Source organism: Otolemur garnettii, unplaced genomic scaffold (genome assembly GCF_000181295.1).
Source record: "Otolemur garnettii isolate 467f Iridium unplaced genomic scaffold, OtoGar3 scaffold00073, whole genome shotgun sequence".
NCBI classification, from domain to species: domain Eukaryota; kingdom Metazoa; phylum Chordata; class Mammalia; order Primates; family Galagidae; genus Otolemur; species Otolemur garnettii.
This window is the reverse complement of record NW_003852468.1, coordinates 6,200,022-6,272,110: the sequence shown is the minus strand read 5'-3', so window position 1 is coordinate 6,272,110 and position 72,089 is coordinate 6,200,022. Positions and strand designations below refer to the sequence as shown.

The window sequence follows — 72,089 nt, the reverse complement described above, 5'->3', positions numbered from 1 at the left end:
GGGGAAAATAATACCTGTTCAATAAACCGTGCTTGGAAAATTGAATAGCTGCATGTAAAAGACAGAAACAGAAGTTTTCCACTCACAAAAATTAATACACAATGGATAAAAGATGTAAATCTAAGGCAGGAAACCATAAGAGTTTCAGTTTTTTTGCAATTTTTAGCTGGGGCAGGGTTTGAACCCACCACCTTCGGTATATGGGGCTGGTGGCCTACTCCATTGAGCCACAGGCGCCACCCCCACTATAAGAGTTTTAGAAGAAAATGTTGGAAAACCTGTTATAGATATTGGCCTAGGCAAAGAATTCATAAAAAAGATCCCCAAAGCAATCACAGCAACAACCAAAATAAATAAATGGGACCTGATAAAATTAAAAAGCTTTTGCATAGCTAAGTACACAATCCAAAAAGCAAATAGACAACCAATAGAATGGGAGAAAATATTCACATGCTATACGTCTGACCAAGGACAGGTAACCAGAATCTACAAAGAACTCAAACAAATCATCAAGAAACAACCAAACCACCCTATTAAAAAGTGGGCAAAAGACATGAACAGAAACTTTTTGAATTAAAATATACTAATAGCCAACAAACCTTTGAAAAACAAGCTCAACATCTCTAACCATGAGGGAAGTGTAAATCAAACCCTTAATGAAATATGACCTAACTCCAATGAGAATGGCTTGTATTAAAAAGTCCCAAAAGAACAGGTGCTGGCATGGAGGTAAAGAGAAAGAAACTCTTTTAAACTGTTGGTGGGACTTCCAACTAGTACAACCTCTATGGAAAATTGTGCAGAGATACCTCAAAGAACTTAAAGTAGACTTACCATTTGATCCAGCAATCTGACTGCTGGTTATATACTCAAAGGAAAAAGTGTCGTTTTATAGAAAGATCATCAGCATTCAAATGTTCACAGCAGCACAGGTCATAAGCAAAGACATGGAAACAACCCAAGTGCCTGCCAATACATGAATGGCTAATAAAATGTGGTATATGCATAAAAATCCAGTAATATCTTTTGTGACAACCTAGATGGAACTGAAAACCATTCTTCTAAGTGAGATATTACAAGAATGTTGAAAGAAACACGTACTCAATACCAAATAGAACTAATTGGCTAATGCTTAAGTGTATATATGGATGTAAATCTCAGTGAAAGCCAAGCTGGGGTGGGGATAGAAAAATTCACACCTATTTGGTATAGTGCACACTATCTGGGTGAAGTGCATTCTTAAAACTTTGGCTTGATCTGTATAAAAACAAAGTATATAAATACATTGCATGCATGCCCCCTAATACTCTGAAAACATGCATGCCCCCTAATACTCTGAAATTAAAAAGTACACAACTCAGAAAAAATTTGATTTTGATGCACCCAAATTAAACTGATTTAGTTAATTTATTAGTTTCACTAGTGCCCATGAGTTCTCTCTCTCAGGGATCAGGGAAATGGAGTTGCCAAAATTGAGATGATCCTGGTGAAAGAGGCCATAAAGGGAGCCACGAACCAGGAAAGGTGGGGTATAGTGCACCTACTGAAGCCCCCAGTGGCTGCCCTTGGGGCCATGGAAACCAAAATTTACCCATGATAGGAGAGTGCCTCTTCCTTTTAATCTCTGATAAACTTATGTCAGAAGGGAAAACATGCTATGTCCTTTACTACCATTTTCCCACCAGCATCATGCTCACCTAGCCAAACCTATAAGCACTGTTCACAAGGAAAAAATAACAACTACTGTTCCCAAATGCATAGGGAACCACAATGGACGCTGTATCAATGTACAATTTTACAGAGTGAATTAGATAACAAAGGAACAATTCTTGAGAAAAGAAGTATAATATGAGTGCAATATTAATTAAAATTTAGCTACAGTTCCTTAGTGTCTGTGGAATCTGTATCCATGGATTCAAATAATTGTGGATCAAAATTATTCAGGAAAAAAAAGGAAGATGGTTCCATCTGTACTGAACATGTATACACTTTTTCTTCTTGTCATTATTTCCTAAATAACACAGTATAACAATGATTTACATAAGATTTACATTGTGTTAGGTATTACAAGTAATCTAAAAATGATTTAAATTAAACGAGAGGAGCTAGGAGGCAGGGCAAGATGACCAAATGGAACCCTCCAGTGATTGTCACTGCCTACCTATATGAATACCAAATTGAACAATGATCCATGCAAGAAAACACCTTTATAAGAACTAAATATTCAGGTGAGAGATCACAGTATCTCGTTTTAGCATAAAAACAAGGAACCCAAGTGGGAGGAACCCAAGTCTCAGCCTGCTTCACCAATGGCTGACTAAAGTGGCATTGGGCCTTGAATAAATTTCATCGGCAGCCAGGTCACAGTGGCTATGGTCCTTGGGTGAGCCCCAGTGTTGCACTGATCCTTTGATGTTGTGGGCTCAGAGTATGACCCATAAAGACACCAGCTGCAGGGGCCACAAGGGTGCCAGCATCATGCCACCCCCAACTCTGGACAATGTATCATGGAAAAAGACTCTGCTTGGAGAAATCAAATGGAAAGAGTACAGTGACTTTGTCTTACAACTGGGAACCAGCCCAGCTATAGTAAAACAAAGTACCAGCTAGAATTCTGAAGCCCTTCTTTCCAGGCCATTGCTCTTATAAACTTACCATGAGCCAGAAGGGAACCCATTACTCTGGCAGGATGGACCTGAGTCATGGATGGCAGTCACTGCCTGCTGACTAAAGTGGTCCTTGGCCTTGAATATACATCACTGAAAGTTAGGCAATAGTGGCCATGGGCCTTGGGTGAACCCTGGTATTCTAGAGGCCATGGGTAGCAGGTTTGACCCAGTGAGGTGCTAGATGCAGTGGCCACAGAAATGGTCATGTCATCCTGATACTAGGCAGACAAGGCCAAAGAGGTATTCCTTTCATTAGAAGAAGAGGAGAGTAAGGGACTTTCTTTGCCTGGGAACCCAGGGAATTCTCCCTTTTCTTCTCCAAGTCTGTCAGTTGGATACCTAGGTGTCTACAAGCATTGCAGCAGAGTACTTGGGATTAGGGAACCGTCTAAGAGAAAAGGAAAATGTTCCTTGCTGGGAAAAGTTGATGCCTAAAGGTTAACTGAAAAGCAATGGCTTGAGATAGACATAGAAAAATACCAATAAAAAACTGCAATGGCCAGAGGGTGCCTATAGACATGTCCTTGCAAACCAATTATGACTGCTTTTAACTACCTTTTCTGTTCTGTATTATCCTTTAGCTCATTTTACTACAATAATCCTTACCCAGAGAAAAATTATAATATCATTAAAATATCATGGGTCACATAAAGATATGTGGCAGATATGTTGCACATGCTTAATATGTTCAGCCTGTACACATGCAATGATGTTGGGGAAGACAGCACACAATTTGCTAAAAAGGAAATTTAAGGTGTCACAATAGGTAGTCAGTGTGGATTTCATCCCCCCCTCCAAAAAAAAGAAGTTCTGTGTTGTCCAGGAGTAAACTCCCTGTGTAAGTAAATCTTTAATAAAACTCATTTAGCTTGCCAAGCTGGACTTGTCTGAATCATTCTTTGGTGGAATTCTCAGTGCCATCCCAATTTGGAGGATTGTTTTCTATACCATCCTGGGATTTTCCCAAAATACCCTCTAGCGCTGAAATGGCTATAGTAACCACAGGTTTAGGGAACTTAAGACTCAGTCCCCTTTGAATTCTTTTAAAGCCCTCTGAAGAAGGATGGGTACACACAAGGCCAGGCTGAGAAAACTGGATAACTGCCCAACTCTTCAATGCTCAGATGCTGATGAACATCCACAGTATCAAGAACATTCAGGAAAATGTGACTTCACCAAATGGGATAAAGAAGGTGCCAGTAACAACCCTGGAGTGACAGAAATATGTGACTTGTCTGACAAAGAATTAAAAAATAGCTGTTTTGAGGAAGCTTAATGATTTTTAAGTAAACACAAACAAGTTAATTCAGAAATTTATTATGAAATTTAACAAAGAGATTGACAATAAAAGATGGAGCTAAAAATGAAAAATGAATCAGAATGTCTCAATAGCAAGATTGAGAAGAATTAATGAGTTTGAAGACAAGTTATTTTAAAATACAAAGGCAAAGGAGGAAAAAGAAAAAAAAGAATGAAGTACACTTATAATATCTAGAAAATAGCCTAAGAAGGGCAAATCTATGAGTTATTTGCCTTAAAGAAACAGAGAGAAAGAGATAGGGGTAGGAAATTTATTCAAGGAAATAACAGAGAACTTCCCAAACCTAGAGAAAGGTAAAACTCTGGTACAAAACAGTCAAAGAACACCAAGGAACCTCACCTATTGTGCACAATGCAATCATACATTTCAAATCGACTAAGATTAGAGTATAAATGTCTGACCACAACAAATAAGTAAGTGCAGTGACAGTTATATTAATCAATTTGATGTAGGCATTCTATATCAAATCAGCACACTGTACCCCATAAACGTACACAGTTATGATTTAATTAAAAAAAAAAAAAGAACAAAGAACACCAAGCAGATTTAACCCAAATAAGACCACTTTAGGCATAAAATAATTAAACTTGCAAAGGTCAAGAACAAAAAAAGGATCCTCAAAGCTACAAGAGAAAAGGATCTCCAATATAGGCAGCAGAAAGCAGCAGACTTCTCAGTAAACCTTACAGGACAGGAGAGGCATGTTTAAAGGGCTGAAGAAGAAAATAAAAGCCATTCATCTGAGAAAATCTATCCTTTAAGCACAAAGGAGAAACAAAGAATTTCCCAGACAAACAAAAGCTTAGGGAATTCCTCATCACCAGACCTGCCTTATGAAAAAAAAATGCTTAAGGCAGTTTTTCAATATGCAAGAAATGGATGCTAACATGTGTTTAGAAATCATATGAATATATAAAATTCATTGGTGAAAATAGTATACAGACAAGTTCATAATATTGTAACGCTGTAAATGTGGAATGCAAACCATTCATGTTTAGAATGGAGGCTAAAAGAAAAATCTATCAAAAATAATAGCTATAAAAATTCATTAATGGGCAATACGTTATTCATTAATTTGTATCTATAAAAAGATGTAAATTAAGACAACAAAAGAGTGGGAAAGATGGAGTAAATGTCTAATTTTCATTTTTTGTTTCTTTTCTTTCCCTTGTGATCAAAGTTAAGTTTTATCTGTTTAAAATAACTTGTTCTTATTATAACATGTTTTTTATAATCCATGGTAACCAAAAAGCAAAAATCTATAATAGGTACGCTAAAAATAAAAAGCAATAAATGAAAACATACTACTAGAGAATATCACCCACAAAGAAAGACAGAAAGAAAGGAAGAGAAGACTTAAAAAAGAATCAGAAAACAAATAACAAAATAGCATTAGTAAGTTATTACTTATCAATAATAATACTGAATATAAGCATAGATTAAATTCTCCAATTAAGAGACATAGAGTGGTGTTAATCTGTAATCTCAGTACTTCGGGAACCTGAGGTGGGAGGATAACTTTGGCCTAGGAGGTCGAGAACAGCTTGAGCAACATAATGAGAACTTGTTTCTACAAAAAATTAAAAAACTGGGCAGGTATGGTGCCATGTGTCTGTCGTCCAAGCTACCTGTGAGCCTGAGGCAGGAGTATCAGCTTGAGCTCAAGTGTTTGGGGTTATGGTGTGCTATTATCCCACCACTGTACTTCAGCCTGGGTGACAGAGTGATACCCTGTCTCTAAAACAAATAAACAAAACCCCAGAGTGACTGAATAAATAAAAAAAAACAAGACCCAACTACACATGCTGCCTACAAGAAAATTATTTATCTTGTAAAGTTATATAAAATTATACACAGACAGAAAGTGAAGGAATGGAAAAAGATGTTCCACACAAACAGAAACCAAAAAAAGAGCAGGGGTAGCTATATTTACCTCAGATAAAATGGACTTCAGTTCAAAAAAGTATGAAAGGAGACAAAGAAGGTCAATATATAATGACAAAAAGGTCATTTGGCAAGAAGATATAACAATTGTAAATAACAGATCCACCCAATATCAGAGTACCCAGACATATAAAGAAAATATTAATAGATTTAAAGGGAGAGATAGATTGCAACACAGTAATGATAGGGGACTTCAGCATTCCACTGTCAGCAATCGAAAGATCATTTAGATGGAAAATCAACACAGAAACACCAGAATTAAACCACAGTCTAGACCAAATGTATCTAATGGACAGACAGAACATTTCACCTTACTGCGGCAGAATACATGTTCTTCTTAGCAGCCTATGAAACACTCTTCAGGATAGACTATAAGGCCACAAAAAAAAAAAACCTCTCAAAAAATTCAAAAAAATTTAAATCATATCAAGTTTCTTCTCAGACCACAATGGAATAAAACTAGAAACCAGTAGCAAGTAATTTTGTAAACTGTACAGATGAATAGAAATGAAACAATACACTCCTGAATAACCAATGTCAATGAAGACATTTAGAAGAAAATAAAAAATTTCCTTGAAACAAATGAAAACAGAAACCTAACACACCAAAACCTATAGGATACAGTAAAAACAATAATAAGAGAAAGCACCTACATCAAAAAAAGTAGAAAGACTTCAAATAAACAACATGACAATGAACTTGAAAGAACTAGAAAAGCAAGAAGAAAACAAGCACAAAATTAGCAGAAGGAAAGAAATAATACAGATCAGAACAGAAATAAATAAAATTGAGACAAAAAATCAATAAAAAGTTGAATTTTTGAAAAGTAAAACAAAAATGATAAGTCTTTCTAACTAGAAAGAAGAAAGAAAATCCAAATAAAATAAAATCAGACATAAAAAAAGAGACATTACAACTGATATCACAGAAATACAAAGGATTCTTACAGGCCAGGTGTGATGGATCACACCTGTAGTCCTGGCACTCTGGGAGGCTGAGACGGGTAGATTGCACAGGAGCTGGAGAGCAGCCTGAGCAAGAGCAAGGGTGCCTGTAGTCCCAGCTACTCGGGAGGCTGAGGCAAGAGGATCTCCTGAGCCCAAGAGATTGTGATTGCTGTGAACTGTGACTCTATAGCACTCTACCTAGGATGAAAGAGTCAGACTGTGTCTCCAACCAAAAAACAAACAAAAGATACTTACACACTTGTGCATATATGCTAACAAATTGGAAAGTGTACAACAAATAGATAAATTCCTAGACACATTAAACCTATCATGACTGAACCATGAAGAAGTAGAAAACCTGAGCAGATCAGTGATGAAATACAGAGATAGAAGCAGTAACAAAATGTCTCCCATGAAAGAAAAGCCCAGAATCTGATGGCTTCGCTGCTGAATTCTACCAGATTTCTAATGAAAAATTAATACTGATGTTACCCAAACTATTCCAAAAAATTGAAGAAGAGGAAATACTTCCAAAGTTGCTCTGTGAGGCCAGCATTACCCTGATATCAAAACCAGACAAAGTAACAACAACAAAAGAAAACTATCGACCAATAGCTCTAATGAACATAGATGCAAAAATCCTCAATAAAATACTAGCAAACAAAATTCAACAACACATTAAAAAGATCATTCACCACGATCAACTGGGATTTATCCCAGGGATAGAAGGATGGTTCAACATATGCAAATCAAAAAGCATGCTACATCACATAAATAGAATCAAAGACAAAAATGATATGATGATTTCAACGGATGCTGAAAAGGCAGGTAATAAACTCAACATCCCTTCATGATAAAAACTCTCAACAAACTGAGTACAGAAGGAACACACCTCAAAATGGTGAAGGCTATATATTACAAACCCACAGCTAATATGCTGAATAGGAAAAAAATTAAAACCCTTTCCTCTAAGATCTGGAACAAAGCAAGGATGCCCACTTTTACCTCTTCTATTCAACACAGTACTGGAAGTCCTGGCCAGAGCAATCAGGCAAGAGACAGAAAAAAAAGGCATCCAAATTAGAACGAAAGAAATCAAATTGTCCTTGGTTGCAGACAACATGATTCATATTTAGGAAAACCCAAAGACCCCACCTCAAAACTGTGAGAACTGACAGATTAAAATTGCAGTAAAATTGCAGGATAGAAAGTCAACACACAAAAATCAGTAATATTTTTATATGCCAACAATGAATAATCTGAAAAAGAAATCTGGAAAAGAACCCCATTTACAATAACTATGAAAAATGCTAGTAATAAGTTTAACCAAAGAAATGAAAGTTCTCTACAATGAAAGGTATAAAACACTGGTGAAAGAAATTGAAACGGACACACACACACATGAGAAAGGCCAAAAAAAAAAAAAAAAATCCCATGGTTGTGGATTAGAAGAATTAATATTGTCAAAATGACCATACTACCCAAAGTGATCCACAGAGTCAATGTAATCACTATCAAAATGACATTCTTAATAGAAATACAAAACACAATCCAAAAATTCATATGAAACCCAAAAGGACCCTGATTAGCCAAAGCAATCCCGAGTAAAAAAACAAACAAAAAACAAAGCTGGAGACATCACATTAATAGATTTCATAAAAAAAAAATAAAGACTTTACCTCTTTTATGTTTCATAGATGGAGCTGTTAAATATTATTCTTAGTAAAGTATCTCAGGAATGGAAAAAAAAATCCAATGTACTCAGTACTACTGTGAAACAAATTTACAATCACTCACACTTGCATATGAAAAATGAAACACAACTATAGCCTAGGATGAAGGAGGGAAGAAAAGGGCAAGGGGAAGGGAGGGGGGTGGGTCAGTAGAGGGAGGGTTAGTAGGGGGATCACACCTGTGGAGCATATTGCAAGTACAAGTTGGATCTATCAGCTGTAGAACACAAATGTCTTAATCCTGTAATTGGGTAAATGAGGTGAAGGCTACGTTGGTTAGTAGGATGTAAGCACTCCAATTTGTACAAATAATCAACACATTGAATCCAGGGTATTTCTGATCTATGTACAAATGATTTAATAAAAAAAAAAGAATAGCAAAGAAAAAAAAGACTTCAAAATATAGTAGAAAGCCATAGTAACCAAAACAGTGTGGTACTGGGATAAAAACACATACAGAGACCAAAGGAATAGAATAGATAACCTAAATATAAATACACACATTTACAGCTAGCTCATTTTTGACAAGTGTGCTAAGAACATACATTGAAGAAAGACCAGTCTTTAATAAGTTGTACTAGAAAAACTGGATATCTACATTCAGAAGAGTGAAACTAGACTCTTATTTCTCATCAAAGAAAATTGGATTAAATGGATCAAAGACTTAAATGTAAGATATGAAACTAGGAAATCACTAGAAGAAAATCTTGGGGAAATGTTTTAGGACATTGGTCTGGGAAAAGATTTTTTTATTTTGTCACCCTCAGTAGAGTGCTGTGACATCACAGCTCACAGCAACTTCAAACTCTTGGGTTCAAGCAATTCTCTTGCTTCAGACTCCCATGAAGCTGGGACTACAGGTGCCTGCCACAATGCCCAGCTATTTTTAGAGATGAGGTCTGGTTCTGGCTCAGTCTGGTCTCAAACTCCTGAGCTCAGGTGATCCACCCACCTTGGCCTCCCAGAGTGCTAGGATTAAAAGTATGAGCCATTGCACCCAGCCCTTGGGCAAATATTTCTTGAGTAAGACCTCAAAAGCACAAGCATCCAAAGCAAAAATTACTAAACAGGACTACATCAAGTTAAGAATCTTCTGCACCTCAAAGAAAACCACTAAGAGAGTGAAGAGGAAACCTATCGAATAGGAGAAGGAATTAATAACCAGAATATATAACAAGGAATTAATAACCAGAATATATAAAGAACTTGAGCAATTCAATAGCAAAAAAAGAAACATTCTGATTAAAAATGGGCAAATGACCTGACTCAATATTTCTTAATAGAAGTCATACAAATGGCTAACAGTTATGTGGGAAAATGCTCAACATCACTAATCATCAGGGAAAAGTAAAGCAAACATATAAAGATGGCTATTACCAAAAAGACAGAAATAACAGATGCTGGCGAGGATGCAGAGAAAGAGGAACACTCACACACTATTGGTGGGAATGTAAGGCTGTACAGCCAATAGGGAAAACCTCACTGCTGGAAGTATATCCAAAAGAAAGGAAATCAGTGTACTGAAGGGATATCTGCACTCCCATGTTTACTGCAGCACTCTTCACAATACCCACGATATGAAATAAACCCGAGCGTCCATCAGCAGATGAATGGGTAAAATAAATGTGGCATATATACACAAGGAAATACCGTTCAGCCATAAAATCAGTGAAACTCTCTCATTTGCAGCAACCTGGATAGAACTGGAGGACATTATGTTAAGTGAAATAAGCCAGGAATAGAAAGACAATTCTCCCATGTTTTAACTCCTCTGTGGGAGCTAAAGAAATTGATCCCATGAAGGTAGTGAATACAACAGTGGTTACCAGAGGCTGGGAAGAGTAGTTGGGAAGGAAGGATGAAGAGGAGGGGTAAATCGGCACAAAAATAGTTAAATATAAATAAGTTTTAGTGTTTGCTAACATAGTAGGGTGACTATAGTTGGTACAGCAGCTGTTCCTTGATTCATTTCTCCCAGTCTCAATTCCCAGTTGTCCCAAATTCACCTATTTTATTCTTTCTTCCCTTCTCATCTCTCAATTATTTATAGTATAGAATCACTTAGTGCCTCTGACATCTTAACACATAGTTGACTGGCAATTTTACACAGAAGCTATCCACGTTACTGGGTTACTTGTGATTGGTCGGCAATATTACCAGTTTATTGTATAATTCAAAATAGCTAGAAGAGAGTATTTGGAATAGACCCAACACAAAGAAATGATAAATGTTTGCGATGCTGGACATCTCAATTACCCTGATTTGATTCTTATACACTGTATGTATCAAAATGTCACGTGTACCCCTCCAATAGGTACAATTGTTATGTAGCAACAAAAAATAAAAATTAAAAAAATTAAGTATATGGGAAGATGTTCATAGGTTATATGCAAATTCTACACCATTTTATTTTTGTTTGTTTTGGGTTTTTTTTTGAAAGGTCTTGCTCTGTTGCCCAGGCCAGAGTGCCATGGCTCACAGTAACCTCAAACTCCTGGGCTCAAGTGATCCTCCTGCCTCAGCCTCCCAAGTAGCTACAGGTCCATGCCACTATGTCCAGCTAATTTTTCTAAATTGTGTATTGATTGGGGTCTCATTATGTTGCTCAGGCTGGCCTTGGTCTTGAACTCTTAGCCTTAAATGATCCTCCTGTCTCAGCCTTCCACAGTGCTGGGATAACAGCCATGAGCCACCATGCCCAGCTATACTATTTCATACAAGGAACTTGAATGTCTGTGGATTCTGGTTCTGTGGATGTCCTGTTACCAATCTCCCACAGGTACCAAGGAACAATTATATATGCAATAAAAGTCCTTAGGGTGGTCCTTTAAGTTGAACTACTAATTGTAACATTACAGAAGAGTTATTGCTCTGTTTCATCTTTTACCATATTATTTGATTTCATTGGTAGTTAGACATTGGTGGAGGTGTGTAGAAAGACGTAATAAGGACTTTAAGAGAAATCGAACAAGAAATTTTAGTACATAGAAAATTTAATTAGAAATAACTTAAATATTTCATCATTAAGTTTTAATTCAGTGCCTGGGCATGAAAGGCTTAAAAGAACATTGGGGTCTGATTTTATATTAGTTCAGATAAACAGAAATAACAAAAATTTATGTTACATGTGTACATACATATATGCACACGTGTATACACAACACACATACGTACATGTATATACATATACTCAAATTATATGTGTATATAATCAAAAGATATATATTCAAAATATGTATCAATTCAAGATAAATAGGGTTTATATATTTAGATACAGACATACTCTATTCATTCACATAGATATGCATCTTTTGCCTATATTTATATATCTATCTCTCTGTGCATATAATTTAAAAATTTTTTAAATTACTTTATTTCTATTCTTCCACTTTTAACTGCTATAGTTCTTTTACAAATTATTAATTCAGAGAGGGAATGAAACATTTTTGTGGAATCAAAGATGATTCTGATCTGAAGGGAACCTGAGTATGAACTTGGGCCTGTTTCCTGTCTGCAGGAAGACAGATGAAAGAGCTCCTAAGAGAGACGGACTGTCTGTTTTTTGCTTAAAAAGTTGTATTTCTCAGCTACTGGGGTAAAAACATCTATCTCATGAAGTGATTTTCTTAAAATATTCTTTTCTTTAGCTATAGACACAGTAAAACTACGCACAACAAAGTTTTTATCTTGCTTCCAATCTGACTTTTTTCCTAGAAAAGCAACCTCCAATGTTAGTTGCAGTGGTCAGTATGGCAGAGAGAGAGACATGGCAGGGAGACAATTTCATGTAGTTATACGCATATCAGCAAAAGGTTTTGTGAAAGTTTCATGGGAACATGATATTCCTTAGTGCACAACACACCACTTGTGTTCTCATGTGCATAGACGATCCCTTGAGGTTTTCCAAAGTCCTCCAACTTTTGTGTGGCCTTTTACAACCCAATTTTTAAAAACCTATGAATTATTAAAGGTAACAAGTTGTTAGTTAAAAATGCTGACAAACATGCCAGTTTAGATCTAAATTTGGGTTTAAATCAAGCATTAAAAGTTCCCTCTAAAAAAAACCAAAACCTTGAAAATTTCATTTTCATAGGAACTTGCACAGAAATATGTGTGTTGTGTGTATATATAAATATATCTGTTTCCTTAACTTGTCTCTGCTGTGTGCACATGATTAAGAGAAGATGCTTTTCTCTGTTTATTTTGGTTTGGCCAAGGATGTTCATCTTTTTTTTTTTGAGATAGAGTCTCACTATGTCACTCTCTGTAGAGTACTGTGGCATCACAGCTCATAGCAACCTCAAACTCTTGGGCTTAAGCAGTTCTCTTGCCTCAGCCTCCCTAGTAGCTGGGACTACAGGTGCCTGCCACAATGCTGGGCTGTTTTTTGTTGTCGTTGCCATTGTTGTTTAGCAGGCTTGGGCCAGGCTTGAACCCGCCAGCCTTGGTGCATCTGGCTGGGGCTGTAACCACTGTGCTATGGGCGCCAAGCCATATTTGGATTATGAAAGACTTTGTCTTATTTTAGGTGGTGAAACTGTAGTTCTTAATCTATAAAGAAGAATTCTCTAGGTGAATAAATAACAAAAGTACAAAAAGTTAGGAAAACATGTAAACTCAAGTTATGAGGTATTTCAAAGATACAGGCTAGTAAAAATTCTCTTTCTCACAATTTGCCACTGCCAGATCTTTTGCTTTAGGGTTTTTGTCCTTAAATTTGGAGAAACACAGAAGAGTTTGAAATAAAAGCTACTTGAGGGATGGGAGGCCTGCAGCGTCAGAAGAGGAAGAAATAGAGCAGTATTTATATGTCTTCATATAAGAACAAATATTTCCTTAAAAAGTTGTTAAAAGTTTTCAGTCCTATAAACATTCACTTTTATAGGACACATGATTGTCTGTGTGACTTCTGTTTCCAGAGGAAGGGGTTTTTTTGTTTGTTTGTTTTTAAATACTAGGAAAACATGACTTATTCAAATTAGATTTTCCACACTATATTTAGTTTTACAGATGTTTTTAGTTCTACAACTGTGGTTTACTGTATTCTGGGGAGAGCATGTATATAAAAAAAACCCAGGAAACCTTTACACCCAACTCAGACACAGTCAATTTTAACACTCCACTGTGACCTCTCAATTCCTGTAGCTTATTGCTTCCATTAACTAGAAATCCCTGAATTCTCTGTATGTAACTTTCAATGGCTAGAGTCTTTTTTCTGAATAGCTAAGTTTTAAAAGTTTCTCAAAATTTTCGATCATTTTCTGGGGCTGTTCGATCATTTAAATAGGCTGTTCTTCTAACATAACAAGACTCAGGAATTCCCAGCAAACAGATTTCATTAAGTCTAATGCATATACCACAAACATACAGATCACACATGAATATAATCTCAAACATACACAGGCATTCACTCCAGGGGTAAACCAGTAAGGGGCCAGACATACATACATGTGCAAATGTACAGTTGAAAGCAAATTACTTAAGAACCTAATGTCATTTGGATATTAAAAAGGAGCTAGGAGATAGCTCCTGTGACATTTGGTATGAAAGCCCTAGATTGCAATTTTCATGTAGAAATAGCTTCATATCACATCTCTTGAGTTTCGTATCGCACAGCAAAGAACCATGCTGAATATCATGCCGAAGATCTGAAACAGAAGGAACCATTCGTTAGTGACTTTCAAATGTGCCCTGAATTATAAAAAGGTCAGCAATTATTATTATTGGTTATAATTGACATTTGTGTATATGTTACTTAATGTTGGCTACTGGGTAAAGATTTTCATATTAACTCTACTTGAAATGTATTATTATATTGTTATCATTAAAAAATAACAATGCTGTGCTGTAAGAAAAGAGTTCTATTTCGGAATTACAGAGCAGTTCTTAATAATTCTGAAAGACTGATACTCTACTAGTTTTGGAATTTTATTTCAGGTCAATCCAAGATCTTTTATATAGTCATTTTGAAAAAGTGTTCATAACCACTTGTTTAAATATGCTTGTGGTCTAAATAGTTTCCTACTGTTAGAAAAGCTTTATGTTTTTTACAACAGTGATATGTATTAAAAAGTGGGGCATCACTTCATTCCTGGTCCACTTCCAAGTTCAAATAATGTTTAACTCAGTTTACCAAAGTATAACCGAGGTGATCGAATTGTATTACTGATTTCTTCTGCCTCATGGATAGCTCTCTGAGAAGTCAAATATTGGGGTGAAATCAACATCCACTTACATGGTTTGAACAGAAAAATGCCAAGAGATCCTTTCTTTCTGCAATCATTTCCCCCTACAATTTTGCAGAGCCTATGAAATCATCTCTGTGGGCACCATTTTATAAATTACTGTCAACATTTGTTTAAGAAATTTGGCATCATCACTCTCTGGTTCTCTCCTCAATTCCATGCTAATTCAGACTGTATAAATGCTAAATTCAACCAAATATGAATGATCAGTTGTTTTGGAAGGAGAGGGAAAGACTTAAGTAAGGGAATAGGCAGGGGAGGGATTTCAAGCTTCTGGCTGACAGGACTCAATGCCAGTGTGTGGCAGGGGAGATAGCCAATGGGCATTTGGGTTAACTAATTACACTGTGCAACTCTCACCTTATAAAGAAAAGAATTAAAGAAATGGTGGGGCTGCTGATTCAATACAGCCCACGTGGCACTTCTACTTTGCCATGGTTGTAAGATTGGTGCACCCCCTGCCACCTTTCTGTGCTCAGAAGGGACCCCTGGGAAAGAGATTTCTTCTATCATGCCTGTTGCTGACATGAGTCAGGGGAGACTGCTTCCAGAATGCTCTTTTGTTAAGATTGTAGGATTGCTAGGAGGGTCTGTTGGATACCTTCATAGTGTAGAATGTTTTCAAACCTCTTCCCTCAGGATTGTCTTTGGGGGAATTGCAGAACTGCAACCAGGCTAACCCCCGGAGCAGGTGAGGAGGGCCTGAAAGATGTCCCTGGTTGGAGGAGGGCCTGAAAGATGTCCCTGGTTGGAGGAGGGCCTGAAAGATGTCCCTGGTTGGAGGAGGGCCTGAAAGATGTCCCTGGTTGGAGGTCCTCTGAAGAGTATTTCCAACCACTGCCATACTCCTCTGTGGTCTAAATACTGAAAAGGGGAATGTATGTCCTCTGAGAACCACCAATTCATTGATTTCCTCAGAATTGCTATAGCGCCTGCCTTTAAGCCATGAGTTAACCTAGTACAGGGCTAAAGAGTGAGCACTATTTTAGCTTAGTGCCCAAACTCTAGACAATGAAAATCATCTCTGAACTGGCCTCTCTGACTCCAATCTTGCTTCCCTCCAACTTTCCTGTCCTATCCTTCTCCACTCTCCTTTCCTCCCCTCCCCTCCCCTCCCCTCCCCTCCCCTCCTTTCTTTTCTTTTCCTTTTTTTCACTGAGACAGCATTTCATCACGTCACCCTCAGTAGAGTGCTGTGGTGTCATAGCTCCTAGCAACCTCTTGGGCTTAAGCGATTCTCTTGCTTCAGCCTCTCAAGTAGCTGGAACTACAGGTGCCTGTCACAATGCTCAGCTATATTTTGGTTACAGTTGTCATTGTTGTTTGGCAGGCTCAGGCTGGATTCGAACCCACCAGCTCTGGTGTATATGGCTGGCGCCCTAGCTGCTGGGCTACAGGCATTGAGCCATCTTTTCCTTTTTTTTGAGGGGTAGTCTCACTTTGTCGCCCTCAGTAGAGTACCATGGCATCATAGCTCATAGCAACCTCAAACTCTTGGTCTGAAGTGATCCCCCCAGCCTCCTGAGTACCTGGGAGAGACTATAGGTACCCATCAGAAAGTCCAGGTAGTTTTTCTATTTTTAGTAGAGACAGGATCTTGCTCTTGCTCAGGCTGGTCTTGAACTCCTAAACTCAAATAATCCACCTGCCTCGGCCTCCCAAAGTGCTAGGATTACAGCGTGAGCCACCACAACTGGCCCTCTCCCTCCAGCTTTTCTTCCATCCTGTACCACAGGTCCTTCTGACCTTCAGTGGCTCTCTCAATGAAGCCCAGCCGCTCACAAAGACCTCAGTGATGTGACCCAATGCCCTCTCCACTGCTCTCTCTTACTACTTCTATTATACTCATCTGCTGCTATCTGTTCTTCCTGCACACTCTTCTGCACCTTAGAAGTACTGAGCCTCCTACAGGTGCCTGGATGCACCATCCTTATATCTCCTCATTTGTGCTAATTCCTATTCCTGCATTCTGTGTTTGAGAACACTCAGATTACATAGACAGCTGGCATTTATTGAGTGCAATATGCTCCAGACACTTTATATGTATTAATTTGTAATAATATTTAATATGCAATATACCATTTAATCTTCACAATAATTTTATGAGGTTGGTATATTAAATTTCCCATTTACAGACGAAGAAATGAAAAGATAGAGAAATGAAGAAAGTTTCTTATAATTGCAGCACTTGTAAGTAGTGGAGCCAGGAACTGAATCCAGACTGTGATGCCAGAGCTCACCCTGGGGAATCACTATGCTAGGCTGACTCTTCAAATCAGAGAGAGTAACTTGACGTCATATAATTTTGGATTTGCAAGAGGAGAAAGAGCCCTAGAATTGAAAATCACAGGTAGGTTAAGATTGGCAGCCTTAAAATGAAGTTATGACAATGATAAATTCAAGGTTATAATGTGGTAACAGTTGAAGTTTGTATTCTATTTTAGAGGACTAAGTGTTGATGTATTTAATTAGCTTTGTTATTAGAAGATACACTGTGACCAAATGTCCTTGTTCTTTATGAGAATTCTCTCTTGAGATTCTGCCATGTCACACGTCAACAGAAATAGATGCAAAGGTTCAAGGCTTCTTAGGGTACAAAAAAATGTAAGTTCTGGAAATTTCTCACCGTGAAACCTGCAATTCCAATACCGACAATTCCAATGAGCTGGAGCTTAACACTGATTATGGTCTCGATTTCATCAATGCAATTCTGTTTTGGAGGGAAAAAAAGTCAGGAAGAAAAACTGATCATATGTGTGAATCATTACCCTCATCCACCCCTCTCCAGCACCCCAGGGCATCCTGCGAGATTTAATCAGGTCGGCTTCTACTCATATCTGGACCTTTCCTCCTGGACAACATCATCTCGACAATCTTAGTGCAAAAGTATAGTTTAGGGGAAAAAATATACAACCATTTCCTTTTGGTTGGATTTTCCTATTTAGGCCAGTGGTTGCTTCAGGGTCTTGAAATCTGGCTGGAAGAAGCTATTTCTCTGGTATCCAAGGCATTTAAAAATTGGGGGCCTGTTTTTACTTTCAGCACAAAAAAGTGGACTAACTATGCCAAAAATAATAACCTCTTGTTTTTGTATTGTCATTTACAATTTAAAAGCCTTCCTATGTACTTGATCAAATTTACTATTCATGGTAGTCATTACCTATCAAGAAACTAAAATTCCCATACAGTTTCAAATTAAACAAAATAAAGCCTACGTTAAAGATAGCCAAGTCTTGGGAGCTAGAGGACCATTCTCTTCTACGGTGGCCGGGCTTGGTGGGTCCCTATCCTTTCATCTGTGCCCACAAAAGACCTGTGCAGGGTGGGTTCAAAGAACTTTTGTGGATGGGAGAAAAATTGCACAGGGAGTAGAATAGACCACCTGTAACCATCATTAGTTCCCACAGTTTCAAAAGCTATTCCAAGTCCTCTTAAGTGGAGGGAGGCTGGCAATCCAACTCCAGCATCTTCAGGCTGCTCAGATCCTTTTCCTTGTCACTAGTCAGCTCCCTCTGACACCCACACACTCTACATGGAACCTTCACTGCTCTCGTCTTTGTACTAACATACTTCCTTCATTCATTCATTCAACAAACATTTCTTGAGCATCCACCTAGCATGAGTCACGGGCATTAAGCCGAGATAATGGGATATATAAGGTGACCAGACGTCCCGCTTTTCAACAATTTGTCCCGCGTCCTGCGGTGTTTTTAAAAAGTCCCAATTTTTGGAAAGAATGCAGGAACGGGTGGGAGAACAGGAAGGGAATATACGGTTTTTGGCTGCCGTGTGGCTATTTTGCCAGAATATGAGTTTTATATTATTTTTGTTAATTTTATAACGTTAAACTGTAATAATAACAAATAATTACTGAGAAGTGATTATCGAGAACTGCTTATCAAAGTTTGCATTGTTGTCGGGCCCTGCCCTGTGCCGTCCCTTGCCCCGCCCCGCCCCCCCATGTTGTCCCGCCTTACTCATGTTAAAATCTGGTCACCCTAGGGATAAGGCTTCTTCTGCTGTCAGGGAGCTCACAGTTTAGAGAAAGGCACAGATCCATAAGAAATACTACATTCCAGTAACAGTTTGAAACCACTGCTCTAGACAGTGGGTCCCTCACTTACTGGCCTCTCCTTCGTGCGTGCCTGCAGCACCGCACCGTATCTATTCCGGTGCTCACCTGTCCCATTAGACCGCAAGTTCCTCGTGAGTAGGGACTTTTCCTCTTTCACCTGTGGACCCACCATGCTGAACACAAGGTAGGTAGTTGATCACTGCTGAGCTGAACTCACCGGCAGCCCTGGCCCTGGAGCCCTCTCCTTCCTCCTCCCTTGGCCTGGCTGCTCTTCCCAGTTTCCTTCTTTGGCAACTCTTCTTCTGCCTACCTTTGAATGGTGCGGTTCCCCAGGGTTCTGCCCTCATCCTTCTTTTCTTCCAAATGGGACAAATTCAAATCTATTGCTTTAAGACTCCCAAAAAGTGCTGACATGCAAACCTCTCTCCTGAGCCACAAACCAGATTTTCCAACTGCCTACTGGATATTTCCACTTGGAAGTTCCACTGGCTCCTCAAAAATTACCACTAAACTCATTTTTCCCCTTAATCGGCTCCTTCTCCTCCATTCCTTACCTCAATAAAATGACACTGTCATCTATGTAGATGGTAGAGTCAGAAACCCAGCAGCGAGTCTTCCCCCTTCTCTGATCTCTAACTGTCCACCAAGCCTATAGGTTTCACTTTCCAAATGCCCTTCTCCTCTCCATTCCTGCAGCTCGGTCTGGCTATACCACCTACCAGCTCTTGGTGACTATGGGGACAGCAGCTTTCCCACGCTGGTCTCATCCACGCATTGCTATTCATCTTCCATCAATCCCCCACACTGTCACTACAGCAAAATCAGGAAAATGTAAATCCCATCCCAGATGGCTTCCTAGGCTAACGGCACAGAGGCTAGACGTGATTCCACAAGAGTATCCAAAGCCCTTTAAGAATGGCCTTTCTTCATGGGAATACTCATCTCCCACAGGCCCCCAGGGTCCCAGCCACCAGCACTTGCTGGAGACAAGGACCTTCTCTCTTCTCCATGCCTGTGCCTGAAATATCCCACTCTTCATTTTTGTTTACTGAATTCCTATTCATCCTTCACAATCCACCCTAAGATTACTCCAGGGACACGTCCTGTGGATTCTGGATCCTCTGTCCCCAGTGAATCTGCTGTGTTCCCTCTAATGTGGCCATGACATTGCTGGCCCCCTGCTGTGTCTCCCAGCCAGACATGAACACGTTGAGGGCAGCACCGAGTCTGGCTCCCTTTATCCAGCTTGGAAAGGCCCAACAGGTGTTCAGTGGGTGATTCACGGCATAAACTGGAGCTACAATCTCGCCCATCCCCTCCCAACCAGGGCCAAACAGCATCTGTGTCGCTGTCTCCCTGTCTCTTCTGTCATTCCCACTCGCTGTACTTGTGCTTTCCCCACTAATTTCACGGAAGCTGTGTGACTAAAGTCATCGGTGATCTTCAAAGCAACTAATTCAGCAAATGATTTTCAGTCTTCATTGCTCCTTCTCTCCCAGCACTTACTGTGTGGGCAGACCACCTGCTCCCTCCGTCTCCCGAACGCCACTGTCTCTGGACCCCTCTGGCCCTCTGACTTCTGTTTCACAGCCTCTTTCTCTCCTGTCTCCTCCTCAGCCTCCCCTTCAACAGCAGTGCTGGTGCTCCCCCCTCTGCTCACCTCCCCGGGCGTTCTCACTCGCTCCTGTGGCTCTGGCTCCTGCCAACCTGTGTCTTCACCGCAGACATCCGACGCCCCACAGGCACGCAGAGTACAGATTTGACCAAAACGCACGTTGTCATCTGCCCCCAGGGCCTGCTCCTTTCCCTGTTTCACCTCTCATGGTAAGTGGAGCCTCTACCCCTCAGTCACTCCAGCAGGACCTGGAAACCTTGGTCTCCTTCCTTTCACTCACCACTTACACCCAGTAAGTTACCTGTTCCCGTTGGTTTTACCGCCTGAACCTCTCCTGAATCTGTTGCTTCCTGTCTGTCCCTACTGTTTGTGAGTTGCTGTGGCCACTCCCTTCACACCCCGCAGCCTGAGAAGTCCTCCTTCAACGCAAAACCAATTCTGTTCCTTGTCCACTGAGAGGATGGCTTCCTCCAACCCCTAGGTGTGAAATCATGCCCACCTGGTGCTCCCTGTTCCCTCGGGGCTCCTTTTTCTCCCTGGGGCTTCACACCGCCTCTGCCTCTGTTCCTGCAGGTTTCTGGGCCTGGGATGACCTTCCTTTGTCAAACTCAGCTTCAGGATCCCCTCTCTATGAAGCTTTCCTAACTCCACTGTGTTTCCAGGGCTCCGTGTACAGACTTCCCACACAGCACAGCTGCCCGTGGTTGCTCTCCAAGGCCACTCAGGCAGAAGCCATGCCTTTTTCATTTTAGAGTTTCTAGAAGCAGGTATTGTGTCTGACACGTAGTACTTCATAGTGAGACATTTATCGGCTCTGTGACTCCCAGCACTTCTCAGCAATGTGGGGCAGCCTTCTAGGGCACACATCCCCGGCTTCATTAATACCACAAACATGGAGCATTACTGCCCTCTGGGAGGGCAGTGTACATAGCCCCTGGGTACCAAGGGACTGAGACTAAGCACTGCTCCTACCTATTTAACACCGAAGAAAGCCAGGCACAGAAGCCACTGGGAGTGGGCCTCCCTGACCCCTTGGAAGTGGGACCCCATCCTCCTATCTGTACCCCAAAGGTAACAACCACCTCACTCTCTGAGTAGGGCAGGAACCTTGGTAGAAGCTCACCTTGTGTCCTAGAAGCTCCTTTGGGCATGTGGGTTGGACTTGTTCAGAGTTTTCTTTTCCACAGCACTGAAACTAGACAGTCAGAAAAGAGACTTTAGGACATGGGAGGGAGCAGCACCAGCTGCAAGTCTGGGCCTCCTGCCAAGGACTGGGGTGCCCAGGCCACGGAGCAGTTCTGAGGTCCAGTCACTACAACCCTGTTATTCCTGGAGTGAGAACGAAGAATCTCTTGATCATGCTAGCAAAACAAGAAAATGACCTCTCTAAGCTGCCGAGTTTTATGATGGGAAGTGACTCAAGGCAACCCAAACAAGGCAAGAAGCTGATTGACAGTGTCTGCGCAAATTGCTGCTGTTTAGACAGGAGTTGGGGCTTCTGGATTTCTCCTTTCAGCCTGGGAGTCATTTAACCTGCTGTGGAGCTGAAGTTTTATGAGCTTCAGGGAGGGTTCATTAGCTGGAGATGATCTGGGAAGGAGAGAAGTAGCTGAAAGATCAGGTGCGAGGACTGGCCAGCAAACAGGTGTCCTGCCTTAGCACTGGCCCTTTAAGACAAAGGCACTTGTGTATTATTTGATGTCCTTGGGGTGGCTAAGGCCAAACCATACAAACAGTGGCCACTTTCCAAGATAGCCTTGTCACAGACAAGAACTAGGTACCTAAAAACAGCCTGGGAGGCTCAGCACCTGTGGCTCAAGTGGCTAAGGCACCAGCCACATACACCTAGGGTGGCGGGTTTGAATCCAGCCCCGGCCCGCCAAACAGCAATGATGGTTGCAACCAAAAAATAGCCGGGCATTGTGGCAGGTGCCTGTGGTCCCAGCTACTTGGGAGGCAGAGGCAGAAGACTCGCTTGAGCCCAAGAGTTGGAGGTTGCTGTGAGCTATGATGCCATAGCACTCTACCTAGGGGGACAGCTTGAGGCTCTGCCTCAAACAAACAAACAAACAAAAAAAAAAAAACAGCCTGGGAGTTCATAGCCACTTCTTCCAGATCATAGTGTTTAAAAGATCAGAATGACTCTGGCCCACCCATCTCTTCTATAAGTCTTTCTTGATTAACAGTATGTAGCTCTGAGCATGCAACGGACAGAACAGTGCCACAGAATGTTCCAGAAAGGAATGTAGCAATCTCCTGTGACCCTTCATTTTACAGGGGGAGCTAAGGGGGAGGCCAGGTCCTCTTTGCTCAAGTTCACACAGCCGTTAAGTGGTGGAGCTACAGCTAGAAATGAGCTTTTCTGACGTAAAGGTCACACTTGTTCTGTTGTATCACAACGCTCCCCTTTAGGAAAGCCTGATATTTATTTGGGTTGCTTTTCCCGTGTTCATGTCTCACTCTTTTGTGTGTTTGGGGAGCATACCTTGACTTCCTCTTGTGAACTCTGTGTGGCAGGCCTCTTTCTCTTCTAGGGTTCTCTACATAATGCAAATTATGGCTCTCTAAGGGCTAAAATAGGACACTGCTGCTCAGCTTTACTGCATTTTTAATTTTTAATCCAAGTGATCAGAAAGCATCTAGTTCATACATAACCTTCAGAAGAGGTGATTTCAAGAAAAGGGTAAAGTTACTCACCGTTGAGTGGAAGGTAATGAGAGTCCCATTTCCCTTCCCCTTGTCTTTCAGGTAATCATTGTAAGCTTCTTCATACATGGTCTGAACATGCCGGATAGCCTGAAACAGTGCCAGGGAAATTGAGGGGACAGTGAGCGGAAAGTTTCAAACATTCTCCTTTCAGCAAGGAAAATCCCCTATTTCATACCCTTCAAAAGTACTGCCTTTCCAGAAGGTTAGTGGTATTTTCAGCTAATTCTACATATATGGAATGGATTACAGATTCCACAGTTCCTAAGATGCTTTGGAGGGTGGAAGGACAGACTATCCAAGAAGAGTCTTCATGGCCTAGAAAGATTCCTTAAGAGTGGAGGTTCCCAAGCCTGACTGAGCTGCAGCAGCAACAGGCCCCCAGGTTCCTGGGCTCTACTTAAGTGACTCTGACGTACAGCCAGGGCCAGGACCTCGGCAATCTCGGTACCCCACTGGTTGGAAGGACTCCATTCTTTTAATGACATGGTTTAAAAGGTATTCATCACCAAGGAGGACTTTCTACATTCAAATATAATGCACATATAAAGCTTAGAGAAGGCTTTTGCTAGTATAAAGGCATGTGATCCCTAAGTCCATACAAATCTCAAAGGATCCTAAGATACTATTCTACTTCTATATGTGGCTGAATAGAAACTAACCCATAGACATGTCAGCTACTTTTTAAAAATTCCGAAGGTGATATTTACTTATTCTCCCTATCTACCCTTTTTTAGTCTAACATAAGTCCATAAGCACGGTCTCGAGGGCGCATTACCCTGAACACAGGAAAGGTGCCATTCTCTCTTCTTTTCCACCCCGTCCCTCTCCATCCCACAGTGTGTTTGTTTTATACTCCCTAAGAAAACCACTTCCTCTCTGGGTTCTCCTGATAACCTCCCCAGAACACCTGGACTTGGGCAGCAACTCTAAAGCAGCGTCACCAGCCTACAGCTGGTCAGGCTTCTCTCAGTCTTTGGGGGTGATGTGACAAATGACAGTCTGATGAGGGATGAGAATGTATAGTTTTCCCCAGCCTTCTTTCTCAAATCTGTAATCTAACCCCTACTCCATTTTAAACTGAGGGCAATCTTAACTGGGTTTTTTTTTTTTTTTGTAAACCATAGACCACTTTATAAATCTCATGAAAGCCGTAAACTGTGAGCCCGTATGAGCATGCACACTCACATACACGCATGCTCAGTTCTGCGCACTTGTAGGTTAAAAACATTCTGCTTCAACTGTAATACTGGGGGCTATTTGGTTTCTTAATCACCTCGTGGGTACTGATACTCTCATCTTTTGCCACAAAGAGAACACTTTTAACCATCATAAAAAAACACTGTAAGTAATTTTTACTTACTACACCCTTGCCTATAAAAGCAAATACTCCAGTGGTTACTTCAGCAGCAAATATCACCAGTAGACAGGTGAAAAACTGTAGAGAAAAGAAAATACTAATTTCATTAATTTAATACCTTTTCAATTTATTTAACCTCTTTGATTCTACTTTCATCGGGAAAACATTAGGCAAGGTTATTAGTTTGAACTGAACCAGCTGAAAGCATTTGTCCCCTAGTTTCCTTTATGTAATGGCTGTGTCACTTTCATGGAGGTTCGTTCATTCATTCATTCATTCATTCAGCAATTGTTTACTGAGCATTTATCCTGCCCCAGATACTGTCTTTGGTGCTGGGTATACTATGGTGAACAAGATCAGATTCCAATATCTGGGTTATCATGGACCTTATATTGGATAGAGGAAGATATGATAAGTAAGTAAAGGAGGAAGAACGTGAAGAAGACATTTTCACACAGTGATATAGAAGTCTTAACACCTAGAATACTGTCTGGCACCCACATACTCAATAAATTCTTGATGAGACCAGGCACAGTGGCTCATGCCTGTAATGAGCAGAGCAGCCCCACTTGCCACCAGCTGGGTCTAGCCTGTGAGCAGGTGACTCTGCCCACAAACCACACTCAGAGGAGCCCCAGGAAGCCACTTAAATGCCAGCCAGGCTCAGGGGTTCCCCACAGAGGCAGAGCATCAGCTCCCCGCCCTCCCTGCCCTGGTTTCCAGGTGACTGGAAACCCAAACAAGAAAACCTTCATGATCAGAAAAGGCCTATAAAGACATCAGTCTCAGCACTTTGGGAAGCTAAGGTTGGAGGATTGCTTGGGGTCAGGAGTTCAGGACCAACCTTGGCAACATAGTGAGACCCACCTCTACAAAAATAAAAAAAGTTAGCCAGGCACGGTGATGCATGCCTGTAGTCCCAGCTACTTAGAAGGCTGAGATGGGAGGATCTTTTGAGCCTCAGAGTTGGAGGTTGCAGTGATCTGTGATGATGCCACTATACTTCAGCCTGGGCAATACAGTCAGGCACTGTTTCTAAAACAAACAAATAAACAGACAAACAAAAATAACTGAAACCCAAAACCCAAACAAGAGAACCTTCATGATCAGAAAGGGCCTATAAAGATATGGATAAAATCAGGAGACAGAGCATCACTGAGTGGGCCTGGGCTTGGGGAAGGGTGTCACACGAGACTTCATGGTGGAGAACGGCTTCTCCGAGGAGAGGGGGTGCTGGTGGCGGTGTCATTCTGGGTGGATTTCTGTTGGACTTTTGGGTTTGCTCTGATCAAACTAAGTTCAGTGACAAGACAGAGACACTCAGCAACAGGGGAAAGAAAGAAAGAATGGCTGGCTAAAGAAAAGCCAGAAATTTCACACAGCAAGAGATCAGAGGCAGTAACCTGAGATTATAACGAGTAATGAGAAATGAGAGACTGCCTAATAAAACTGCTGCTTCTGACTCCCCATGGAGGAACGCACACACTTTCCCTGCTCCCTCTGCTTCCTTTGCCTGGTTCCTCCCAGGCTATGTCGGTGTAGTACGTGTAACAGTTAATTGAAATTATTATTATTTTTTAAACAGAGGTTGCTTATTGAAATAAGACTGACAGGGATATTTGGTTAAGTTATTCACTTTAAGCAGAAATGCTTCGATTATAGAGAACAGCACTTCCCTGGCTATAGGAATATTTTAGCTGCTTCACCCACCCAAATAATAAAAATATTATTTTTAAAATAATAATCATAATCACGCCTTACAATTACTAAGCACTTTTCCTTTCAAAACATCTTTACACCTCACTTTCCCCCCTACTTTTCACATGAAGCAGGGACAGAGATAATATTATTCTTATGGAAGATAAGGAGAAAGCAAGATTCAGGGAGTGTGCGCCAAGGTCTCTAAAGTCCAGGGAGGAGCTGGGGCTGGGCTGGGGCTGGCTGTCCCAACTGTCCTCAGACTGGTTCCCACCCCACTATCCCCCCTCCCCGCCCCGGGTACCCCATGCCCCACTTACTGATCCCAGCACACACTGCGACTCCCGCATGGCTCCACAGCACCCGAAGAACCCCACGGCCATCATCAGGGCCCCGGCTCCAACCAGAACATAGAGGCCTGTGGGGAGAGGTGAGAGACCACTGAGTGCCCACTAAGAAAACAGCCTGGTGCTCGGCCCCTAACGCGGCCTCCTCCATGACCCAGCAGGCTCAAGAGTTTGGCCTTGCAGAACACTTTGCTGGTGCTGTGAGTAGGTCCTACAACTACCTCCAGGATTTAAGGGTCTGGACCCCCCAAAGTTAAGAGTCTTGCTCAAGACCATGGAACTGCTGGTTGGCAGAGCTAGGACAAAAATACTAAAAAGCCAGCTCACAGGACTTCATCCTGCCCCTCCAGCAGCAGTGGCGGCCTTAATTTGGGTAGAGATTTTACTTACGCCTTAAGTCAGGCCTCAGAAACAGTTGTGGCAGAGAAAAGGGCAGAAACCAGAAACTAAAGCTAAGCTTTTTCTTATTTCTTGCTCTGACTCTGAGATAAGTCAGAACCCAACACAAAACACCGCACTTGACTTGCACTGAGTAAAGCTCATAGCCTCCAGGTCATGTTTGGTATTTCACTCCTATGAGTCACCTGGAAACCAGAGGGGGGTGGCTGGTGCCCTGCCTCTGTGGGGAACCCCTGAGCCTGGCTGGCATTCAGGCAGCTTCCTGGGGCTCCTCTGAGTGTGGTTTGTGGGCAGAGTCACCTGCTCACAGTCTAGACCCAGCTGGTGGCAAGTGGGGCTGCTCAGCTTCCTGCACCAACCAGCCTGTCCCCAGGGTCCCTTTCAGGGCTGGCCAGGCCCTGTTGCTCAGCCCTCCTGAGCCAGGTATCTATCCTGCCATCCAGGTCTGGACTTCCTCCCATTCCTGATTCTCTAAGAATAATTTCATGGGGGAATGGATGTAGTGATGAGAGAAATGACACTATATTAAAAATAATAGTATTGTTAGCCCCACTGTCTAAACATCTTCGTGTGTTTAGAAATGTCTTTCTCTGTGTTTCAATGTCTTCAAAGCTCTTTCATTTCCGTCATCTCATGGGCTCCTCAAAAACAAGCCGGCTAGGTGGTTAGGTAAGGCGACTATGATTCTGCTTTACACACAGGGGAGAGGCGAGAAGGCTGCAGCGGACCGCAGCCTGGAGCCCTGGCCCCCTCCCCGCCCTCCTCTCCAGCTTCCCTTGGAAGCAGGTGGAGTGCAGGGGCAGCAGCCACGCCGCATTCAGTCCCCTCCCAGAATGTCTCCGGGAGCCACCTTCCTGCTTGAAGTGCCCACCGCCACCATTGCTGCTGCAGCAGCCGCTACACAGAACAGTGTGCAGATTCTACAGAGCCGCAGCCGGGGGGCCGCCCTCCCTAAAGGCCTGTCCACCGCACCCCCCAGCCACGGGGCCTTGGCACGGTCTGACCAGGCCCTGCTCTCTCCCCCGCTGCTCCTTGCCAGGGTCTCACATTCGTCTCTCTCAGTAGATTTCAAGTCTGCAAACAAACCTGCCTGGAATATGCCCATCGCAAGGCAGAATTCCCCAGCAGTGTTTAAGCGAGTAAAAAAGGAGAATAAACCAAATCGGTCTGGACTGTCACTGCCTAGAGACACCGGGTATGTGCCGGGGGACGTCTCAGCAAACATCCCGAAGCCACCTCAGGGCTGGACTCTCCGGGTCAAGCAGACGAAGATGGCTGCTTCGCCCCGAGAACGTCTGCAATACAGGAAAATGGGTTCACCTGAGGCCAGGGCTCAGCCGGAGGGTACCGGCGGGTAAGGAGGGTGCAGCTGCTCCCGCTGCCAACCAGGCTGCTTGGTCCCTCACAGCCATCCATGACTTTCGGAAATAATGAGCTTTCCAAGAAAATTCACCTGCTTGAACACCAGCCCATTCTCAGACTATCACGGTAAAAACAACGTGAAACCGCCCTCCGGGTCGCTCCTGAGCCAAACGCGTTTGGTACATGTGGGGCTCGTGACTCAGCCCCACTCCACAGGGGCACTGGCGGTGGGGACTGAAGGGAAAATCAGAGGAAATTCTACAGAGTGGCAAAATTTCTTGGGCCTGCTGAATCCAATCCCACATCTGGTCACCGTGCTCTGCACAGCACTGGTGGCTTCCAAGGGCACCTTATCCTGTTGTGGTCTGCCCCTCAAAAACAGCAGCGAGTGAATGAATTAGTTTACAGCCACATTTTAATTCCACGATGGTTTCTGTGGAGCCCTCGTCTTCCCGCAGAAGCATGTGTGACAAGGGTCTGACCTATTTCCAAAATCCCTCATGCTTTCTGAGTCCTAGTTCCCTTGATTTGAAAAAGAGAAAAACTTTGAAACTGCGCTTTTGTCATTAACAGCTGGGCTTTGGGATACCAATGATCTCTTGTGACAAGCCACCCACAGCAGCTTTCCCTGGGACACCATATTTTCTTATTTTTAAATTATTATAAATTATTATTATATTTGTACCTTTTATAGGTATATAATAGTTGTACGTATTTGGGGGGTACATGTGATATTCTGATACATGTATATAATGTGTAATGATCACATCAGGATAATTGGGATGTTAATGAACATCTCAACCATTGTTCTGCCCCTCCGCTCCCCTCCCCTCTTCTCCCTTCCATTCTCTTTCCCTGCCCTCCCCTCCCCTTTTGGTCTCTCCCCTTCTTTCCCCTACTCCCCCCTCCCCTCCCCACCCCTCCCCTTCCCTCCTATTGCTGGAGTACAGTGGTGTGACCGCAGCTCACTATAGCCTCTTGGGCTCATACAATCCTCCCACCTCAGCCTCCGTAGCAGCAGGGACTACAGTTACCTGCCACCACACTTGGTCAAGTAAAAAAAATTTTTTCTTGCTACATTGCCTGGTCTTGAATTCCTGGCCTCAAGTGGTGATCCCATCATGGCACTGGGATTGTAGGCTTTAGCCACTGCTCCCAGCCCATTTATCTTTTGTGTTAACAACATTATAAACATTTTTTTCTAGCTATTCTGAAGTATATAATAAATTATTAACTATGATTTCCCTACTGTACTATTGAATACTAGAACTTACTCCTTTTATCTAACTGTTTTGTACCTGTTAACTGTCTGCCTCCCTTTGTCCCCCCATCCCCTTCACCTCCTAGACTCTGGTAACTACCATTCTCCTCTCTACTCACATGAGATCAATTTTTTAGCTCCCACATAAGAGTGAGACCATGATAGATTTGTCTTTTTGTGCCTGGTTCATTTCACTTAACAGAATTACCTCCAGTTCCATTCTTTTGCGGCAAATAATCAGATCTCATTCTTTATTGTGGCTGAAGATATTCCACTGCATGTAAGTACCACATTTTCTTTATCCATTCACCTATTAATGACACTTAGATTGATTTCATGTTGTGGATGTCATGACTAGGGCTGTGATAAAGATGGGAGTGCAGGTATCTTTTCAAGATACTGAACATATACCTAGCAGTGGGACTGCTGGGTCATATAATTGTTCTGTTTCCAATGGCTGTACATTCCACCAACAGTGTATAAGCATTTCCCTTGTGCCGTCCTCACTAGCATGTTATTTATTTTATTTTATGAGACAGAGTCTTACTCTGTTGCTCTGATGCCATGGATACAGTGCCATGGCATCACAGCTCACAGCAACTTCAAACTCTTGGGGTTAAGTGATCTCCTGCCTTAGCCTCCCAGTAGCTGGGACTACAGGCATGTGCTCCAATGTCCAGTTAGTTTTTCTATTTTTAGTAGAGATGAGTTCTCACTCTGGCTCAGGCTGGTCTCGAACTCCTGAGCTCTGGCAATCCACTTGCCTCAGCCTCCCAGAGTGCTGATGATATCGGATTTTTGATACTGAATTTCCAGGCTCTTGGTCTCGGCGGTTCGAAGAATGAAGCAACGGACCACAGGAGAGGTTTTATTCAACAGGTATAAGTGTTACAACTCTCACAACAAGCCAAACTTCCTTGCAGAGCAGGACCAGTAGTAAGATAGGTTTATATACAAGTGTTACAGCTCTTACAAAGGGGCAAACCTCCTTGCAAGTGTTTATAGCTCTTATAAAGGGGCAAATCTCATAGAGCAGGATACAAGTGTTACAGAGCCAAATCTCTTTGCTCTTCTGCTCTTTCTCCTGAGATCTGCGTTTGGGCTCTTTACTTAGGGGCTTATATAGGGGCAATTGTCCAGTGAGCTTCAGGTCTTGAAAATAGACCAATCATGAGTAGGTTTTAAAAATGGACCAATCAGGGATGCACTGGAGGAATTGCCAGAAGTCCACAGTGAGGAGACAGCACGGTGCCAGTGTCTTCCCGGCTTGCTCCTGTCCGGTTCTTTTGGCTAGTGGAGCCTCTGTTGGGGGAGGGAAGCCCCCCCACCCACTTGCCTACACTCCAGCTTGCTGGTTCCTCTGCTGGCTGCCGCCCACACAGCCAAGACAGAGGCAGCAGGTCCTCCAGCCCCACTTGGCTGAGCTGGTGGGGGTGTCACTTGTCTGGTATCACTGAGATTACAGGCCTGAGACACTGCACCCGGCCAGCATCAGTTATTTATTTTCTTTTTGATAATAAGACATTAATTCTGAGATCTGGGGCCCTTTCTTCCCAGACAATCCTATCACTTTCTTCTTTCTCAGGTTTCAGATACACCTTTTTAAGCCCCACAGCATGGAAATGAGAAAGGGCCTCCTGAAGGCCTACCAGCATAAATTTATTGGAAAATGCCTCCTCCTTTTTGGTGACTGGATGTGGTCATCAATTTCAATGGCTTTTTGGCAGCAGATGGTTTTTACATAACTATTTAGCAGCTACAAATTTTTTTTATGCCTCTGTATAGAAACTCTCTCCCTTCCAGTTTCCCCTGAATGCACATAATTATGTAAATATCTAGAATGTTCGGTGGAACTGTGTGCTTGGAAAGGGGAAGGACTTGAGTTCTTTCTGAATAGCAGCAGCAGCAGCAGCTATGGATCACTGAGCACGCCTCTAACTGCAAACCATGTCTCAGGGAGTCCACTTCTTGGCAGGGTCAGCCTGCTCTGGGTGGCCTCTGTGCTTGAGAGACATCATCTCAAGACCCTGCAGGCTAAGAAGTCTCAGTGCTATACACGAGTCTCTCATTTCCATTCAATGGCATCTAAACCCCTTCTGTACCTTTCCTCCCCACATTCTCCCAGGTAATCGTGCCCCTCTGCGGAGGCCCCTTCCTCGGCATGCCCTCATTTCCCACAGGCGGAGTATTTCTTCTTCAAAATGCTTGGGACTACAAGTGTGTTCCATTGCAGATGCTTTTGGATTTTGGAATATTTGCATTGTACGAGTTGAGCATTCCTAATCTGGAAACCCCAAATCCAAAGTTCTCCAACAAAGCATTTCTTTTGAATGTCACGTCAGCATTCAAAAAGTTTCAGATTGGGGGTAATTTTGAACTTCCCAATTAGGAATGCTACACCCATAACAACAGTAGCCAATATTTATTGAGGGCTCAATATGCAGCTGGTATAGCATTTAGGTATGTTCATATTTCAAAGCTGAGGCATTTGACACCCCAAGAAATTAAGTGCTTTACCTAAGATTGCATGAGCTGGAGAGGGACAAAATTGGAATTGAACCAAGGGTTTAATTCAAAGTGCAACCCTTTGCTCCCAGCTACAGTTTAAGTAGGAACTCAGAACACTGGCTCTCTTAGCTAGAAACTAGTTCATTTGTGATTTACAAATGGTCAGAGGGTTCATCCTCTTGCTTTGAGGAAAGCACTCAGGAAATCTGGAATTGACGATTTCTGGGTTCTCCCCTGAAAGTGCAGGGCTGGGAGCCAGAAATCCAGGCCTGCCAGCCACGGCTTTAGGTCAGCTTTGTTATCCACAGTATGGAAACGATTATCTCCTCCAACTCCTGGTGAAAAGGCTTTGGAGAAACTGTCAGGACAGTGTAAGCTCCAGTACCTTGCTGTTACTCAGCTACTGAGACTGTCTGGTACACCTGAGAACAAGCAGTGAAAACTATTGCCAGGGTGGGTCAGAGTTTTCTAAAAGGCAAGCTAGCCCCTGAATGTTCAGACTGGAAGGCTTTCCTTACACACAACATCCAGCCACGGTCAAAGCTGGGCTCAGAGACTGAATTCGGCAGGGAGAGATAGCTGCAGTCAGGCTGCCATCCTGGAGACCTGAGGAAAGAACCTGCTGATACTCTCTGCACACAGACATGACTTCATGTGGCACGTCTGGCACAGCATCTCCAGCTTCTGCAGGGCTGTGGAGATCACTCCCCACCTTGGAGTATCTGCCTACCCAAGAGGCAGGCCAGAGAGAGAGGGTGGCAGGAAGTCAGATGGGCAGGGTGCTGGAATTTGGAAGATGCAGGGGCTTCTCCCAAGAGTGCCCTGAGAAGAGATGAGTGGCCAGGAAACCATGAGCAACCCCAGCCCTCCTGAGGCCAGCTCTACTCCTGCCAGGTTCTCCCTTCTCCACCTTAGCAGCCAGTACACACAGAGACCCCAGATGGGCCTACAGGCCTCGGCCTGGACCCAGAGGTCCTTGAGAAGAATCAGCAGGTGACGGTCTGACCACCATCCCTCCCTGTCCTCATTTCCCATTGCTGAGTCCTCCTGCCTTGTCCCAGGATCTGCCATTGCCTGGCTCGGAAATCAAGTCTGATCTTTATCACAGGAGGGGCAAGTCTCTCCATCACCAAGGAGAGAGAATGAAGGATGCCAGAGAAGAAAGCATCCTCCTAAATATGGGAAATTTCTCTTACAAAGTACGGGCGATCATCTACCCAGAAGGAGGCAGGTATACAAACAATGTGTCTTCCTGGAGTGCCTTTCAGAAAGAAGCGTCTCAGCTGGGAGGTGCTATATCTTTAAGCACTACTTGAGGCCAGATATAGTGGCCTATAATCCTAGCACTTTGAGAGGCTAAGGCAGGAGAATCACTTAAAGCCAGAAGTTTGAGACCAGGCTGGGCAATTTAATGAGACCCTTGTCACGCTCACACACACACAAAACCCAAAACAAAACAAAACAAAACAAAACAAAACAGAAAACCTAGCTCTAGTCCCAACTGCTTGGGAGACTGAGGTGGGAGGATAGAGGAAGTAGAGGAGGTAGAGGCTGCAGGGAGTTGTGACTGTTTCACTAAATAGTGCTTTGTGACATGGAGTGAGATTTTCCAAAAACTGGGACTGCTTCTTTCTTAAGGCCCTATTACCATACCCTGTGTGCTACTTAAGTCCATACATGGTGTCCTGGCATATTTTTCATCTTGTTTTATTGCTAAAGAGCATTTCTTATTTAGAAAATGATTTACTGAATTATTTCTTGAAACTAATTCTTGGTAACTATTTATTGAAGAAAAATTTTCTACAAACATGGATGTTGCTCTTTTTATTTATAGTATAAGAAATATTTGCAGTGGAGAAAAGGTCTCTGACTTCACGGACTTCTTGTCGCCACTGTCCAGAGAGGCAAGATAGAGCAAGCGCTGGCCCAGGTCAGCAGACCTGAGGTCGGGGCCAAGCTTTACCAGAGGAAATGGGAAGCCATGGCTGACCGCCAGTCCCAGCTGCCTACCCTCTGTCTTTAGTTTTCTTATTCTACCTGGTGCTAAGTTCCTATGACAACCCACACCCCTAAATAGTGAGCACCAACCATGACCATCTTCACCACCAGCCACTCTGAGGTGGCTTAGAAGGAGATGTGGCTGAAGAACTGAGGGCGGGTAAAACCACATCCCTGCCCCTCACCACCAAGGCCCTGCTTGGGGGCTGTTGCTTTACCTACCCAGGACTCATTTCTTCATTTTTTGTATTAGATAAAAGAAGCTCCTGTATTCTCAGTCCTTGTGGTTGAGAAGGCTGACTCAGCTCATGCGCCAAGGTAAGCACAATGCCCAGGGGTTCACCAACAACTGGCCACTAGAGCCCATATTGCCAATGGAGTTAGGCACAGGACTGGAGTTGAATTTGCTGGAATGAAAGAAGCACGCTCTTCTACTGGGGTTACTCCAGAGACGGAGCCTAGAGCCACGGGTAGCCGTTCTATCACGTGGAGAGGAAACCTGCCTAAAAATGGAGCCAAAGGAAAGCAGGGCCAAGAGGTGGCTACAGAACGGGCTCCGCTCACATCACCTGAGTCCCTGAGACTGGCGCTAATCTCGGACCTGTCAGTTATGTGAATTAATAAATTTCTATTTTGCTCAAGTCAATTTGAGTAGGAGTTGGTGATGTACAATAGGAAGAGTCCTAGGAGTTTTGTAAAGATACGACACAACCACTCATTCCTCATTTCTCAGGCACTGTGCACACGGCTTTGGTTTAGATTAGGAAACAGCATCAGGAATGTTTGGATGGAGCTAGTTCAGCTTCCCACTCAACACAGGAATCTCCTGAACTGATAAATGCCCAATTCTGATTTTTGCTACATTACTGGTTAAATACCAACATGAAGGTGAGCGCTCACTTTAATCTGTAGGAGTCTGTCCCATTTTTTTGATTTAATAAATTATTAGAAACTTTTTCTGACCTGTGAAATTGCTGTCAGCACTTTGTTTCTGGAGCAACAGACAGCAACCCCACTGCCCTCTCTCTGGCTGTGCAGGAGGCGCCCTGCTCACTCCTGGAACTCACGTATCCACCTGACACCTGTGGATTATTACGCGTAGGCTCAACTCTATCACTGCTCAGTCTCGCCACTGTCATTTCTGCTGTCCCTGAGTTTGGTTAGTTAGGCTTAATAATGGTGAATACAGTTTTTTCTTTCTGCCTCTCTCCTCGTAATTCCTACTGGTTCCGCTGTGGGTGATGTTCTTATTTATTCAAGCCTGACAAGGTCAATGACCCATCATATTTGTTTCTGTCCTCTGTCTCCCCTTTTATTCCACTGCTGCTAGAATAATCTTTTTTTTTTTTTCCTTTTCAGAATAATTGTTTATGTGTAGTGCAGATCAGGTTCTGCCCCAAGCTCCAGATGATCTGTCTAACTGCTTACAAAATTAACTGATACTCAAGGCCCCCAAAACTTGTCCTTGCTCCCTCCCCCATGTTCCTAATCGTACTCCCCACCGTGTCTGAATGCAGTGCATTCCAGCAACAGCCCCTGGTGCAGTCTGGGTGAGCTGACTGCTGCCTAGTCGACATTCCCACGCTTTTCTGCCCCTCAACCTTTGCAGACCCCATTCTCCTTCCTCTCTGTTGATTACAGTCCAGTCTAACTAGCTGTAAATGTAAATAAAAACTAACTCTAATGCTAGTTTTTAAATGACCTTTAATACACCCACTGCTAAAAACCCTTGGTCAGCATTTAGTGACACATTGGTTTTATTATAATTTAAATTATCAAGCCTGTGAGTCTTTTCAAATGTATTGTAAGTTACATGGGGTCAATTACAGGGTTCTTATGCTTTTTTGCGTGACCCCAGAGCCCAGGACCATAACTACTGGCTGCTGGATTATATTTAGGTTATATTGATAGGTTACTTTTTTTTTTTCTCAAGTAGAGGGACTGGCAAAAAAATGGAAAGAATAGAGGCATTCCTGCTTGAATACATAACCATACTTACATGAAAACAAATATTTAGTGACATCTAAAAAACAAAAATAGCCATGGAGAGACTTTTAAATAGACAGGCACTGATTATCATTGACAGGGATACGGCTCCTCTTAACTGTTTCTCATATAACCTTCGATGGTTTTTTAAAACGACTTTTCTTTACTATTGCTTAAAGATGTCAGTTTAATCTCAGAAAAAATTCATCATAGAAATTTAAATTCTCCAAACTTGGTGGGGAGGGTGGGGAGGTGGCAGGTTTAAGGCAGTTACCACCAAAAAGCAAGGATTTGTGAATGTAACTGAATGGGTTGATGTTTTCCCACTTTCTGGTTCTTCTAACTAAGGGTGGACTCCTCATTAAACTAAAGGCATTTAGTGAAAATGCCATTTGCTGAAAAGTTCTAGAATAATACCTGAGGAAGATAAGATGAATAGGGTTCCACAGCAAACCCAATAGTACGTAAGAGTAGACAGACTAAGTGCTACCCCCAAATTCCAAGATTCCTAAATTTTAGGAGCAAATGATTCCCACTGTTTCATTGGGACTGATATGTTTGGACATCAAGTAACTATTGACCTCAGAGTAGGGAAAGAAAATAAGGCTCAGCCTGAGCATCTGTTGTAAATGGTTGGGGAGAGGGGGGTTAAGAAGACTCCCCCAGGAGCGTCCTGAACAATTACCCATATTCTCCATGGGCAAGGAAAAAGATGGTAGCTGCCTGCCATATACTGGCCAACCCTCATTAAGACTCATGAAAAAGGCCCTCCCTAACTCAGTCCATCGAAAACCCACCTGTCCTGCCACGTCCCATTCAAGCCCAGTGAGCCCTGAGCCTGTGCCACCAGTCCCCACTTCTTAATTCAATTGCTTGTCTGGACCACTTGTGTGGCACCTGCCATACACTGTGACTGTCATCTGGTATTGATTACAGAACATTTCTCCTATATACATCTACACAGGCAAGAATCCCATTGAAGTGGGTTTGAACCTTTCTGTGGTCAATCCAGTGAGCTCTGAGCTGTGGCTGAGCTAAAACTGAGTTACAGCCCATGGGTTGCAGCTATGAAATCAGCAGTTCCAGAATGCCAGCGGCATGGAGGTGTGTTCCTTCCATCGCCTCCCTTTGCCTGCTTCTTTGCGTCTGCTGGATGGACACACTGACTCCTGGAGGTGACGCAGGATGAGGACAGGTTGAACTCATCCTCGGAGCACTCAGGGCCAGGATAGGAGAATGTGTCTGGGGAGGTTTTCAGAGCCAAGAATCCCCCAAGGAAGAACACACCAAATGTGTGTGTTTGCTTTTGGAAGGAAGCGTGTGCACCACCAAACCACGTGGGTGGAAATGGGCATTTCCTTGTTTACTCTACTGCAGAATCCCCCACTTTTCCTTGTCATAAAACCCCAATCTTGTCCAAGAGTCAAAGTCCAAGTGGCATGGGCCACTCCTGGTCCCCTGTTAGTCAGAACCAGCTATAGCCGCTGTAGTAATCCTCCTCCTGGCCGTGCATGGTGTGGGCAGGAGAGCACAGTGTAACTCTGGCCAATTAGCTACCCTCATAGGGTTAATGCATTGGCAATGTCCGAAAAGGTTTTATTCATTCCTAAAAAGGGCCGTATTCCATGTAACTTCCTTTTTTTTGCAGTGTAAGAATTTGATGTTCGGAGCCACTATTGCTGTCTTTTAATCATGGAGGTGAGGCCTGAGGACAGAGCGAGGACGGCAGAGTCGGGAGAGGGAAGAAACCAGCTCCCTGAGCCCTGAACTAATTCAGGAAATCCCACACCTCCACACTTCTTTGACCAATTTTGAGCTGTACTTTTCTTAAGATTTTAACAATTCTGAAATGTAACATCTTAGGCTGCATCTTTTATGGCATGACATAGTCAAATTGGCAGCATTTTTTTCTTTCTTAATGAAATCCAAAATAATTGGATGTTTTACAAAAAGCTGCATCGACGATTTCACGAACTGTGAAATGTCCTTATTGTTAGTTGTCTTTAGCAGGTTTCCTGTTACCTTCCTCTGATAGTTTCCCTGGTGATCGGCTCTTCTCCTCAGAGGAGGATGCTGTGTGGGAGGAGTCTTTGGTGCCCACCCTTCATCAGCACATGGTGGAGACAGTCCAGAGGGCGGCTGGACTCTCTCCTGGGGGAGACTCTTGTCTTCCTGGGATTTGGAGCAAGTCGCCTGTGCAGGACCTGCTTCTCCCCAGGCAGCATCACTGAAGTAACTGAAGCTTACTCTATGGCTGGTGCAGATCTTAAAATAACCAGTCAGATGGGGGTGTCACCTATAATGACAATGGTCTTGGGCTTTCTGAAATCTAGAGTCCAGGCCCACCTAGTGGAGGTAAGAAAAGACCACAGGAGAGGGCCACAAGTGGGTCAGCTAAATCCAGGGCAGCAATGCTCAGCCCCTGCCGATAGTACAGCCTCAGAGTAGCCGGCGACTCCTCAGCCCTTCCCACTGCTGGCCAGAGGCAGGGCTATGCCCCCTCCCCACCACAGCCTCTCCCCCTGCCCTCCTCGGGGGTAGAGGGGCTGAAATTAGCACCTCCAAACCTTGAGATTTCACTCTTCATTTTGAGTTATGTTTCCACTCTAAATAATTTAAAATATAAGATCACAAAATAAATGACTTGGGAGGGGCCCCTGTCACCCTGGATAGACTAGTGAATGACAGGCTTGTGGTGTACCCATCTTACTCAGGGGGCAAAGGAGAGTCTTCTAATTCTTTGAAATGAATTTTAGTTATGTTTTCTAGAGAAGTTCTGTTTTCTCTTTCATTGAGAAGAAAAGCTGCAGTTCAATCTTGCTGGCTCTGGCCTTCCCTTGTTTTGGAGAGCAGAAGATGGACCTTGTAAGGGGTAGAGGGGAAGGGTAACCAGCCCTCCCACCCGACCCCACTGGCCGGTGCACATCTCTCAGGGCAGGTGCAGCCTACAGGGCCACAGGTGTTGGCTCCTTTCCACCTCTTTCCCATCCCTCTGCCCCTCCCCCTCCCACTCAAGTTCAAGTGCAGGTTCTGTTCTAAGCCTCTGGGCAGACCTAACCTGGGCTAAAGCTAGGAAAGCCGAGTCACTCACCCACATAGAAATACTCTGGGGACTTGTCCTCTGATGACAAATCCTTTATGGTGCCTCCGAACCGAAACCATAGCCCAAAAGCGATGACGGCCGATCCAGCCAGCTGGAAGGTAAACAAGAGGGTGTTTATAGTGGGAGGGGACAGTGTGCACAGATGTAAAAGCAGGCCCTGGCACAGAGTGCTGCAGGCTGGCTGGGGCCACCCTTTTAGAATTTACCTAGCCCACCCTTTAAGTTTTATAGGGGAGGAAGCAGAGGCTTAGAGAGGAGAGAAGAGGTGTTCAAAGCCCTTTAGGCCTCTGATGGGATGTTAGAACTCGGCTTTCCTGATCCTGAGGACAGGGTTTCTCCACCCTGCCAGGATGCCCTGCGGTTATGGGCACACACAGCACAGCTAGCAGGCATCTCAAAACAATGCTACCAGAGTGTTTCCCCTGGAGGGCACCTGCCCGCTGTCTCATTGTCCTCTGCGGGGCGCACTGGACCTCCTCTCCAGTTCCACGGTGAGAGGTGCTTATGTCTCAGCTGCCAGGTCACCAAGAGAAAGATGAACTCCAAGACCCCACTTTTCTAAATTGGCAGAAAATACACCAACCTCAGCACCCACCCACACCTCATGAGTACACAGTCCCCAATTAGTAAGCCACTTTGGAGGTGTCTGTGACCCTGGCTCCCCCCAGTTCTACATGTCACTGCCCTGCCTGGGGCTGGGTTTGAAGGCAGGGAGGGAGGCAGCCCGGTCATTTTTTTTTCTTTTCTTTTTTGGTTGCTATTTTGAGTTTCCATGGAAAGTGAGGAAGGAAAAAATAATTTTCTGAAAAAGCATGGTCTGTGTGCCGTGTGGCTCATGGAGAGGCTGAGTGGCTGGCGCGGGCAGCACTGGGCAGGCTGGCGGCTGGTAGAGTCATCACCGGCTTCCTCTCCTTCTCCACTCTGAAGGCTTTTGTGAGGCTCAGCATGGAAGCAGAAAGCCCTTTCTGCCATCACAGGACTGTCACAACTGCAAGCCAGAAGGCTGGAGCCAGGGTGTTCTCTCCACAAACACCACTGTTGAATTTCACTGTATCATTCAATCGACAGACACGTACTGGGCACCTTCTGGGCTCACGGCACTATGGGAAAGTAAGCAGGGAGGTAAAAATAGCCTCCTGACTCTGCCAGCCCATCCAGTTGCTGTGCGGCTGCCCCTGCCCTAACAGAGCAGAGTGTATACAGATGCCAGCCACAGGAAGTCAGAGGACAAAAGTCAGAGGAGCAGCGGCCTAACGAGAGAATGCTGTATCAAAGTCTGGGTTAGATCAGAGGCTTTCTAATGCAGGATGCTTCTGTCCTTGGGGGTGGCTTATAAAGGACCTGACCTCATCCTTTAGGGCTCTCTGGCCGCATTTATCCAAGGACATCATTCTTCACTTCTGCCCCCCAAGGCCCATTCCCCTTATAGCTCCTTCAGAAAAGCAGTGTGGCTCCAGTGAGGAGGAGTCAGAGGGGCAGAGTGCTGCAAGCTGGAGTCTCCCCTGTGGCATAACTAAAAGTTTCCAGTACTTGGAGGAAAGTACTAGTTGGATAATGTGAGGGACAGCTAAAGGAACTGGGCTCAACCAGCTTTTGAAAGACTTCTCCATTTTCAAAAAGGGCAGCAGGATGCAGAAAGCTATTGAAAGAAGTCTTGCCATTAGCAATATTTATTACTGAAGGGTGGGATTACATGCAACTTTCCCCTTGTTCACTGCATCGTCTAAGTTTTCTCATTAAGGATGTATTTTCTTGTATCTTTTTTAAAACATTGGTTTTTAAAAGCATTAAATGATGTTGTTGTTTTTCAATCCAGGAAAAGTGGGGAGGGTCTTTGTAGACCATGCTTTAACCTGGGAGGGAACCAACTTTGAGGTCCTCACGGTTCCTGCCCAGGAAGAGAGTGATGCCCTCAAGCAGGCTCTGTCCCTAGGAGGACCCGGCCAGCCTCACTGGCAGCCCTGCAAACCCTCGTCTCTGCGGCAACTTGACGGAGTTTCCAAACACAAAGCAACATCTATTGACAGAGGCATCAGGCCAAAGCCAGCGGCCTCCGAGCAGACTGCGGAGGAGTGACCGGTCCCAGGGACACCCTACCACGAGGCCACATTTTTGGAATCTCTGTACACAGAACTCTAATTTATAGCTGTCTGGGATGGTCCTCCCAGACGGAATACATTTGTCCAGCTCTGGCACAGATGTGTTTGATGCATAATGGAAAATTAAAAGAGAGGTTGCAATTTAAAGCCATCGGGCAATTGGAAAAAATCTGCGCTTGCTTACCCACGTGCCCCATCCCCAAACCACACGGGTTTCCTCCTGGGTCAAGGAAACTGTGGCTTAACTGAATGTCATCACTGTGTAGAAGGGAATCCTCCCAGCCTGCTGCCACCCGCTGTGTCGGGGCACCGTGGTGAGGGCCTGGCCAGGGCTGGTGCTGCTTGTGACAAGTCGGTGATCCCTGCTTTGGGAAGCGGCATCAGCAGAGACCATGTAACCCTCCAGTCCTTTTAAACTCATCATTCCTGCAAGGCTCACGGAATGCTCTGTGTTCATGGGACTTGGGCTGGTCTACCACATGCTAGACATTGCTTGAAGAAAAATCACACGGACTCTAGTCCAGTCAGGAACAAAGTGAGTCAGCAAGAATCACTAAGTTCTCCCCATTCTCTACTTCCATAGAGCTGGAAGAGATGGTGTTCCCCATGAACTGAGGGAAGCCTGCAAGCCCTTCTACGCCTAAGTTTTAACCCTAGGGGGCCTAACCTCGCCGTGTCCCCATTCTCTCTTCTTTCCGTCTCAGCCACTCTTTTGCACTGAGACATAGCCTTGCACCTCGGCCAGCTTTAACACCAACAAGAAGCTGCCTCTTTTCCTTTCCTTCTCCTGCCCCTACTCTCATCTCCTTTCCCTTCTTCCCTGTCTTTCTTCCTTGAGTGTTTATTAAGAATCAAGGATGGTCCAGGCCAGATACTGGGCTCCCCGTCAGGGAAACAACGATAAAGAAGACACAGCTCACGCTTTGACAACCATGTAGAGTGACGAACGTGACACGGTGCAGGGACTGTGTGGCAGAGGAAGGGCCGCCTGGGACTGGAGCAAAGCACAGAAGCTGGCGGGCAGCACAAGCCATTACATTTTCATTTACATCTTCAAGAATGAGTTAGAAGTCACTGAGCGGGAGAGCTCCAGGCAGAAGCGAGGCTACCGGCTTCCTCTTCTTAGCTGGATGCAGTAGTGGGGAAGGAGATGAGTTGGGGGATCCGAGTCCGGGGCTTGAGAGGGGACTTGGAGCAGACTTGGACTAGCTGCTCACTGGCTACTACCTTGGAAATTCCATAGTGGGGAGGGGGGTCCTGAGGGGAGGGGCGGGGGGAGGGAAAGGGAAGGGCAAACAATCGGGAGCAAGAGATAAAGGCCTGAGCAGCTGAGGACCAGACAGAGGACACTCGGGCGTGGATGTGGAGGGCGGGAGAACCACTCAGAATCCCTGGACCTACTAAAGAACCCTGGTGAGTGCTGCCCTGCTTCCTGGACCAGTCCCAAGCCACATGCCTTTGGAACAATTACAACCAGAAATATAGTTATTTTTCCAGAAGCAGACCTTTTTATACAATAGCATGAGTTAGACTTTCGTGTTAATAATTTAAGAAACATTTATTGAGCATCTATTGTGAGCCAAAAGCCAGGATCCAGAGGTCAGGAAGATCCAGTCCTTCTCCCAAGGACCTCAGGGGCTCGTGGAGACTCTAATCCCAACTGGGTAGCCCAAGAGGGAACCCAGCCCTGCAGAAACAGCCCACTAGAATCCACACGAGAAGATTCTGGAAAGCATCGTTCCTTGTGCCCTTATTCCTTTTCTGCAGACAGCTTTGTGCAAGGCACTCAAGAGAATGTGATCAAATAGAATTATGGGGGCAAGAGTGTGTCCACTATTTAATAAGAGAAGAGAAGAAAAATAGAGAAAAAAAGATAAGAAGAAATAGGGAAAGGAACAGACAGTAACATGTAAGTTCACGTCATTAAACAGAGAATCATCAGGTACAGTTACAGTACGGCTCTTCACGGGCAAGTTCTTTCAGTGGCTAACCATATTCCAAAGAGTTTTTAGGACGCAAAATTTCAAACTGTAAGCATATGTCTTTAGAGAAAACAGTTTGTGTTCTAAAACTAAAAATCCAGAAGGCAAGACTGAGACCTGATTAGAAAGCATTTAAAGCAAAGTGGATGGACAAAAGTTTCCTTCAATGGCCGTCCGCCTAAAACAAGTCATTTAGCATGAGGCAGAGCTCATTAATGGATTTTAATTTTATTTAACTGTTTTTATTTCCACTTTCCTGGATTTGCTAATAAAACTAGAGTATTTGCTAAATACTCTATGAGGACATATTTATTTATTTATTTTTTTTAAAAAAAGCTTTTCTGAATTGCAAACATGGTGCCTTGGAGGACACAGTCTTGTTGGAGGGGGTTGGTGCTGAGAGGCAATGTGAATGCAAAAATCACTCCCAGTCTGCCAGCTGCCCTTCCTCCCCCATGCTAGCCAGCTGGATCACAAAGAGCAAACATATGCCATCTGCTCTATGGTGACCACGCCCAGCCAAAGCCCCTCTTTTTATGGGCAATAAACTATCCCTTAGGGGAGTTCTAGACGGCCCCTGTCTTATACCTGAGTAGGAACCACAACTAATGGTGCTCAGATGCCCCAGCCAGTTTCAGGCCCTTCTCCCACCTGGAGGCCTTTGCTCTTGCTGTGTCCTTGGCTTAGAATTCTCTCCCCCTCCCGCTCCCCCCAGCTGACACAAACAGCTCTTAGCTCTATGGTCATTCCTGGAGAAGCCCACCCTGGCACCTTCCTTTATAGCTCATTAACCTTTTCTACTTAAATATTTCTGTATACATATTTTCAATTAAGACCTAAGTTCTGTGAGGGCAGGGACAGGATCTATATTGCTGGTTTCCTAAACACCTTCCTCTCTGTGGGGCAGAGAGGACTTCCAACAGATATTTGATAAATGAATGAATGGAGGGAACCACTTAGGCTATGTTATGGCCTGAACTGTATCCCCTCAAATCCATGTTAAAGCCCTAACACTTAGTGGGGCCTTTGGTTAGGAGAGCACCAGGTTTAGAGAAGGTTATGAAGATGGAGACAACCTGATGAGACCAGTGCCCTTACATGAAAAGGCACCAGGGAGTTCCTGCTGTCTCTCCATCGCATGAGGACAGGCCAACCGGGTAGCTGTCTGCAAGCTGAGAAGAGACCCCTCCCCAGAACCCAGCCATGCTGGCATTCTGAGCCCCGATTTCTAACTTCTACAACAGTGAGTAATAAACTTCTGTCATTTAAGCCACCCAGTCTATGATATATTTTTTTAAATGTCGGCTTGAGCTAAAACTGGCTGACAGGAGCAACTGTGAATAAAGTTTCCCTCACAAGTCTCCAAGGGCCTAAGACCTCACAAGGTACTGTTTTCAAATTCATCTGTACCTGGAACACACTCTGGATACCTTGGAAAACACTGGGTGAACACACTGTTGAATGTTCCCAGTTAAACGCTTGCACAAAGGAAGAGAAAACAAAACTAGAGCATGTAGTGTAAGTTCTGTGTTTTCCTAAGCCTGTGGGGATGTCTGCCCAGTGCTATGCATGGACACAGCAGCTAAATCTATATATACTATGTTTTCTACTGGTAGGGACATAGGAATATTTAATAAGATTAAAGCAGTGTGCGCGCACACACACACACTGCACTTGAAATGAACACAGGATGAACACTGAGTGTATATATAATCCAGCGCAGTGTAGGTCTCTCCTTTGGGATGAAGTCATGATGCTGACTTTTGAAAATGATGCTCCAACCCGAGAATTTTCATTAAATGCTTTTAAGCTTATACTTGCTCTTGGTGGCAATTCTCATCCCAGATGGAATCACGTAATGAGCACTTAGGATTCTTGATCTGACTGTAAACCCCATTATGATACCCTGAGGGTAATGGGGTCTCATCCTTTTAGCAGGCGAGAGTCAGAAGCACATTTGCTCTGGAAGATGATACTAATTTTCTCAAAGAGGAAAACCAGCTCTGAAGGTTTCATCCTGTTACATGGAGAAAACAAGGCAAGGATTCAGATGGCACTTTCTCAAAGCAAAGATTTTACCAGAAAACCCCCCACAAAAGTGGAATGCCATATGACATGCCAAATGGCCTCTGAGGGACCTTGCTGAGGGTCCTCGACATCAGGACCAGGTGAGAGAAGTGGGAGCAGGACCGGTCAACACGTGGTGACAAGAAGGCCGTGTCGCTTTCTGATTTCCATATTATTTCCCTCATATAATTTTTTTTTTTTTTTTGGCTGGGGCTGGGCTTGAACCCACCATTCCTGGTATATGAGGCTGGCGCCCTACTCCTTGAGCCACACGTGCTGTCCATTTCCCTCACACAATTTCACAAGAACAAGCTCATGCTAAGAAAGACCTCTGTCAGGTAAGAGTACATGTTACAATCAATCAAATCTTAATTCTCTGCATTGGTGCACAATTCAAACTATAGAATGAGGAATGTTCTATTCATCTCTGGAAAGAACATCAGCCTGCCTATTTGTACCAGAGACACCGTCCTCTTTTTGTTTAGGTGTTATAAAGTTAACTTGCAGGGATCAACTCACTTTGCTGGGAGGTGGTTTAGAAGTGTGGGGGGAGAGAGGGGAGGCGGGGAATGGAAGTTTACCTAGGGCGAAAAGCTGGCTCTGAATAATTGAGCAGATAATTTACAGACAGACAGTGGAAAGTGCAGTGTGTTTATTCAGCGGTTATGCACGATGCCTTTTCTCTTAAAAAATAGAGGGAAAAGGAGGAGAGTAGGAAACAGCGAGAGTTAGGAAAAAGGTTATATCTGTGTAGTTTTCTTCCTAGGGCAGACAAATGTCACAGACTGCTTGGTAATGATTCCAGAGAACAGATAGCTCCATCAAGTGAAGACCAAATACATACAATCCACTCCACGGGAGTGGGGAGTTCTCAATGTCACCCTACCTCCCCTAGGGGGTAAGCTCTGGGAGGATAACAATGATCTTTCCCAGGCTTTCTGAGCTTCCTCCTTCCAGCATCTCGTATCCCAGGCTTGTCCCCTGAACACCCCAATGACTATGTGACACCTTGTCTATGTAGAGATGAGACATTAGCCAAGATGGAACATTAAACAGTATTTATTTTATAGCCTAATATTCTTCAAGGTGTTTGGCAGAACTACTTTGGAGCAGACAAACAGGATTCTTAAATATTGGCCAATAATAATGATCTTTTCCCAGTTACAGTTGAGAGAAAGACCAAAAAAAAAAAAAAAGTTTCAAGTAGAACTTGGGCTGGATTGCAACAACCCAAAACATTCTGTAAAATATGTAAAAGTCACCTTGGATGGAATCCAGCAGAAATCATGAAAATATGGTGGACGTGCTACAGAGATTTTTTTTTTTAATAGAAATTTTACCAGATCTGTTTGAGGTCAGGAAGGGGCAGCACTGGCCAGTTCACAGAGGACTGGCCAGATGAGGACTTGTGCAGGAAAATCCAGTCAGCTCCTGGGAAGATGCTGGCAGCTTCTAACACACCCCTGGCAGGGGGATCCTGCCATCACTGCCCCTGGTTCACAAGCTCACTCTTTCCCAATCACAATTACGAGGGGGAGGACAGAGATTGGTACACATAGTGGAACATCTGCCAACTGCTATTCCAGAAATTTTAGTTCTTTGTGTGCACAGAGTGAATGACAATGTCCTTAGACCGGGTCATAACAAACCCATCCTCACGTGCAGCACTGTGTTGTGGAGGAGCTGCGGGGGGACACATGGGGGTCTGAGGCGTCTGGGTTTGAATCAGGCTCTGCCAGTTCCTAGCCCTGTGGTCTTAGGAGAACCACTTGGCCTCTCTAACCCCAGCTTTTCCACCTGCAAAGCGGTAAGAATAAACCCGCCTCCTTAAGAGATCAAACGAGTCCATGTCACACACGCCATACAGGGAGAGCCCAGCGTTGGCACTGGGCTGATAAACTCGCTGAAGCTACCGTCAGACTGAAAGCCTCACTCCTGTGGTTCTCCTGCCACCTTCCTCTACTCACATTCATTTCAGCCCTATGCTCCCTCTCTCCAGACAGCTGGAACTCTCTTGAGTTTCCTAACCCTTCTATACCAGAAAGTCAGAGGCTTTTTACAGAAACCATGTCCTCCCCTCGTTAGTGTTTTTAAGACCCAATAATAGAAACATATGAAAAGATGCATTTATGAAAGAATAATTTAATGTAGGCCAGAGCTGTCCAATAGAATTTTCTCCAATGATGTAAATGTTCTCCATCTGTGCTGACCAATACTGTAGCCAACTATGGCCACTGAACACTTGAAATGTGGCCAGTGGGACTGACAAACAGAACGGTGCATTTCGTTTAATTTTAATTAATCTAAATAGCCTCACCTGATCAGTAGCACGACCACTGTATTGGACAGTACAGGTCTAAAACTCACTGGCTCAAGTCATGGCTCCACCACCACCTTCCATTAGTCTGTAGATTTGGAGCCTAGAGAGACTCGGGGACTCACACACAGGCCCGGCTCTGCCATTGGCTACTCCGGGATCTGGGCAGGGCCCTTCAAATCTTCGTAATCTTTGTACCTCTGTTTCCTCATTGTAAACCAGAGTGATAGTAGCTGCTATCTCATAGGGTGGTTGTGAGGATTAAAGGGATTAACAATAAAATATGCTCAGGAAAGCAGCTGGCACACAGCTTATATTTATATAGCACTTACTACTCATCTTCAAGATTTTGCTGCTGAGACTAATTTGTTAAACTGTCTCCTTTCCCAACTCACCTCCTACTTTTCCTCTGCTGTGAACTGAGCAGTAGAGTTCTCAGCATCTCCCCTGCCTCTCCCATATGCCTGAGGATCATTACTGTTAGCCAATATTTAAGAATCCTGTCTGTCCGTCCTCGCATTTCTGGAATCTATCAGGACTACATCTGACACTGGATTTAATCTCCCTGATCACAGACTTCACATTTTCCCAGTTAGTAGCATTTCTTATAGACCCCAATAGGTTAGAACATTGAAAAAGCATGGAGGTTAAAATCAGAAGTCTTGAGACAGATTATCTACCATGCCTGACTTTCAGCTTCCACATTTGTAAAATGGGAATAATTCGCACTATTTCATGGGATAGTTGTGATTCATTATCAGATAGGATAATGCAGGTGAAAGCATTTTGTAAACTAAAACATCAAATGAATATTAATTTGATTGTTTACATCAAATCTAAAGTTGATGTAAAGGGCTGGCCAATGTAACCCAAAGTAATTCATCTGTGACTGTAAGATGTGCTGCCGCCCATCTGGTACCCCCTTGTTGCTGGCATTGTTCTTTCCTTAATTCCTTGGCAACCATGACATGGCTTGTTTTAGTGATCTACAGAGCATCACGGCTGTGTTGTGACATTAACTGTCACTGTCAATATGAAAGGTGGGGGGTGGAGGTCATGTTCTCTTTTGTTACACATGGCTGGAGGCCCAAAGGTGATATTTTAGAATAACACAGTGAAGTGTAATGGACAATGGACAAGTGGCCTCCTGGCCATTCCAGAAACCATCAAGCACTAGTGTAAAAAAAGGGACAGGGCAGCGCCTGTGGCTCAAGGAGTGGGGTGCTGGCCCCATATACCGGGGGTGGCGGGTTCAAGCCCGGCTCCAGCCAAAACCACACACACACACAAAAAAAGGACTTAAAAGGTAAAATGGCAGCTGAATTAAGAGACCTGCCCAAAGCCAGCTAAGTGAGCAAGCCAAGAGAAGGGGTCCTCCCTGTCCCATTCAGAAACAAGTGCCACTTTTTGGTTTTTTATCCCTTCAGGTCACATCTAAAACAGTGGTTGTCCAAGTATGGTCCCAGATGAGCTTCACCCAGGGGTTTGCTGAAATGCAGAACTCAGCAGATGCAGTTAAACAAGATGCCCAGGTGGCCTGCATGCACATTCAGGTGTGAAGGGTGCTGGTCACCATAGCCTTCCCATTGTCTCCTCCTGGCCCCCCCACTTGATAGCACAGAGGCAGGGTGGGGCATAGGAGTCCTGCACTAGGGTCAGTGCACACGCCCCTGTTGGCCGGAGCATGCTGACCCTGCCAGGCACCGAGGGATTGGAAGGGGATGTGAGTAGGACTGCCCTCAAGACGCAAAGACTAGAGAGAGAATAAACTACAATCAAAGGTAAAATGGAGGCTAAAACCAGCATAGGTGCATCAAGATCAAGGGATGTGTCTGGCTCATCCTCGGATCTCCAGCACTGAGTGGGATGTCAGGCACCTCGAAGGTGGGCAGCCCTCGTTTGCTGAGCAAACTGATTGTTGAGGAAGGGATCTCTCCTTTCCATTCCATCCCCTTCATAAACTATGTAAGACACTCGCTGCTTTGCTTGGTTGATTGGACTTGGGCCACCTGCTTGCTTCCCCTTACCTTTAGGAACCTCTTGGATTCTAGATTCGACTTTCCCTATGTACTTCTAGTATTTAAATGTGACAACTACTAATGTTACTGAGTATTCACTATGTGCATGTACCACACTTATTACCTTAGATATAGTAATTCATTTTATCTGCACAAAGATCACAGATTTATGTTGGTACTTTTTTATGTCCATTTTACAGATGAGAAAACTGAGACTTGAAAAAGTTAAACTTGCCAAGGTCCACAGGTAGTTAATCATAGAGCCAGGAATACACTCAGGCAGTGTGATGTCAGTATCCTCCTCCCAGGCTTTGAATTCCTGGATGTGAAGTGCCGCACTGCAGGGATCTGTCTGAGGTCTACCAGAACCCCAGCTGCAGCCTCCACAGACTGGCCCCTATTATACACTCCTTGTTTCTCCCAGCAACACTAGGTCCTTCTTGTCCACCCTAGGAAGGCAGAGCACTGCTGCCCTCTTCCTGCTTTGATAGAAATCAAAAATGAAGACCATACCCCAGCGAGGCTGCAGAAATTCCTATCTGCCTTCTAGGGTGGTCTAGCTTTGGGGTGGACCTCAAAGAATATTATCTTTAGGTATTTTTTTCCTAAACCAGTCTTTCTGATAGGTGATTGCTGGGAAGTTACTGTTTAAAGTTAGTTTGAGAAAGAGGCAGAGGTGACCTCTACAAACTTCATTTGAGTCAAATTTCTTTCATTCCCAAGCAAATGAAACATTGTCTTTCCTTAAAGCACCTGTTAGGCATCACCAAGTGAAAACCCAAAGCTGCCTTACAGGCGGTGACGAGGAAAGGAGAGTAATTTCAAACTTGCCATATATGGCGTCTGACTTTCAACAATGAACGCCCTGCTTCCTGTCGGTGGGTAACTCGGAGCAGCTAGTGTAGCACAATGATAGGAAAACGCTGAGCGTACAACAACAAACCAAGGAATAAACAGTGCCCAGGGTTTTCTTTAAACCCACATATGCGGGTGGGTTGTAGTGTTTTATTTATATTGCTATGCAACGGAGGAAAAAAAATAAAGGTGATTTCAACGAAAGGCACAGGAATAGGCCGTGCTATCTGATTGCAGTGTCAGAATTTAGACTGATGTTGGGAGGGGTTTCTTGTTAGGCATTGAGCGTGATAACAGAAATTAATTTAGTGGGGTGAAAGGCTAGGCTTTTCTTTTGTTTTTAAAAATGCAGTGGTGAATACAGTCAGCTGCCCTGGACCAAGGAGGACTGTGCTGGCTCGGGAGGATCTGGTTGAATGTTTATACAACCAGGAGCACAGCCTAGGGAAACTTAAACCAAGCTGCCAGAGGAGGCTGCAAAACAATTTGTCAAGTCACAGATCACAAAACATACCCTGCCCCCTCTCCACGCCTGCTTCTGGCGAGTTTCTGACAGGAAAGGAAGTGCTGTCGCCAGAGGACCTTATACCTCAGAAGGGCAGGCACAGGAGCTGCTAAGGGTGTGTGTACATGTTACACTTTAAGTCAAGGCGAAAGCCAGTCCCTCCAGGAAAACTGTCCTTTGAGCCTTCCCCAAACTTCCTACAAAGACCTCCGACCAGGAAAAAACAACTTCAGAAACTAGGGTGGTGCTTTTCTGGAATCAGGTTCCCTCAGTTACAGTGAAGGTAGGTAACTCAATAATTAATCCCACACAATTGCTCTCCCCTAAATCATTAGGTACTTGTTTGGGTTTGTCCCTTTTTCTTTGGTTGTGCAGAGCTGCCCTCCACCCTGCCCTGCCATAGAACTGGGGGAAGGGAAGGTCCCCATATTTCCCTACTGTGCTCCATCTATGGAAGCAAAGAACAAACAGCTAAGTACTGATCAGGAGGAGACAGATTTAGTCCTTCAGATAAAGTTGACTACTGATTGTGCAAATCAAGAGAGCTATTCACACCAAGTTCTCTAACCTGAAGATTCATGAATTCACTCTACAGATTATTTATTGAATGCCTCCTCTGTGCCGGGTACTGTTCTAAGTGCTAAGGATACAACTGTGAACAAAACAGAAAAAAAAATTTCCTGCTCTCAGAGTCTTTTAAGTTCTAGTAGGGAAAATTAACAAGTACAGATTGAGAGTATGTTGTTCTCCGCAAATGAAGAAAAGCAGCACGTCTGCATGCTTAATAATAAATAATAATAATTAAAATTCTATGTATTAGGCTCATAGAAAGCTGAGGTCAGATACTTCACACATTTCCTCTGAATCCTGCTAATCTAGTTGAGGAAATGAGATCAACGCGTAACTTTATTACTCCAATTGTGCAGACGAGAAAACAAGACTCGAAGGAAGGAGAACTTGCTCAAGCACACCCTGCTAGTCCAAGGCCCACCCCGCTCAGGATCTGTGCACCCGCGCCAGAGGGTTTCCTCTGTCGGATGGTGGCACACACACCCCTTCTCTGCTCCCCCAGGGTGAATGGTGTGTCACTTTGCCCCCCTCCATTCTCCCAGGCCTTCCAGGGTCAGCTTGAATATCTCCTGGTTCAGGAGAACTTTTCTGTTTCCTCACCACTGTGTGATCCTTTCTCTGAAGTCCCTAATTAGATCATACATCTGAAAGGTCATGTCTAACCCCAGTGGCTCACACATGGAGGCTCTCAAACATTGCTTTGTGCCCACTTCCCTTCCTCACCATGTTCATGGTCAACAGTGTGAAATTTGTCACTTGGTGCACTGTCTTATTTTTGTGTTGTTGTTCTGTATGCCTTGGTCTCATTTTCTCAACTAGATTAGCAGCCTAGGGAACAGTGTTTATATTTATAAATTATTGTTTGTTTGGCAGTTGTTGAATAGAGTAGTTCTCAAACTTGAGCCTGGATCAGAATTACCTGATTGCTGGGTCCCTTCCCTAGAACTTCTGATTCAGCAGCTTTGGGACAGGCTGAGAATGTGCATATATGACAAATTGTCAGGAGATTCTGATGCTTCGGGTTCAGGGACCACACTTTCAAGGACCACTAATTAACTGAATGCAGCACAGTGCTTAAGAGTGGGTGGGTGAGTTTGAGTCCGATCTCTGCCACTCACTAGCTGTGTGACCTTGAGCAAGTAAACCCATTTGAGCCTCTGTTTCCTCATCTATAAAACTGGAGATAATAATAGAGTACACATCAGAACTGTTGTGAGGATTAAGTGTAAACATATGTCATGTGCTTAGCACTGGCCCTGACACACTGAAAACATTCAATAAATGCTTGCAATTATTCCTAAGAAGGCTGGCACAAGATCTGGCACTGAATAAATGCTCCACGCAGCCTAAGACTTCCTTCTCAGGGTTAAAACTTCTTTTGAATTTGTAAGCAGTGGGAGTGAAGAGTGTCACTTTATCATGACATCTATAATTAATAGCTTTTGAAATTAAGCTAGACCATGAAAAAAACTTAGCATAAATGGCCTTCAGAAATCCCTTTTCTGGAATCAGGTTCCCTCAGTTACAGTGAAGGCAGGTATCCCTATAGCATGCTGGATGTAAATACCCAGGCAGACAAAAGCCTTCTGGGGATGTCCCTAGAATACCTCCTTGACACTGCAGAAGCATGCTGAAGATGGCCCCTTGGCCTCTGAGGAGCTTGGAGTTGCTGGAGTCACTGGGCCATCTGGCCTAATGGGTTGGCAGATACAAGCGGAGACCATCATTCAATAATTAAACAGTTGCAGTCATAGGAAGATAACTTTACCAGAGCAGAGAGGAGAGCTACCTGCTCCAGCTCAGTGGTTTCAAATCACTCAGGCCCCTGATGCTCCCCTGCCCCCCAAGAACCACTTCACCCATAGCAAGACCTGTATTTTCCCTCAGGGCCTATCTGAGCAGTTACACTAGCTGACAGTCTCTTAAGAAAGCCCAAGAGAAAATGTGCAGGAAAGACAATTTTCAGATCTTGTCTCTCAATCCTCCAGGGTTTGGAACAGGGTATCCAGGGATCTAGTGATGGTCTAGCCCTAATCGTGTCTCATTAATACAGGAGACAAGGGTCAAGGCCCTATCTCTCTGTGAGCCATTAATCCCAGGAATGCTGTCAGTTCAATAAACCCCCGCAAAGTTGAATGAGATCATCTCTGGGAGCATTAGCATTTAGCATGGCAGCAGGCTGGCGATTGTGGGGAGATGCTGTGGCCCCTTGGAAGCCCCTCGGTTCCCCACCACCTCCTCTCATCCAGCGGTACCCTTCCCCAGAAATAGGCCGTCCCTGCCTCAATTTTCACTCCTACCCCCGATTTCCTGAGCAAAACCATCATAGCCAGGTGGTGTGTCCACACACTTCTGAGGGTTACACCCCAGGCAGCCCCAAGGGCGGGGGTTTCTCTCCCCAAGCCTGGGCCAGGCCCCAGCTCCAGTTGGAAGGCGGAGCGGAAGGGGGTGTGTGCACCGGAGGCTGCAAGGGAGCGGGGGCCGCCGGGCCCTGGGCCCCAAGCTCTCGGTGGGTGAGGAGGGGTTGGTACCCTGCACCTGGCGTCACCAGCTGGGAGATAAAAACCAAGGCGGGGGCTCCTCACAGAAGCACGATGTAGCTCCCCTGCTCATCGTTTTTCGGTGATCAATCTTTTCTCTCTCGGTTCTCTCTCCTCGATCCCTCCCCTCCCTCTTTGTCTGCCGCCTTCTCGCCTTCGCCTTTTGAACACCCTGCCGTCTCCCGGAGCGCGGCACCGGCACAGCCGCGGTCAGCTCCCCGGGGACCCCGGCCCCGCGCCCGCCGCCCGGCCCCTGCCCGGCCCTCCGGCTCCGGGTCTCACCCAGAAGAGCAGGTTGAAGCCGAGCAGCAGGTACTTGATGCACCGCAGGCCCCCGCGGAAGCGCCCCATGCTGCGGTCCTGGCGGCGGGCTGCCGAGTCCCAGATCCCCAGGCCCGCGCTCCGAGCGCCGGCAGCAGCGGGCGCCGGCGGAGAGGGGGCGGGGCGTCAGGCGGGGGCGGGGCGCGGGGCGGGGCGCGGGGCGGGGGCCTGCGAGGACCCCAAGCGGCTCCGCGGGCTAGAGGTGGGGGTGCCGCGAGGGTGTAGACCCAGCTACCCCGAGCAGCACGTCCGCGCTTCCGTGGTCGCACGGACCACCTACTTCCCTCCTGATGCGGTGACCGCATGCTCAACCTTCCTGCTGGCGCACCGCTCCCGCGGCTGGCCACTCTTTGGCGAGGAAGGAACGTGCACTTGGGACGCGGGACCCATTTAATTAGCGCCCTATGCCCTCGATGATGGTTGAGGGATAAGGACACGGATGTGCAACCGTAGGAAGGTGACTTCAGGTGGAAGAGATAAGGTCTCCCGAAGCTGGTAGGACCCGTCGCGGAGCACCCGATTGAGTGGCTGAAGATGTGGTTCCTCGAGGTCAGGCCAGCCCACAGGCCGCGGAGGCCGTTTCTGGGGGACCCTCCCTCCCGCCCCCCTTGGCTTCCTCTGAGGATTCTTACCTTAATAGGCAAGAACTGGAAGAAGGGGCGGGAGGCGGCTGCCCTGGGCCCTGACAGTTGCTCCCACCCTGCTCAGGAGGCCCGTACAGCGGAGTTTGGTTCCCCAGGTCCGGCTGGGGTCGGCTGATAGGAGAGTGTGGAAGGAAGCCAAGTTCTCGTGATCTTAATTGTGATGTGGAGATAGGAGAAAAGGGGGAGGTTTTTGTTTTGCTTTGTTTTATTAAGTTTGGCTGCTGGCGGGGAAATCAGGCTCCCACTCCCGTTGACTAAGTGTCTACAATATGTGGTGTCAGACAGTATGGGGGAGAGAGGAAAGTGTAAAATTCAGGAAGCTTAATGTGTTGATTCAGCACAACTTTAAGTGCCTATTATAAGCTAGGCATAGTAGCAAGTGCCGGGGACTCAGCAATGATTAGACAGCAGGGCCTGGAACCACAGTCTGGTGGTGGAGACAGACCTATAAGCTAAAGAGATGGGGAGGGTTGGAGGCCTCAAGGACACACATGGCCCTCCAGATCCCCGATGCAGCCCCTCCACCCAATCCAATCTTTACAGAACAAATCAGAAGGCCACATGCCCCAAGGCCACAGGTTTCCCAGCCCTGGTAGGCCAGGGAAGGCATGGCAAAGAAGACTGGACCTGACCTGGTCTGGAAAGATGAGTCTGAGCAGAGAGGAAGAGCAGTCCAGGCAGACAGAATGTGCAAAAGCACAGTGCTGGGGAAAGCAAGATGAGAACCAGGTGAGCCCAACTGGAGCAGGAGCCTCCTGAAGTCAGAAGGGGAGGTGTGCCAGGAAGGTTGAGGGCCAAATCTCAGCTTTGGCTCAGCCCAACAGCTTGCAGCACCGTGTTTGGGCCTCAGTTCCCTCATCTCCAACAGGGAAATAATAGTACTCACCTCGCAGAGCTGTAAAGATTAATGAGTTAATATTTATAAACAGCCTAGAACGGTGCCTGGCACAGAGTAAGTACGGTGTTACTGTCGGCCAGCCCTTCTGTTTCTACCAGATATCTTTGCCTACATCTGTGTCTTTGGACATTTGTTTAAATATCTAGTGAATTTTATTTATAATAAAATGAAGAGAAGGCAGAACAAGGAAAGTGCTGATTCTGATAATAAGGATAATTGTCAAACGCTGAAATAAAGACAAAGATGAAAGAGGTGATTCTTTAGCTTCAATCCAGGCATTCAATTTTTCAACTGAATAAGCAACAATGATATAATTTAAAGATATTTTGGAATTTTATGTTTCTAAGACAAAATATATTTCAAGATTACATATTCTATACTCTGGGAACAGAATCCCTATTATAACATGGGAATCTACTGTGCTTTCATACTACAATCTTAGCACACGTGTATTAGAGACAGATGGCTGCCTGCAATGTAACAGTATTAGATTTAGAATACAGACTTGTCCAGCCCTCCCTGTCACAAAGCTATGTGTCTTAGAAAAAGCCGACCTTTGACAGGAGTAGGCTAAAATAATCCTGTTTCCCTTGTAATTAGTTTAGGCTAATGGGATAGGAGTGGCGTCTACTGGGAAGCCAAATGATCTGTCTTTTTACTCTTGAAGTTGTTGGATCTTGATGATATACTTGGAGTTTCTGTCTTCATTTTCATATCTGCTTGAGGAAAGATCCAAAATTGAGAACAGCAAAGTGGAAAGTTAAAAAACCTGAACCATTGATGACATTACCCGATAAGTGAGTCAGCCACTTTGGGAGCCAATTGTAGTTCAGGCTTTTGTGTGTGTGCATGCATGTGTGTGCATGTATGGTGGCCGAAAGGCGTCCTAACTGATCCATTTAAGTATGATATTATATGAAAGTAGGGGATTATATTCAATGACATAATAAGGAAGTTAGCCTTTAAACTAATTGTCACTGGCATTGCTCCTTTCCCCCTTTTTTGCTGTCTTGAACTCAAACATGATGCCTGAAGCTCTAGAACATTCTGTGACCATGAGGAAAAGCCAAAAAAACTGCAGACCTGCCAGCCAGGACATTGTGGAACCAATGCACCAATGTTAGCCGTCACCTTCTTCTAGATTTCTTGTTATGTAAGAAAAATAACCCTCTTTTTGTTTGATTTTGTGTTCTGTTCATGTAGCTGACGATGTTCCTAACTAATAGAGGAAAGACAGTAAGTTCATTTCTGGATCTGCTGAATTTTAGATCTGGTGGGAAATCCAGATGGAGTGGAAATATGATTAGGATGCTAGAAAAGGTTTAGGTTTTAAATTTAGGGTAAAGATTTGTCAGCAAATGGTGATAAATGGAAGCCAGTGGTTTTCAAACTTTTGCCCACATATGCCCTAAAAGAATTATGAAAAAAAAATTCCCCTTGAACTTTTTCTCAATATTTTATTAGGAATATGTCCAAACATCTCGAAAAGTTGAAATAGTTGTGCAGTGAACACCATACACTCACTACTCCAGAATATGACAAACATTTTGCTTTGGTTACATTGTTTACCTGTACATTGGTCCATTTGTCAATCGGTATCATTTTTTATGAATTTACAAATGAATATTAGACATCAATGTCTTTCACCCCTAAGCTCTGGAACATGCATAAGATAAACTAGTGTTCAAATATTTGTTTATGAAATATTTGTTCATCTTATCTGAATGAAATGCATATATTTTAAGTACGTTACTTAATAATTTTTGACAAATTCTTTTGTCTTTCTAATCCCAAACCCAATTAAGGTAAAGAATATTACTATCACCCCAGAAAGTTCCCTTGTAACCCTTTCCAATTGATCTACTCTCTCATCCCTCCTAGAGGCAAACATTGTTCTGATTTTCTTTCATTCTAATTTTGCCTGTTTTAGAATTTCATATAAATGGAATTGTATAATTATTACCCTCATGCATTTTTAAGTTAATATGTAAAAGTATTTATTGCAAATTTGAATATTTTCAAAACATGTTGTATCTGATATATCGTAAATGCTGTCTTTTAAGAGTAGATTTTCACATCATTCATTTTAATGTATCCAATAGAAAATAAATGTGTAATCTTTTGTCTCATCTATTTTTTTAAATACATGAATAAGAACTTCTTTACAGGGTGAAAATTTTAATCTTTCCTTTATCTCCTTGAACTTATATTTCTATTCCACAAAATGTAATCCTAAAGTAATGCTTTTTTATGCTTGAAAGACTTTTCTGGAATGTCTTTTATACTCGTCTGAACAAAGATTACTGGATTTATTAAAAGAAATTTTCAGCCTGAGGCCATAAGCCTGTGTTAATTAATTTCTTCTAGATTAAGTTTTTGTTATAATTATTTTTAGTATACAATTGATTAGAATAAATAGAATTTTAAATAAATAGTACTTAAACATAAAGGTAAAATATTACTGGAAATGCATCTCTTTTTAAATTATTATTATTAAATGATAGCTGTGTACATTAATGCAATCATGGGGTACAGTGTGGTGTTTTCACATACAATTTGAAATATTTTCATTAAACTGGTTAACATAGGCTTCATGTCATTTTCTTAGTTATTGTGTTAAGATGTTTGTATTCTACTTTTAGAAAGATTCGCTTGTACCTTTGTAAGATAACCCTCCCTCTGGAAATGCATCTTTTAATGAGATTGATGGAGTTGGTATTTTTTCCTACTAGTTTTTGTATCCATGAATGAGTATTACTTATTGCTAGAACAATATTGGGCTTAGCATAAATTCCCTTAATATTTTTCATTGCTTTGATATTAATCCTGAAAAACTTCATTTAGAGAAATAAGTAGATAAAGATGAAAGAAGTTGTAACAGCAATGCCCATCAATTCTTTAAACTCTTGAATTATATGCCTCAATTTACGCACTGGTTCATCATCAAAAACTATTTTAGGCCAGGCATGCCTAAATCCCAGTGCTTGGGAGGCTTTTTTTTTTTTTTTAAATATAGACAGAGTCTCACTCTATTGCCCCAGGCTAGAGTCTCCTGGTGTCATAGCTCACAGCAACTTCAAACTCCTGAGGTCAAGTGATCCTGTTGCTTCAGCCTCCCAAGTAGCTGGGACTACAAGTGCCTACTACCACACCAGGCTACTTTTTCTATTTTTAGTAGAGATGGGTTTGGAACTCCTGAGCTCAAACAATCCACTGCTACACTGCCTTGACTTCCCAGAGTGTAAAGATTATAGGCGTGAGCCATCTCACCCAACAAAGCCACCTTGACCAGCTGCTTGGGAGGCTTAACGTGATGGATCTCTTGAGGCCAGGAGTTCAAGACCAGCCTGGGCAATATAACAAGATCAATTCCCCCCATCTTTATAGAAATATTTAAAAAAAGTTAGTTAGGTTACTAGGAAGACTGAGACAGGAGGATCACTTGAGCTAGGTTGAGGCTACAGTAAACTATGGTCATATCACTAAACTCTAACCTAGATGTCTCAAAAAACCCTAACCATTTTTAATCAGTCATTCAGCTAGCAATTCCATTTGGCCTCTTTTCAGTTTTAGTGAAAGCATAGAGTTGGAACCCTTCTCACTTATTGTCATTTATTACCAATATTATAGTTATTCACTTTCTCAGCACCTATAGCAGTTTTGCAAATTGGTAGCCTGGAACTTTTTATAGCTTGGGGAAATAGTCCAGATTCGGGATGGGTGAGAGGTCGCTTGTGTAGGAAGACCCCTGGATCACAGGCATATTCTCAGGCAGATTGATTCCAGGGAGAAATACACTTAGAAACTGAGGGTCTGGAAAGTGATTCTCTTACAATTGTTCATGTTGAAGTACCCTCTGGGAAGATTTCTTACAATCCCAGGACATGCACGCCTCAGAGACATGTGGCTATTTTAAGCCTCGAGAGTAGATGGTATGCCCACGGAGAATGTGAAAAGTGTCAAGAGCGGAAACTTTAGAACAACAGTATTTTAAGTAGCTGGCAGAGGAAATGTAACACTCTGAGCAGACCAGGAAGAAGTGACCAGAGACAGAAGAGAAAATCAGAAAAAAAGAAGTGTCACGGAGGCTGAAAGAGTTTCTGGGCACAGGGCGTGGCCCCAGTGCAAATGCCTTAGCAACAACAGGTGAGAGAATCCTTCATTAGATTCGGTGACCTGGTCCCTTAGCATGCTAACGACCTGGGTGAGAGCCCCTTGGGGAGATGGAGTGTGGGGAGGGAGAAGCTGGACCACAGTTCGGGGCAGAATGGACAGTGTGGGAGTCACATTATTTGCTCTTTCAAGAGGCTTAGCTGTGAGCAGTGCAGCAGGATGAGTGAAAGCAAGGTTTCTTTCCTTCCGTCATGGGAAAGATTTAGATGCTTTCATAGCCTTGGGAAGGTGCCTTTGGAGGGAGAGGTCAAAAGAAAGGAAAAGCAAGAACAGTGTCTCTGAAGAAATCGGAACCAAGAGCCAGACACTGATGGAGGGTTGCATTGGAGACAGAAAGAAAAAGGCGAGGATGGGGTTGTAGAAACATTTTGTACTCTATACCTCGTAATCCCACCGTCCGAACTCTCCATTACCTGATTCTGCTGCCTGTGGGATTTTCTACCTGTTGATCTTAGTGTCTTGTTCCTTGTGTGCTGTGTGATTTTTTTTTTTTTTAACTGTAAGCTGCTTATTTTCCCTGGAAAAATATGGGAAATTCTTCAAGTTTTTGGTGGAGAGTTTGTTCCTTCGCCTTTCGCAAATCATCTCAAGGCACTACCGTAGAGGATTAATGCGGACAGCAAAGCCATGTGAAGCCTGGCTGGTGGTGACAAGTTCTCAGGAGGGATTTTCCCCACGTCAACACCAAGATCAAAACATATCCATTCTGTTGTCTTTTTTTGCAAGATAAATTTATTTCTTGTCTACTCATATCTTGAGAATAGAACCCTGCCTGGGGAGGGGTCAACAGGTTTGGGTGGGGTCTCTTAAAAGGCTCTGTTAGTGGCATTTCAGGCTTTACTTCATGGACCCCAAACCACTGCAGCTATGGAGACAGAAACTCGAGGCAAATGGGGCCTTTGGCACCTGCTTCACTTCATTTGGCCTTTGTAGATTCTTTTCCTTTTGTGCTAGCTCAGCAAAGTGGCTATACACACACACACACACACATATTTTTTGAGACAGAGTTTCACTATGTTACCCTCAGTAGAGTGCTTTGGCATCATAGCTCACAGCAACTCTTGGGCTTAAGTGATTATCTTGCCTCAGCCTCCCAAGTAGCTGGGACTATAGGTGCCTGCTACAATGCCCAGCTATTTTCTTGTTGCAGTTGTTGTTGTTTAGCTGACCCGGGCAGGGCTTGAACTGATCAGACTTGGTGCATGTGACTGCAGCTGTAACCACTGTGCAATGAGCACTGAGCCAAGTGGCTATATTTTTAAACATGTACATGTTTTTTTTTTTTTTAGAGACAGAGTCTCACTATGTCAACCTCAGTAGAGTGCTATGGTATAACAGCTCACAGCAACCTCCAGCTTTGGGCTTAGGAGATTCTCTTGCCTCAGCCTCCTGAGTAGCTGGGACTACAGCGCCCACCACAATGCCTGGCCTTTTTTTTTTTTTCTTTTTGAGACAGAGCCTCAAGCTATTGCCCTGGGTAGAGTGCTGTAGCATCACAGCTCACAGCAATCTTAAACTCCTGGGCTTAAGTGATTCTCTTGCCTCAGCCTCCTAAGTAGCTGGGACTACAGGTGCCCGCCACAATGCCCAGCTGTTTTTTGGTTGTAGTTCTCGTTGTTTGGCAGGCCCAGGTCAGATTCAAACCCGCCAGCTCAGGTGTATGCAGCTGGTGCCTTAGCCACTTGAGCTATAGGAGCTGCCAACATTTACATGTTGTATCCAGCATCTTCGTTGCAGTTGAGAAGATGGTTCAGGACATCAAGTCTTCCCTGTTGCTAGAAAAAGAAGTCTAGTGTGCCTGCTATCGCAACTTTGGTTTTGATAAGCATAAGCAGGACACAAACAATGTTGGACTCTTGGGTTTGTAGGAGTAAACTTTAAATATTATGCTGCTGCTGTGTAGCTGTTGTGGAAAATAGTCTGTGGGCTCAGGGTTTCTCAACCAACCATTTCTTGGATGCCCAGAGAAGGAAGGAGAGCAGGGGCCTTGGTTTGCTGATTGCAAGCCATCTCCATGGTCACAGGTTGCTGGCGCTCATTTACAAGGTTTTTCCAGCAGCATTCAGGCAGTAATAACTTTTTTTTTTTTTTTTTTTTTTTGCCATTTTTAGCTTCTGGTATTTGCTAGTGAGCGGAAGGAATGCATACCTGCTTGTGGAGGCATGTGTGAAGCAAGAGAGGGGACTAGGAAATGGGGAAGGAGAGGAAACTCAAAGGATAACTGTTTCCAGAGGACCTTTGAGAACAACTGGCCTATTTTTATTTTCAGTTTTATAGGCGGTTGGGGGAAGGAGAGGATACAAATAATTCATTCAAGTCTGAGTTCTAAGTCTGAGTATTTATTGTGCCTCATCATTCATCCTCATTTGAATTATCTGAATTAGGAAAGACTTAAAAATTACAGAATAATAATATGGTCTATATATATATTTTTGAGACCAAGTCTTCCCTCTGTTGCCCTGGGTAGAGTGCTGTGGCAGCATCATAGCTCACAGCAACCTCAAACTCTTGGGCTCAAGATATCCTGTTGCCTCAGCCTCTTGAGTAGCTGGGACTACAGGCATGTGTCACCACCCTGGGCTAGTTCTTTCCATTTTAATAGAGATAGGACTCTCTCTTGTTCAGGCTCATCTCAAAACTCCTGAGCTGAAGTAATCCTCCTGCCTCAGCCTTTCAGAGTGCTGGGATTATAGGCCTGAGCTGCTGCACCTGGCCTGGCATAATTTTAATGTGATTTTTCTTGTTTTTAAGTTTCAACAGAGGCCCTAAAGCCTGAGAGCAAACTTACAGGTACTTAAGTTATCTGTATATTGTAAAGCAAGTACAGGATTGCCTGTTAGTCAGTCATCATATAGAAGAAACTTATTACAAGGAACTGGCTTACATGATTATAGAGACTGACAAGTCCCATGATTTGACTGCAGTCAGTGAGTTCAGATCCAGGAAAGCCAACTATATCCAGGTATAGTTGCAGTCTGAAGGCTGGCAGGCTCACGACTAGAGCAAAGCTGATGTTTCAGTTCAAGTCTGAAAGCAGGAAAAGATCAATGTCCCAGCTTAAGACAGTTAGGCAGAAGAGTTCCTTCCCACTTATAGGAGGGTCAGGCCTTCAACTCACTGGATGAAGGCCACTCGCATTATGAATGGCAATCTGCTTATTCAGTCTACCAATTTAAATATTAATCTCATCCTAAAACACCCTCACAGACATACGGGCATCTCATGGCTCAGTCAAGTTGACATATAACATTACCCATCGATCAGGTGAGGTATCATGTCTACATCTACAATCCTAGCACTCTGGGAGGCCGAGGCAGTAAGATTGCTTGAGCTCAGGAGTTCAAGACCAGCATAAGCAAGATTGAGACCCCATTTCTACTAAAAATAGAAAAATTAACCAGGTATTGTGCCAGGTGCCTATAGTCCCAGCTACTGGGGAGGCTAAGGCAAGAGGATCTCTTGAGCCCAAGAGTTTGAGGTTGCTATGAATTATGATGCTACGGTACTCTACCCAGGATGACAGAGTGAGATTCTGTCTGAAAAAAAAATTTAACCATCTCATGATGCAAAAGAAATACAGAACAGGTAGGATAAATTGAAAGCACAAAATAACATGGTAAATTTAGCATCCCAGTAACTTTATTAAACAGTAACTTTATTAAACATTAACAGAACAAATGCTCCAGTTTAAAAACAAAGTTAGATCAGATGAAAACAGAAAGACAAAAACAAATCCCAAAACTTGCTATTTATAAGAGACACATCACCTATAAAACATAGGGGCCCAGAAAAGTTCAAATCAAAAGAATGGAAACACACATACTAATCACAGAAATAAAGAAAGAGAAGTTGATATGTCTATATTACTATCAGAGGAAAACCATGTACCACTGTGGTTGATTAGAAGTGGCATGCATTCATCTCTTTAAGCTCCTCCCAATAAGAAGTTGAGTATATTTCCCTGTCCTGTGACTCTGAATGGACATTGTTGCTTATTTTGACCAATAGAATGACATTGTATGACTTCTCAGCCAAGGTCCCAAGAGGCCTATGGCTTTGTTCTTGCCCTGTTGGAATGCTGCTGCCACGTGAACAAGTTCAAGCTGGTGGGCTGGAGAGGCCAGGAGAAGAGCAAAACCTTCCCAGCTACCTGCCAGGTTATGTGAGCAAGTCTGCCTATAGCCAGATAGCTACCAGCCAACTTATCAATTGCAAATGGAGGAGTGAGTCCCAATGAGTTCAAAAAAGAATTGTCAGCAAATAAAAATGGTTGCTGTTTTAAGCCACTAAGTTTTGGGAGGTTTGATATGCAGCAATGGAGAAAAGATATAACAATGTATTCTAAAACCGCGGAATGTGCAGCCTTTCCAAACACACGTGAGTCATTTACAACAAATAACTTTGTACTGGGCCATAAAACACATCTCTACAAATTCCAAACAGCACAAAATCACAGAGTTCACATACTGGCAATGATATAATTATACAAAGACAATTAGAAAATCTCAGTTAATGTATTTGAAAATTAAGAAATATACTATTAAAAATAACCAAAATAAGACATCGTAGCGTACCAAGTGGTAATAAAAATCCTATGTTGAACAAAATAGAATGCAGCTAAAACAGAACTTAGACAATGATAGCCCTAAATGTATACGTGAGAAAAAGACTGAAAGTTAATGAAATAAGCTTTCCTATCAAATTTAAAACCAAATAAAGAAAAATAAGGAAAAAAACCTAAAGGAAAAAGAAAAACAAAGAAAGCAGAAAAAAAGGAAATGATAAAGCTAAAAGCAAAACTGATGAAATGGAAAGTAAGACCTCCCCGGTGCCTCTGACTGCCACTGCTGGGACCCTGTGTCATTGCCCACCCTGAGCATGATGCCCCCCCAAAAGGGAGGTGATGGAATGAAAGCACCCCCAATCATTGGAAGATTTGGAACTTCACTGAAAATTAGTATTGTTGGATTGCCAAATGTTGGGAAATCTACTTTCTTCAATGCATTAACCAATAGCCAGACTTCGGCAAAAAACTTCCCCTTCTGCACTATTGATCCTAATGAGAGCAGAGTGACTGTGCCAGATGAAAGGTTTGACTTTCTTTGTCAATACCACAAACCAGCAAGTAAAATTCCTGCCTTTCTAAATGTAGTGGATATTGCTGGTCTTGTGAAAGAAGCTCACAATGGGCAGGACCTGGGAAATGCTTTTTATCTCATATTAGTGCTTGTGATGGAATCCTTCATCTAACACGTGCTTTTGAAGATGATACCACACATGTAGAAGGAAGTGTAGATCCTATTCGAGATATGGAAATAATACATGAAGAGCTTCAGCTTAAAGATGAGGACATGATTGGGCCCATTATAGATAAACTAGAAAAGGTGGCTGTGAGAGGAGATAACCTAAAACCTGAGTATGTAAGTAAAAATTTACAGCTTCTTTAGATACTTGGGTATTTGTGTGTTTGTTTTGGGTAAAAAAAAAAATTAAAATAAATCACATAAAATATTTAATTTCACTAATGGAATTTTAGAATCGAAGGGCTATTTCTATCTATGTTGAGAAACTATTTTATTTTTAGGCAATCAAGGGTCATGGTGTTAGGCTATTTAGGATGTTCTCAGCAAGCCATAATTTACACTAATATTGAATGTTGATGTGACGATGTAGACTTCAAGTTTTGGTGTTAAGTCTGGTTTTGTGATGAAAAACTTATTTGATTTAGAGAAATGATTGAATATATGGATTTCATGGTTTTGAAGAAGTGATTTATACAAAGAAATGGTTTTCCTTAGGAGTTGACTAAGTTGAATGTACTCTTAAAGTAGATGGATCATCTTAATATTTTATGGCATGAAAACATGCATCATTGTCCTTAATATTGAAATGTGTTTCCTATTGCATTGTTAGTGAATAATTATTAGTAAAATTGTAACAAATGTTCCAAAATCAATTTTGAAGCTTTTGGTTTAAGAATGATTGATTTGTCTTTTATGTTAAAAAAAAGCACCTTAAACTATACATTTTCTCATTAATTAACATAGACCCACACCTTTCTCCACTCACAAAAATTGATTCAAGATGGATAAAGGACTTAAATTTAAGGCACGAAATAATACAAATCCTCAAAGAAAGCATAGGAAAAACACTGGAAGATATTGGCCTGGAGAAAGACTTCATGAAGAAGACTGCTGTGGCAATTGCAACAACAATAAAAATAAACAAATGGGACTTAATTAAACTGAAAAGCTTCTGTACAGCTAAGGAGACAACAACCAAAGCAAATAGACAACCTACACAATGGGAAAGGATATTTGCATATTTTGAATCAGACAAAAGCTTGATAACTAGGATCTATAGAGAACTCAAATTAATCCACATGAAAAAAGCCAATAATCCCATATATCAACGGGAAAGAGACATGAATAGAACCTTCTCTAAAGAAGACAGATGAATGGCTAGCAAACATATGAAAAAATGTTCATCATCCCTAATTATTAGAGTAATGCAAATTATAACCACCCTGAGATATCATCTAACCCCAGCGAGAATGGTCCACATCACAAAATCTCAAAACTGCAGATGCTGGCATGGATATGGAGAAAGGGAACACTTTTACACTGCTGGTGGGACTGCAAACTAATACAACCTTTTTGGAAGGAAGTATGGAGAACCCTCAAAGAACTCAAGCTAGACCTCCCATTTGATCCTGCAATCCCATTACTGGGCATCTACCCAGAAGGAAAAATATCCTTTTAGCATTAGGACAGTGCACTAGACTGTTTATTACAGCTCAATTTATAATTGCCAAAATGTGGAAACAGCCTAAATGCCAACTAACCCAGGAATGGATTAACAAGTTGTAGTATATGTATACCATGGAATACTATTCAGCCATTAAAAAAATGGAGACTTTACAGCCTTTGTATTAACCTGGTTGGAAGTGGAACACAATATTCTTAGTTAAGCATCACAAGAATAGGGAAGCATGAATCCTATGTACTCAATTTTGATATTAGGACAATTAATGACACGGTGGGGGTGGGGGAAGGGGAGAGCAGAGAGAGAGACAAGGAGGGAGGGATGGAGAAAGGAAGAGCAGAAAGAGGGAAGGAGGGAGGGGGTGGGGCCTTGGTGTGTGCCACAACTTTGGGGGGCAAGACATTATTGTAAGAGGGACTTTACCTATCAAATGCAATCAGTGTAACCTGGTTTCTTGTACCCTCAATGAATCCCCAAAAATAAAAAAACAAAACAAAACAAAACAGTGCCTTAAAAAAAAAAAAAAGAAAGACCAACAAAGCCAAAAGCTGATTCTTCACAATCTCTAAAAGCATCCATAACTTATGTTGAAACTAAGTAAGATAAAAGAGCGAATGCACAAATAACCCATGTCAGAGATTAGAAGGGATTAATAATTTCTGATCTGTAGATGAACAACTCTATGCCAATAATGTTGAAACTAGATGAGATGGACAAATTCCTAAAACAGTAACTTATCAAAACTGACACTATTCAGTCATAAAAAAAGTGGAGACTTTGCATCTTTTATATTAACCTGGATGAAGTTGTAGAACATTTTCCTTAGTAAAGTATCTCAAAAATGGAAAACAAGCATCCCAGGTACTCAATACTGAGTTGAAATTAGTAGATTAATAGCTATAGGCCCACATGAGAGAAAAACACAATTAAATTTTGAAAGGGGGGAGGGTTCATTAAGTTCCCACCTAACGAGTTGTGGTATATGGCACACCTACCTTGAGAAACCCAGTCTAGAGACAAATGCCTGGGCCATTAAATAGTTTTTAGGGCCCCAAAATGAAAAAGTTTGAAGAGGTGTGTACATTTTTGATGGGGATAATATAAATAAAAGAATTTATTGATCACTTAATGTGCAGAGTTTTGTTCTAAGACCATTATAATGATTAACGCATTTCATCCCCATACCAACCCTATGAGTTATTACTATGTCGAAAATGGGAAACCGAGTTGCAAAGGAGATAAGTAATTTGCCCAAGATACAGAATGATAGTGCTTGATTTGGAATAACAGGGTTCTGGCTACAGAGAGTGCATTCTTAACCCTACATTAGTCATTAGTCATTCATCAAATACTGAGTGCCTAGCAGGGCCGTTAGAGACCCTGAATAAGATACCTCTTGTGTGGAACTTATGGACTAATGGAAGTGGTGGTCAAAACAAGAAGTCATAATATTGACAAGTCAAAGAATGTGTGGAATGATGTGGGAATACAGAGGAGGGACTCAGGGAGTGGAGAGAAGCTTCCAGGACGAGAAGCCATGCTTTTATCTAACAGTTGAGGACCGAGCTGGACTCTGGTAGACAGTGAAGGAGCATGTTCAATGGATGCTGGAAGGGGGAGTATCCCAGGGGATAACTGTCCTATTCAGGGAATGCCAAGGAGCTGGGAGTGGCTAGAGCATGGAACGTGTGTTTGGAAGGGTGGGTGACTGGTAGGCACATGGGGCGATGGGGGAGAAATGAATAAAATGGCATTTGGAGCCAAATTATAAAGGACCTTGTCACTGTGGTTGCTGAGTGATTGAGACTTTATTTTGTAGGGAGCAGAAGGACATGATTAAATCTATGTTTTATAAAAAAGAGCACTGGACAATGTGGAGGACGCAGTCATCTGGCAAATAAATGTCTGTGCCCAAGACCCTATGCAAAGTAACCAGATATGACCTCTGACCTCAGGAAGCCTATCTGTGTTCTGAACGGAAGCTGTCCACCAAACCTCGTATTTTGAGGGACCCAACATTGAGTCCTATGTGAGAAATCTCAAGTGCTCTACAGGCAGTGACAGTTCTCAGAGGCTCGATTCCTTCAGGGCGAGGAGGGGTGGGCAAAGAGAGGGGGCATTAGAAGGCTGGGTCTTGAATGATTCGTGGGATTTGAAAGGCAGAGACGGGTGGTGGAACAAACATCGTGAGTCCCTCCTCTGTATTCCCACATCATTCCACACATTCTTTGACTTGTCAATATTAGGACTTCTTGCTTTGACCACCACTTCCATTAGCCCATAAGTTCCACACAAGAGGTATCTTATTCAGCGCCTCTAATGGCACTGCTAGGCACCCAGTATTTGATGAAATACTGTTGTTCAGTTTGACCAAGGTGCTGAATGTGTGAAGGGAGGCCTTGGTTGGCAGCTGAAATATGATTCCGAAAAATCAGTCCTACCAGGATGCCTTAGACAAGTGATTTTCCACAGGTGTGTTGTGAGAGGATCCTAACTGTGCCGTGAACATTTTTAAACATCATTAAGTTACTTTTGAAAGAAGTTCAAAGACCAGTATAAGTATATTCTTTTCTTTACTCCTTTTTTTGATCAACATAATTTAAGTGTGCTGTGGAACTATAGGTTCAAGTGTGAGATAAAAAAAAAGATTGAAAAACACTGCCTTAGATAGGTTTTAGTGTTACTTTTTAGATTTTTTTTTGAGACAGAGTCAAGCTGTCACCCTGGGTAGAGTGCTGTGGCATCATAGCTCGCAGCAATCTCTAACTTGGGCTTAAGTGATCCTCTTGCCTCAGTTTTCTATTTTTAGAAAATAAAGGGGGTCTCGATTTTGCTCAGGCTGGTCTTGAACCTGTGAGCTCAAGCAGTCCACCCACCTCGGCCTCCCAGAGTATGAGCCACCACACCCAGCCACCTTTTTAAGTTTGCTCGTGTTTATATTAATATACATTCAAAGTATTTAGACAAAAACGATAATATTGCTTACAATGACAAAAGAAAGTTTGGCAATTTAATCAATAACCAGAAAGTAAGAATGTGGGTGGTGCTCAGATACATACGGTAAAAGTCATCAAGGAAATAAGCAAGTATCTGAAAGTTTGGGAGGGGGCTTAGGGAAGGAGGCTAGGAAGGTTTCAGAGGTCGGTGCTCTAATGTTCAAAAGCAATGCTTCGTTAAAAAGTTCAATTTGAGAGCTGGTCTAAAATGATTAAATTGGAGGAAATAGAGACCTGAGCTGGAGAGACCAGGAAGGAAACTACAAGGATGCATTAGTAGAAGAAGGTCCTTCCCAGGAACCTCTGTGGCTTTCCCCTCCCTCATCCCCAGACTTGCTCTAGCTCTCCTTGTAAATTATCAGCTTGCTTCACATGGAGGTGAGACTTGCTGTTGGAAGATCCCACAACCTCTCTTACTGCCTTTGTGCAAAATAGGCATTTCTTGAATTTTGGCAAGGGCATTTTACAGATTTGACACATTACACATCACAGTTTCAACTTTATGCTCCTTTCCTTAGAATCATTGCATCAAAAAGTTTTCATCTAAATGCAATGGAAGAAGTATTCTATGAAAAAGGGTAAAAATCAGACTTCCAGAGACTGTGTCAGGCCAGTGCACAGAGAGACTTGACCTCTGTCTCAATAAAGCTAAGCAGCGCCGGGGCAAGAACCCAGCCCATCCCAAGGTGCAACTCTGCAATTTTTATCTCCACTCCTTTTGCAACATCTACTTCCTCTGAGGGACTGTGGATTTCTTAAGGTGCTACGACCCACACTGGATATGTTCTTCCTGTGAGAACGTTTGCATTGAATTAGCATATTTGAGCAGAGCTTGCCTGCCAGTCTGATGGATGGATCTCTGGAGCTGGAAAGTGGCTCTGGCCCATGTTGGATGCTTCCTGCCAGAAGGTCTGTTGGCAGATCCTGTGCCTTGTCTTCCTGGCACTTTGTCCTGCACATCTAGAATCTCATCTATAGGTAATGCCATCCCTTCCTTCACACTCCCATGGAAAAGGAACACTTGGGGTCAGCCTTCATTATATAGGTTTATATAATACATAGTTATTGGTGTGATGAATAAATGCCTTCTCAGTTTCCTCTGCCGCCTCTGCTATATTTGGTGGCTTATTTATTGAGTGATGCCTTATCTCTCTGAAAGCTACAAATGAGTCAGAGAATGAGGCCCAAGGGAGGGTTGGGTGACGTGTGACCTCATTTGAGGTACCATCTGGCAGCTTCTTTGTCTACTGCTCATCTCCCAAATCTCCGCATGGTTTGCCCCTTTGACAAGGGGCTGCAGGCAAGGGTTTGCTTCCTATGCGAAACCAAGGCAAGTCCAGTTTGTCCTTAATGGTCCTCTAGCCTTTCCTTCAGAATCTGTCACAGATGCCTGATGGATTTTGTCTGCTTGTCCAAAATCTCTCCCTACTTCTTTGAGATAACCCCAATTTCTTTGTGATTTTCCTTGGGGAACACTGTCTCCTTCCTGAAAGATGTCAGTTTTGGTGTGTTGTGTCTCAGCCAAGAAGTGAGCCTGGGACCCGTGGGGGGCCCCCGTCAGAGTCTGTCTCTGGTGAATTAAATCTTGAGAAGATAACACAGGACTGGAGTGCATTGGAGCAGCCCCGTCCTGATGGGGTGGGTCTCAGTCCCCGCCACCTGCACCAGTGGCACTTCCTTTCTTCCTGCCCATCTCAAGACCCCTTTCCTCTGATGCTACATCTTCTTGCAATACTTTCCTTTTTTTCTAATGTAAAGTAAGTAAACCAGGCTCTATTACAGTTGCCCATTGTCACAGAACCCTGAAAAAGCCACCCTCTACTTCCTTTTCCTGATCTTCTTCTGGGCTTCTCCCCTGTCTAAGGCTCCTTAATGGTGTCATAGTTGCTGATCATTATGAAAGTTTGTAGATACACAAAAATCAAGAAACACAAAATATGTGTGAACAGAAGTAAATGAAGCCCTCCCAGCAACACTGATAAGTTGAAACTTCTTTGGGTGGATCAGAAAGGACGCTGTCAACTGTTTCTTGGAAGAGAAATAATTGAAATATTAAGTAACC

At 43.5% G+C, this 72,089-nt stretch overlaps 1 protein-coding gene and 1 pseudogene across 3 annotated transcripts; one reads left to right on the top strand and one right to left on the bottom strand.

Annotated features, from left to right (window-relative positions):
* Nucleotides 1-13,042: 13,042 nt before the first annotated feature.
* TSPAN2 (tetraspanin 2) lies at nucleotides 13,043-54,651 on the bottom strand. 3 transcript variants are annotated; one of them, XM_003793829.3, is made up of 8 exons: nucleotides 54,513-54,651; nucleotides 39,266-39,368; nucleotides 26,634-26,731; nucleotides 24,619-24,693; nucleotides 23,247-23,345; nucleotides 21,673-21,744; nucleotides 17,486-17,569; nucleotides 13,043-14,262 (listed from the first exon to the last, which is right to left on the bottom strand). In XM_003793829.3, exons 1-8 carry the CDS (start codon nucleotides 54,579-54,581, stop codon nucleotides 14,197-14,199), a joined length of 666 nt encoding a protein of 221 aa, XP_003793877.1. In that variant the 5' UTR covers nucleotides 54,582-54,651; the 3' UTR covers nucleotides 13,043-14,196. The 3 variants fall into 3 exon arrangements, with proteins under 3 accessions (XP_003793877.1, XP_012663084.1, XP_012663083.1); XM_012807630.2 differs by lacking the exon at nucleotides 17,486-17,569; XM_012807629.2 differs by lacking the exon at nucleotides 24,619-24,693.
* Nucleotides 54,652-65,147: 10,496 nt separating this feature from the next.
* LOC100943346 lies at nucleotides 65,148-65,713 on the top strand (annotated as a pseudogene).
* The last annotated feature ends 6,376 nt before the right edge of the window (nucleotides 65,714-72,089 follow it).

What these genes read in the sequence shown, in the direction of transcription:
- TSPAN2 (XM_003793829.3), bottom strand. Translation starts at nt 54,581, where the DNA reads ATGGGGCGCTTCCGCGGGGGCCTGCGGTGCATCAAGTACCTGCTGCTC. An exon ending in GCTTCAACCTGCTCTTCTGG is followed by an intron (nt 39,369 to 54,512) that starts GTGAGACCCGGA and finishes TTTACCTTCCAG; the next exon opens with CTGGCTGGATCGGCCGTCAT. An exon ending in CCCAGAGTATTTCTATGTGG is followed by an intron (nt 26,732 to 39,265) that starts GTGAGTGACTCG and finishes CTCTCCCCACAG; the next exon opens with GCCTCTATGTTCTGGTTGGA.